At 42.0% G+C, this 60,948-nt stretch overlaps 2 protein-coding genes across 4 annotated transcripts in view; both read left to right on the plus strand.

Annotated features, from left to right (window-relative positions):
• Positions 1-28,002, plus strand: part of LOC139758392 (uncharacterized) — a 67,108-nt gene extending 39,106 nt beyond the window's left edge. Inside the window, exons 1-6 of one of the 3 annotated variants that reach the window (XM_071679746.1) lie at positions 5,186-5,205; positions 19,572-19,974; positions 23,310-23,738; positions 24,129-24,341; positions 24,983-25,128; positions 26,676-28,002. In XM_071679746.1, coding sequence (XP_071535847.1) covers positions 19,608-19,974; positions 23,310-23,738; positions 24,129-24,341; positions 24,983-25,128; positions 26,676-26,867 — 1,347 coding nt within the window. In that variant the 5' untranslated portion in view covers positions 5,186-5,205; positions 19,572-19,607 and the 3' untranslated portion in view covers positions 26,868-28,002. Of the gene's footprint in view, positions 1-5,185; positions 5,206-9,144; positions 9,284-19,571; positions 19,975-23,309; positions 23,739-24,128; positions 24,342-24,982; positions 25,129-26,675 lie in introns of those variants that run through there. The other 2 variants (XM_071679744.1, XM_071679745.1) reach the window with 2 other exon arrangements.
• A 2,488-nt stretch (positions 28,003-30,490) lies between these two features.
• Positions 30,491-51,121, plus strand: LOC139758395 (uncharacterized). Its single transcript, XM_071679748.1, has 10 exons — positions 30,491-30,621; positions 32,810-32,988; positions 33,784-33,934; positions 36,741-36,835; positions 37,984-38,097; positions 38,618-38,764; positions 41,369-41,601; positions 44,445-44,636; positions 49,019-49,181; positions 50,871-51,121. The coding sequence occupies exons 2-10, from the start codon at positions 32,821-32,823 to the stop codon at positions 50,949-50,951; spliced, it is 1,344 nt and encodes a 447-aa protein (XP_071535849.1). The 5' UTR covers positions 30,491-30,621; positions 32,810-32,820; the 3' UTR covers positions 50,952-51,121.
• The last annotated feature ends 9,827 nt before the right edge of the window (positions 51,122-60,948 follow it).

Consider the following 60,948-nt stretch of genomic DNA (forward strand, 5'->3'; position numbering starts at 1 on the left):
CACACCATGTTCCTGATGAAGTGAAGGGTTGAGATGAACTCGCGTGGCTCTTGGGGTCGGGTCCTCGACGCAGAAGTGTGGGTGTTAGTCATGTCTGAAGTGACTTTCTGGTACGAAGTCTGGTCTGGTCTGGTCTGGTCTGGTCTGGTCCGGCTACTGGGCGAGCCAGGCCTCTGTGTGTGTGTGTGTGTGTGTCTGTGTGTGTGTCATACTTCCGTGCCATCACGCAAGCGACCCTATCCAGCCATCCTCCCACGGCAGAGGGTAGAGCCCCTCCTCAAACAACATGTTTTATTTTCTATTCTTCCCGTCAACTTGTGATCTGTTGTGGGTTAAGGGACGTGGGGCGTGCGTGGGGATGGGGGGTGTGGGGTGGTGTTCCCGGAAAATGGCTCTCTCTCTCTCTCTCTCTCTCTCTCTCTCTCTCTCTCTCTCTCTCTCTCTCTCTCTCTCTCTCTCTCTCTCTCTCTCTCTCTCTCTCACCCACCCACCCTGAGCGGGACACATCCACCTTCCCGCAGCTAAGCTTCCAGAGCGCAAGCTGATCAACCTTCCCAGACCGGAAAAGTCCGGACTAATGCCTCCTTTTCCAGGCTTCCAGCGGATGGCAGTGCCATTCCCGAGGCCACTGGAGACTCTGGCAGGCATCTGGAACTGGAGGTTTACATGAGGGCGAGACAAGACACCCTACACCCACACCCCACACCACCACCCCACTGGAAGTTTACACGAGGGCGAGACAAGACACCCTACACCCTGCACCCTACACCCACACCCCACACCACCCCAAACCCACACCACCCCAAACCCACACCCCACACCCCACACCCACACCCCACTGGAAGTTTACACGAGGGCGAGACAAGACACCCACACCCACACCCCACACCCCACACCCTGCACCCTACACCCACAACCCACACCACCCTAAACCCACAACCCACACCCACACCCTACACCCACACCCACACCCCACACCCTGGCTGTATAAGACGTCGGGCGATAAGTGTCATACACAGTCACTCACCGTGCGTGTGTGTTTTGCACCCATGTAGGCATACACCTTCCCCGTGTGCAGACAGTTTGAAACACACACACACACACACACACACACAACACACACACACACACACACACACCTGGCTCCAAGTTCCTCCCGGGACATTTTCTCAAAGTTCACCGTGAGGAACCCTCAGCATTTGCTGTGGTCAGTTCCCCCCCTTCTTCAGCGCCTCCGGCAGTAAGGTCATCATGCTGTAAAGCGTCTCACCAAACACGGTCTTGATGAGGCCCTTGGTAACTCCAAGGTTAAGGCTTTGTGATCTCTGTTTCTTTCCTTACACCTCTACACTTTTGGAACTTTGCTCCTTCTTATGTCATCTGAAACTCTGTGTATCGCATGATCGTAAAGACAAGTTTTCCCCAGTTCTACCTAGACACTTAGACTTGTTTCTTCTTATCTTATCTTATCTTATTTCGATCTTCTTAGCCATTGGTTCTGTTCGTTCCATTTAAGCCTGGTCCTGATGAGGACCATGTCCACGACAGGAGGGCCTTAGACGTGGAGAAAACGCTAATAAAAAGAATGATATACAGGGGGCGTGTTGACGACTGTTGTTCACATCCAATGCTAGTGGAAGGGTCTACAAGTCTTCCCAGAGCAGCAAATGTTTACCAAATGGCGTCCTAGCTTCGTCTCTTCGATGTATATCAACTGACTTATATTTCTCTCTTGTGTCTCCCCTGATGATGTGATTGTTACACGAAAGTGCACTTGGGAACTTATCGTGTTTCATTTTCCCCGTGGACACATAGGAATATATATATATATATATATATATATATATATATATATATATATATATATATATATATATATATATATATGTGTGTGTGTGTGTGTGTGTGTGTGTGTGTGTGTGTGTGTGTGTGTGTCTGTGTCTGTGTCTGTGTTTATGGCGTTAACAGTTTGATCCCCTTAATAAAGAAGCCAGTGTGTACAGAGAACTCGCCTCTGCTTCCACAGACTTGAAGAATGGGGTTTGTGTCTCCAGATGTCTTGGGCCAAGCTTGTGCCACACCGGTGGCGAGACTATCTAATTCTTAATTAAGGTTTGCATCCCCAGAGAGAGAGACACACCCTCCCTGACCTTTTGCCCTCTTGCGCTAGGTGGTCAACGGAAGGAGGGGAAGGGAAGGTCATCTCCACGACAGCGACAGGGGTCTTGCTCTAAACGACTGTCGTCTTCTTCGTTGTAACAAGAGTTGATGGGATGACAGAGGGTCAGTTGATGGGGGTTGAAGTGCAGCGCGCCCGAGTGTGTGTGTGTGTGTGTGAGACGGTTGACAGGCGTGTGTGTGAGACGGTTGACAGGAGTGTGTGACACGGTTGACAGGCGTGTGTGAGACGATGGACAAGAGTGTGTGTGAGATGGTTGACAGGCGTGTGTGACACGGTGACAGGCGTGTGAGACGATTGATAGAGTGTGTGTGAGACGGTTGACAGGCGTGTGTGTGAGACGCTTGACAGGAGTGTATGAGACGGTTGACAGGCGTCGTAATGGGTGGAGCAGTGGAGACCTCGATGGATATTCACGTGAGGTAGAAGACAGATGATGTGTGGTCGGGTGGGTCTAAGTGATGTGTGGAGGTGGTGTTTGATAGTCCACTGTCAGGGGGACGATCTGGGAGTGGATATAGCTGGATATTGTGTACACTACTACCACTACTACTACTACTACAACTACTACTACTACCACCACCACCACCACCACTACTACTACTACTACTACTACTACAACTACTACTACTACTACAAATACAATTTCTTCTAATACTACTACTACTACTACAAATACTACAATTTCTTCTACTACTACTAATACTACTACCACCACCATTACAAACAGTAATGATAATAATAATAATAATAGTAATAATAATAATAATAATAATAATAATAATAATAATAATAATAATAATAATAATAATAATGATAATAACAATAATCCATTGAATCTTGAGCAGACAGAGGAGAAATATCACGGAGGGAATATACTCCCAGTGTGGACACTGGGGGTGGGGCACCACTAGGTACAGTTGGAGGAGGACGGTGAGATGAGATCTCGACACAAACATTAGGGTGGCAGTCTGGTGACGAGTGATGTTGTTCACAGCAGTGAGGGCTTGGGGGACTACTGTCCATGTTACATACGGTCTGTACGAGCTTGCTTAGAGGGGTCGGTGTGGGTGTGGCGCCAAACTGTACCTAAAGGGACGAGGGATCTCTGGAAGCAAGAGTTAGGGGCCAGTGTGCTTTGTAGGAAGGCTAAGTAAGGAATGAAGATAATCTTAAAGGTACCCCTTCCCTCCTCCCGCTCCACCAACCCCCCCCCCTTTTTTTCCACCTTTTGTAGAGGCCAATGTTATGTTGTGGAAGAGAAGAGCAAGACCAAAGGGTTGTGAGGGAGGGAGGCGTGGTGGCTGGCATAGGCAAGTGTAGGGAGGATGAATGTTGGGTAGATGTTCGTGTGGCGCTGGGAGGCCCGATGTCTTTGAGACACGATAGATGTAATGATGATAACGACGTGTTCTTTTACCCCCTCGACCCCCCCTTTCCCCCCTCGACCCCCCTTTTCCCCCCTCGACCCCTTTTTTTTTGATGTTGGAAGGCCCCAGTCACGGACATAAATCCACATCAAGGCTGGACCGTAAATGAAGTAGAGAGAGGTTAATGAAAGAACAAGAAGACAAGGGAAAGTATTTATGAATTCTGAGCAATTGAAAAAAAAATTATCAGGATTATGGGAGGGGTGGGGAAGTAATTTGCTCCAGTTCAATAAGAATAGAAGACGTGAGGGCGTCATGAACTCCCTCCATCATCAGCATGGGAGGAATTCAACCATTCCCTATGGTGAAAGTTGAAATCCCCTTATTAGAGGATTTCGGCTTGCGGATGAAAGGATGCCTTAGTCTCATGGCAGGAGTTTAGATAGTCAAAGAAAGATATAAAATTTGTAGAATTGGAAAAGCAGTGTGTGTGTGTGTGTATGTATGTGTGTGTGTGTGTGGTAAAGAAAACAGATTTTATTTTATATGAAAATCATCTGTATTTGAAAACCTCATCAAGGAAAGCTTGTATCATAAATATATATATTTTTTCCCTTAGAAATATTAAAGAAATTACCCGCGTATTCTATACGAATCATACAAACGCCGTGGTTGTATTTCCATCACCCTGTTCCTTCCTTGATGGCGGTGGTGGCGGGTTTATGCCAGAGGCTGGTCAGCCTGCCTGCCAGACGCACGTTTATTAACGGTCGCCTACTGTGACCATGGCGCCAGACTTGGTCCGCCACTCTCTACCCCATCACCAAAACTCGACGTTGACATTCTAGTTTAACAAAAAAAAAAAAAGATAGAAAAAAGGAGAGAAAATCGGATCACAAGCGTGTGTTTGTGAGGTGAGGTAGCAGTGTTGTTTGGTCCTCCCTCCGCCGTGTGTTGTGGAAGGTTTCTAGCAGTCGAAGCCTTTTTTTGTGGAGGGTTCTAAACCGTCATAGCTTTATACAAAGATCTGGGAGAGAGATGGGACTTGTTTGGTGATATAGACAGGCGAATGGCTCACGCGAGAGGCGTCAGGAACCAAGATGCAGTCTGAGAGGTCTGGTTTACAGCGCACACGGCATTTGTGAAATGAGCGGCTTGAAATTTTACACTCACCCTCCCAACTCCTCCTCCTCTTCCTCCTCTTCTTCCTCCTCCTCCTCTGCCTCTTCCTCTTCCTCCTCCTCCTCCTCTGCCTCTTCCTCCTCCTCCTCCTCCTCCTCCTCTTCCTCCTCCTCCTCTGCCTCTTCCTCCTCCTCCTCCGCCTCCTTCCTCCTCACTCACTCCGCCTCATTTACGAAATCATGGCGTCGTTCACTTGTATCTGGGTCAGCAGGCGTCTTCCCCAGACGTCAGCAAGCATGATATGGGTCACTTGTTCCTCCTGTGTTAATCTAGGGGCGGCGCGGGAGGAGGAGGAGTGGGGTGGGCGGCGGGAGGAGGGAGAGTGGGGGGGAAAGAGGCTAATCTCTCTTTTTAAGTCACGTTGCCTCCACGCTGTCCTCCGCCGTCGGTGGAGAAGCCCGAGTCACTTCCCCACTCGCCAGCCAGTCACGGGAGAGTGGCCGACGTCACTTCCCGCTTGCCAGCCAGTCACGGGTGAGTCGTTGACATTACTTACCGCTTGTTAGCCAGTCACGGGTGATAGGTTGACGTCACTTGCCGATCGCCAGCCAGTCACAGGTGAGTGGTTGACGCCACTTCCCACTTGCCAGCCAGTCACGGGTGATTGGCTGACGTTACTTACCGCTTGTTAGCCAGTCACGGGTGAGTGGCTGACGTCACTTGCCGCTTGCCAGCCAGTCACAGGTGAGTGGTTGACGTCAACTCCCGCTTGCCAGTCAGTCATATGTGAGTGGCCAACGTCACTTGCCGCTTGCCAGCCAGTCACGGGAGAGTGGCTGACGTCACTTACCGCTAGCCAACTAGTCACAGCGGTGTAGCAGACGTCATGATACGTCATCATGGCCTCTCCTTAAAACTCACTTGACTGGGAATCACGTCACTGAAACAACCTCGCACAGGGCGCATACCCGTCGCATCCCAAAGACCTCGCCATGTAAGCGTTTTGTGCTGTCATAAAAATTATATAAATGTTTCCCCCTCAATATTCGCCAATGCAGATCGCGTGGAAAACCAGTGTAACTCATTGTTTATATAATTTACTATATTTCTCTCCATCTATCTTGCTATGCGTGTATTCATTTACCTCTGTTCTGTCTCCTCTCTTCTCACCACCTTAATTTCCAAGAGTCGGTCATTTTTAATATAGTTTGGCCTCTCATCATCAATACCGTTTTCTCTTAATTCAATTATGTATATAATGGTAAATTTCAGCGTGGACTCAAAGAGAATATTACACTCAGGTAATTTTGTCTCGATACTTCATCGGTAAAAGACCCATTTAGTCGCCTGCCTTCACGTATTTGTCGGCCTGCCTTCACGTATATTCAGGTGTAGAACCTAACAAGTCTCACGAGCATATAGATCATCAGCTCCTTAATGCAATTATGCATTTTTCATCCGTTGATATTCATTTATAATTGTGATTTCAATTTTTGTTTTTGTGCTGCGTGACGATGGGTGTGGACTGGTTTTTTGCCCTTGTCTGATAGAGAAGAAGTGCTTCCATATTTTCTTAGATTTGCAAACTCTAACGTCTTTTATTTTCATACGTCTTTGGCGAGGAAGCGTGAGTAAAGTGTGAAATTTCGTTTACACAACTCTTCGACTTCCTGATTTCAGGAATTCAGTGAAAATCAGATGGGAAGGAGGTTAATTGTAAATAGTAGTAGTAGTAGTAGTAGTAGTAGTAGTAGTAGTAGTAGTAGTGGAAGTAGTAGTGGTAGTAGTAGTTCTTGTTGTTGTTGTTGTCCTTGTGTCAGATGGCAAGGAGCCCCATAGAGCTCCCTCAGTATACCCTGGTATATACACTGAGGTTACACTTGAAGAGGTAGGTTTACAGCACGGTGAGTACTACACCCATGAAGTACATGTACTATGTGAGTCTAGTGATGGGCACATAACACTGAAAGGGCGCCCTAACGATTTAAGAATATGTTCCGTTTTCGTTATAATGTGAGTATTAAAAGTTTTAATGGCGCTGAGAGACATTTTACAGTGGATTTCAACGCGCGCGAGCTTACACACACACACACACACACACACACACACACATAGATATGTACATGTATACAATGTTATCAGTTTCCTATTAATCAAAATACAGTTTCATGCTTCGTGCTAGCTCTTCAATTGTAAATTTATATATGTCTTTTGTACTACAGTTCATAAAAGGTCTCTGCTGAAAAGAAAAATGAGCGAGTTCCCATTTTCTTCTTGCTCTTCCTGTCTCGCTAACACCTCCGTAACAACATGGTGTCCATCATCTTCAGATCGTAATATAGATTTTGCTTGTAAACGTTCCAGTTTCATTACCGTAAAGCCTCCTCGTGTAGTGTAACTATGTCGTTAAGCACTGGGTGGTTGTGTTGTTATGATCTGATAATTGTAATCATTCACCAACGTCTCTTCCAAGAGCATTGCTTTGTTATTCGGTAAATATATTCACGTCATGTCCAAGCTTAAGTGTTCAAGTATGGTAATTTACTGTTATATGAGATGTAAGGCAGAACAAGATTATGTAATAGTCACGAAAAGCCTCGGTTGGCAATCCTGCGTGTGTGTGTGTAACGGGCACGGAGGAGACGTTAGCGGTTATCATGGCTACAGTGTTGCCATATTACCTGCTTCTTGGGCCGCTAGATTTAGCAAAGAATTTATATTTTTTTTTTTTTATACTTTGTCGCTGTCTCCCGCGTTTGCGAGGTAGCGCAAGTAAACAGACGAAAGAAATGGCCCAACCCCCCCCATACACATGTATATACATACGTCCACACACGCAAATATACATACCTACACAGCTTTCCATGGTTTACCCCAGACGCTTCACATGCCTTGATTCAATCCACTGACAGCACGTCAACCCCGGTATACCACATCGCTCCAATTCACTCTATTCCTTGCCCTCCTTTCACCCTCCTGCATGTTCAGGTCCCGATCACACAAAATCTTTTTCACTCCATCTTTCCACCTCCAATTTGGTCTCCCTCTTCTCCTCGTTCCCTCCACCTCCGACACATATATCCTCTTGGTCAATCTTTCCTCATTCATTCTCTCCATGTGCCCAAACCACTTCAAAACACCCTCTTCTGCTCTCTCAACCACGCTCTTTTTATTTCCACACATCTCTCTTACCCTTACGTTACTTACTCGATCAAACCACCTCACACCACACATTGTCCTCAAACATCTCATTTCCAGCACATCCATCCTCCTGCGCACAACTCTATCCATAGCCCACGCCTCGCAACCATACAACATTGTTGGAACCACTATTCCTTCAAACATACCCATTTTTGCTTTCCGAGATAATGTTCTCGACTTCCACACATTCTGCAAGGCTCCCAGAATTTTCGCCCCCTCCCCCACCCTATGATCCACTTCCGCTTCCATGGTTCCATCCGCTGCCAGATCCACTCCCAGATATCTAAAACACTTCACTTCCTCCAGTTTTTCTCCATTCAAACTCACCTCCCAATTGACTTGACCCTCAATCCTACTGTACCTAATAACCTTGCTCTTATTCACATTTACTCTTAACTTTCTTCTTTCACACACTTTACCAAACTCAGTCACCAGCTTCTGCAGTTTCTCACATGAATCAGCCACCAGCGCTGTATCATCAGCGAACAACAACTGACTCACTTCCCAAGCTCTCTCATCCCCAACAGACTTCATACTTGCCCCTCTTTCCAAAACTCTTGCATTCACCTCCCTAACAACCCCATCCATAAACAAATTAAACAACCATGGAGACATCACACACCCCTGCCGCAAACCTACATTCACTGAGAACCAATCACTTTCCTCTCTTCCTACACGTACACATGCCTTACATCCTCGATAAAAACTTTTCACTACTTCTAACAACTTTCCTCCCACACCATATATTCTTAATACCTTCCACAGAGCATCTCTATCAACTCTATCATATGCCTTCTCCAGATCCATAAATGCTACATACAAATCCATTTGCTTTTCTAAGTATTTCTCACATACATTCTTCAAAGCAAACACCTGATCCACACATCCTCTACCACTTCTGAAACCACACTGCTCTTCCCCAATCTGATGCTCTGTACATGCCTTCACCCTCTCAATCAATATCCTCCCATATAATTTACCAGGAATACTCAACAAACTTATACCTCTGTAATTTGAGCACTCACTCTTACCCCCTTTGCCTTTGTACAATGGCACTATGTACGCATTCCGCCAATCCTCAGGCACCTCACCATGAGTCATACATACATTAAATAACCTTACCAACCAGTCAACAATATATATATAGCTAAGATAATAATGATAAAAAAAAAAGAATGGCAAAGAAAATAGAAATCGGGCTGTGGTTTAAGACGGCAACACCTGAGATGATCAATGATCAACATGACCTGGTCACTCAGTTGCTCGACTGCAGCCGCTGGAGGTGTAGGGCAGCACGCTGGTCTGTGGCGAGGGTGAACGTGAATCATTGTGGTTGTTGTGGGATGTTCATTGGTGTGGGATCTTCCGCTCTGCCGCTGAAGACACGAGTGAACTCATACTAAATTGAAAGGTGATTTAATCTTCATATTGTATTGACAGGATATATATATATATATATATATGAATATATATATATATATATATATATATATATATATATATATATATATATATATATATATATATATATATATATATATATATTATTTATTACACTTTGTCGCTGTCTCCCGCGTTAGCGAGGTAGCGCAAGGAAACCTATACATACACCTATACATCTCAACGTATACATATATATAAACACACAGACATATACATATATACACGTGTACATAATTCATACTGTCTGCCCTTATTCATTCCCGTCGCCACCCCGCCACACATGAAATGACATCCCTTTCCCCCCGCATGTGCGCGAGGTAGCGCTGGGAAAAGACAACAAAAAGGCCACATTCGTTCACACTCAGTCTCTAGCTGTCATGTATAATGCGCCGAAACCACAGCTCCCTTTCCACATCCAGGCCCCACAAAACTTTCCATGGTTTACCCCAGACGCTTCACATGCCCTGGTTCAATCCACTGACAGCACGTCGACCCCGGCATACCACATCGTTCCAATTCACTCTATTCCTTGCACGCCTTTCACCCTCCTGCATGTTCAGGCCCCGATCACTCAAAATCTTTTTCATTCCATCTTTCCACCTCCAGTTTGGTCTGCCACTTCTCCTCATTCCCACCACCCCTGACGCATATATCCTCTTTGTCAATCTTTCCTCACTCATTCTCTCCATGTGACCAAACCATTTCAAAACACCCTCTTCTGCTTTCTCAACCACGCTCTTTTTATTACCACACATCTCTCTTACCCTTTCATTACTTACTTGTTTATGGATGGGGTTGTTAGGGAGGTGAATGCAAGAGTTTTTGAAAGAGGGGCAAGTATGCAGTCTGTTGTGGATGAGAGAGCTTGGGAAGTGAGTCAGTTCTTGTTCGCTGATGATACAGCGCTGGTCGCTGATTCGGGTGAGAAACTGCAGAAGCTGGTGACTGAGTTTGGTAAAGTGTATGTAAGAAGAAAGCTGAGAGTAAATGTGAATAAGAGCAAGGTTGTTATGTACAGTAGGGTTGAGGACAAGTCAATTGGGAGGTAAGTTTGAATGGAGAAAAACTGGAGGAAGTGAAGGGTTTTAGATAATTGAGAGTGAATTTGGCAGCGGATGGAACCACGGAAGCGGAAGTGAATCATAGGGTGGGGGAGGGGGCGAAAGTTCTGGGAGCGTTGAAAAATGTGTGGAAGTCGAGAACGTTATCTTGGAAAGCAAAAATGGATATGGTTGCGAGGCGTGGGCTATAGATAGAGTTGTGCGGAGGAAGGTGGATGTGCTGAAAATGAGATGTTTGAGGACAATACGTGGTGTGAGGTGGTTTGATCAAGTATATGTGTATATATATATATATATATATATATATATATATATATATATATATATATATATATATATATGTGTGTGTGTGTGTGTGTGTGTGTGTGTGTGTGTGTGTGTGTTACTTTAGTAACGGGTTTAAAACGAAGTTTCTGAGATAATACACGTATAATGTTTGTTATTCTGTATATGAGTCTTGACAAATGTGTGTGTGTAGCGTGCTCTATAAGTTTACATAATTTGCTAAAGAATTAAAAGCTCGTGATAAATATCTGCCATTTTTTTTTAATGTTACTTTATTTCAATGTAGTTTCGTTCGTTATCAATTATGTTTTGTTGTAGAATAAGCTTAAGGTATTTTGTGCTGAAAGGAATGGGATTCTCTGTACGATGTCAAAAATGCATTTTTAGAATGTGGTTGAAAAATGCTAAGGAACGACGAGAACAGTTTTAAGGCTAATGACATTGACGGTTTTCCCTTTGTTCTGTTATGATGACTTTGTTGTTCGTGTGTGATTAAGAGAGAGAGAGAGAGAGAGAGAGAGAGAGAGAGAGAGAGAGAGAGAGAGAGAGAGAGAGAGAGAGAGAGAGAGCACAGCCACCCAACACTCAACACTTTCCCCACTTCATACCCACTGACACACTGAAACTAACCCACCCTACCCACGGAACACCCACTGACACACTGAAACTAACCCACCCCACCCACGGAACACCCACTGGCAGCAACACCGACGCCCATGAACCCACCCTCAACCCTCCCACCACTTCCATTACGGGGTCCCGGACCCGCCTCCTCCTCGTCCTCCTCCACCACCACCACCCTACCACAACCTCTCCTAACCCTCCTCCCTCCTCCCTCCTCCTCCGTTCACTCAGTGCCCGCTTCCGTATGACCCCAGCAGCAGCAGCGGCGGCAGCAGCAGCAGCAGCAGGCAGCAGCAGCAGCAGCGGCGGCGGTGATGGTGGAGCAAAGTCGTCCATTGCTTTTGTCGTCTGCTAAGGCGCTCTTCCCTGGACGCCAACATACCAGTGGCTTGTACCGTGTTATTACCCGTTTCTATAGGACGGGGAGGGAGGAAGGGTTATATATATATATATATATATATATATATATATATATATATATATATATATATATATATATATATATATATGATTGTATTATGTATATCTTATGAAGATAAATATAAAACATTTATGATTTTTTTTCTCTATCACATTTACTTGTTTATGAAGTCTTTTAAGTTTTATATCAGTTACATGGGTGTGTCGCAGGCCTTGATAATTTATAACTCAGTTATCAGTCCATAATGTTATGACGATTCTCTCTTACAAATTCATTTTGTACGTTCGTGGCAGCATCCATATTTTTTTTATTTCCATGTTTTTATTTTTTTGATTGACCCCATTGTCACCAGTCCATGGTTGTATAAGTCTCACCAATCCATGGTTGTATAATAAGCCTCACCAATCCATGATTGTATAATAAGCCTCACCAATCCATGGTTGTATAATAAGCCTCACCAATCCATGGTTGTATAATAAGCCTCACCAATCCATGATTGTATAATAAGCCTCACCAATCCATGGTTGTATGATAAGCCTCACCAATCCATGGTTGTATGATAAGCTTTACCAATCCATGGTTGTATGATAAGCCTTACCAATCCATGGTTGTATGATAAGCTTCACCAATCCATGGTTGTATGATAAGCCTTACCAATCCATGGTTGTATGATAAGCCTCACCAATCCATGGTTGTATGATAAGCCTCTCCAATCCATGGTTGTATGATAAACCTCTCCAATCCATGGTTGTATGATAAACCTCTCCAATCCATGGTTGTATGATAAACCTCTCCAATCCATGGTTGTATGATAAACCTCTCCAATCCATGGTTGTATGATTAGCCTCACCAATCCATGATTCTCAAATTAGCCTTACCAATTCACGGTTCTGGAGATAACATTTAACATGGTACTAAGGTGCACTTGCCTCTGTTAACGCTACACAGAAGTATTAAAGAAAGTTAAGGTCATACTGTACCATTGATTTGGTATGATTTCTGGATCCTCTAACTCTTGCTTTTGATTTAATACTTGCCACCTGCTTTTAACACTGCCCCATTAGTGTTTGTATTTCATACCGTCATATTATTTTTTGGATACCGCCATGTTTTCGTTTTAAGTCCATCTTAATCATGTATAATTTCTCTTCTTCACTTGATATTCCCTTAACCTGAATTAACCATACTGCCATAGTTATGATCTGTAATACCCTACCTTGACGTAATACACCGGATCACTAATACTACCATAGCCTTGTTCAATTACCAATGTTTGATAATGCCTATCACAGCTTAGTAATAACAATGTAGATTCAATCCGATCCTTTACTGCCATAGCCTAGGTCTACGTTGTATGATATTCCGTCTTTCAGAAACTATATCTCGGTTGTAGCCTAGGTCTACGTTGTATGATATTCCGTCTTTCAGAAACTATATTTGTAGCCTAGGTCTACGTTGTATGATATTCCGTCTTTCAGAAACTATATCTTGTTGTAGCCTAGGTCTACGTTGTATGATATTCCGTCTTTCAGAAACTATATCATATTATAGCCTAGGTCTACGTTATATGATATTCCGTCTTTCAGAAACTATATCTTGTTGTAGCGTAGGTCTACGTTGTATGATATTCCGTCTTTCAGAAACTATATCTCGTTATAGCCTAGGTCTACGTTGTATGATATTCCGTCTTTCAGAAACTATATCTCGGTTGTAGCCTAGGTCTACGTTGTATTATTGTATAATTGACTAATATCTTGTTAATGAACGAATCGATCCCAAGCCGGCAGGGTAGGTTGGAGGTTCCGAAGTATGACCGGGGTGAGGGGCAGCCCTTTCCCCCATTGAGCGAAGCAATAACGTACGCGCATTAACGGCAGCGTTGTGACCAGCAACATTGGTAAGGAGGGTCGAATGTGTGTGGATGTGTGGGTGGGTGGGTAAGTGGATCAGCGGGATCTCTCTCTCTCTCTCAAAGCTTTCATTGCCTGTGGCGTCCCACTGGCTGATGAAGTTCATAAGCCTTTTTTTCAGACCTGTTCGATCGGTGTTTACCCCTCCTGGCGTACCCGATGACTGGGGGGAGGTAAGACCATCTTGCCTCACGTACCCATTTTCTATGTAGGTTACTCTCTTTTTTGGAGGGGGGGCACCCGCGCAAAACCGGGACTTTCTCCTTTTCTTATATTGTTTTTATCACAACACGCATTCATCACGCATACGTCCACACCATTATCTTTCGTGAATATTGAGACTGAAGAAAATGGGAACCGTACTCTCTCTCTCTCTCTCTCTCTCTCTCTCTCTCTCTCTCTCTCTCTCTCTCTCTCTCTCTCTCTCTCTCTCTCTCTCTCTCTCTCTCATACGACGTTAGTCACCGTAAATTCTGGTTTTCACGTGAAGATAGATTTCGTGATAAACCCGCCGCCTTTGGCTCTCCTCTGCCAACTCATCGCTGCTCCAGGTTCAAAGTCGCGCCAGGTATTCGTCGTCACGTACCCCGTTCTCGTGCACCGCCCCTGATGTTCGCTCTCGTCTCCTACAGATGTGTATGATCCTGAATATTTAATATTGGAGGATTCTCTTTTCTAAAAAAAAGTGAACAAGAATACCAATTGTCAGAGGGTACATGGTTGTCATTTCCAGTGTGTTTGGTCTTTAAGTGAATCATCTTAAACACGTTCAAAAAAAGGTTTTTAAAAGATTTTTTTTTATATGTGCTGTTTGCTGATGGTCGTAACGACCAATGGCGGTTGATTTACCCAGAGGCTAGATAACCTGTTAGCCCGCCCGCTCGCCTGCCTCCCTATCGCGTCTTCCTTCCATGTTAGGGGGAGAGGCTGAGGTAACATGAAGCTGCTTTTTGAAATGTATCATAACCTGTTGTGAGGTTGTGTGATGGGTTCTTACAAGCCAAGCCACACCAGACACTGCAACGTATTTTGTGATGACTGTGAAACAGATGAATATGTTGGTGTTTTTTGGGAATATGAGTCCACGGGGAAAATGAAACACGAAAAGTTCCCAAGTGCACTTTCGTGTAATAATCACATCATCAGGGGAGACACAAGAGAGAAATATAACAGTCAGTTGATATACATCGAAGAGACGAAGCTAGGACGCTATTTGGTAAACATGTGGTCAATCACATGTTTACCACAATTAGCGTCGGACGCCACGTTAACATACGCCAAATTTGATAGATGAACAACTGGAGACAACTTGAAATTCATAACCCAGTATTGCAGAAGGTTATTCGCTGACCTTAGTTGTGTTTTCATCACCGCCAGACCACATCTGCTTATTCAAAACCCCGTCTGACCTTGGAACAGCATCTTGTATTGTGTGTGTTATGTGTGTGCTGGCTCGCATTGCTCTGATTGCACCGCCACCCCCGCGCTAACTGGCAACACACACACACACACACACACACACACACCAGCGTTGTGAGCACTTCCTCACAACAAGGTTGTGTTTTGGAACGTTCTGTTGATCATACTGACTACAATTGGCCTTGTATCACACTCAGTAACTACCGCGTCATATACCATACCTTTAACGATGTTGAATTACGTCGTTACTTCCTGACCTCGAAACGATCGTCCTCAATAGGGAAATCAAAATCTGTATTGAATACAATCTTGCACTTTGTTGATGTCATCTTTGACACCTGGAGGGATGACCCAGTTATCACTGATAACAGTTTTTGTAGACCGTGATGAATAACATCAATAAGATAAACAATATCTACAGAATTTGTCATTTTGACTCTGGTGAATATCTAGATTGCTGAATGACATGTCCTGTTTAGATTACCCGAAAACTCTTTCGTGAAAGCAGTTCATTTTATATATATATATATATATATATATATATATATATATATATATATATATATATATATATATACACACACACGTGCGCTAAACCTTCGACAAATGTTTAAAACGATTGCATATGGTATCTGTGTGTCTTCTAGTGTTTGTGGAAACATTCCCACTGTTGAAAAAGCAGTTCAAACTGGGTCCTCCACACTGAAACCAAGCCCCATTTTCTTTTAAGTTGCTTGAATATTCGTGTATCGTTAACACATTACTAGATTAATTATATTCAAGTTTCTTTTCTTTTCATTTTTTCTTAGTCTACACTTAGTTCCCGTGGAGTCTGTGCGAGCGATACATATTTTTGCCTTTTACTTACCACGAAACTACATAGCGTCAGATTTACCTCACTCAAACCGTCGATAGACATATGATAGATATAGAGTCTGAACCAACCACGTCTGTATTGTTGATGTAACAAATCATGTCGTATTTACAAACGGAAAAAGAAAACAAAAACAAAAAACTTTCAAATGACATTGTATGAACAGGAGGCAGTGTACATCCAACACAGTTTGGATCTTGTGGTGTGAATCAGCAGTTTATATATGTACGTAATTGCCACGATCTAAGTACGAGGAACCCCTGGTGTTCTTGGTACGTGTGAGACGTGTACTTGTGGACGCCGTGAGTGTCTAGAAAGCGGTACCCAGCTCTCGTGTGTTCCACCCGTGGTGGTTGCCTTCAGCCCACAACGACAGTGTTTTAAGGACGATCGACAGAGAGAGAGAGAGAGAGAGAGAGAGAGAGAGAGAGAGAGAGAGAGAGAGAGAGAGAGAGAGAGAGAGAGAGAGCGGAACGGGCGTATATAATACGGAACGAGACGGTTATAAGAGAGGGGGTATGGAGACGGGTGGAAAGGGGGAGAGAGGTAGGTAGAGGTGGGTCGGTTATGGCTCCTACGTACGGTAGGAGGTGGCGTGTGGCTCATGACAGCGTGTGTGTATGTGTGTGTGTGTGTGGCAGGTGTGGAGGGAGGTGACAGATGGATGGCTGTGACTTCGAGTCATAACGGTATATGAATCACGCTGGAGAGAGAGAGAGAGAGAGAGAGAGAGAGAGAGAGAGAGAGAGAGAGAGAGAGAGCTAGCTTCATATTCAGACATTCGCTCATGGTAACTGCCAACATAACTTTCTCCGATTTCTATCATTTCTCAAGTTTTCTTTGATGTTCCATTCCGTCCGTCCCTCAACCAAACCGGGAACACAGTGTACAGTTTTCGTCTTCGTGGTGTCCAGTACTTAAGGCAACCCTACAGTAATAAACCCAGCAATTTACCGTGGTAACCGGACTGAACAGTTTTCTCATCGTTGTTTGGAAGGTCGTCCAATTTCCTCCGCGGAACCTGAGGCTACTACGATCGCCAAGAAATGATCGAACCAAAGACGACATTGTTGACACCTGTTCAGGAATGAACCGCTGATGACGCCTCCTTCTCCAGCTCAGTCGCTTGGGTGGGAACCCATGAAGTAGGACGGGCCATTAAACTCCTGACAGTTCTAACGTTAAGTGTAGTCACGTCATGCCTTATGGTAATGGCTGGAGTGAAGGATCTAAGTGGAAGAATAACTGTCCTACGTGAAGCAATAGTGTATAAACTGCTTTTACTGAGTACGTTCGTGTAATCTTGGAGACTGCAAGAATTGAGATGAAATATTTGGGATTATCTTATTTCGAAATATGTAAATGTAAGACTCGTGAGATTTGAAATACTTGTTGTTTTTTTCCCAGTAAATGATATATGTTGCTGATACCTCTACACTTATCTTCGGAATACACCATGTTCAAATAGGATATTTTGATATTACAAATGTGAATGTGCATGTGTAATGCACCGAAACCACAGCTCCCTTTCCACCTCCATGCCTCACAAAACTTTCCATGGTTTACCCCAGACGCTTCACATGCCCTGGTTCAATCCACTGACAGCACGTCGACCCCAATATACCACATCGTTCCAATTCACTCTATTCCTTGCACGCCTTTCACCCTCCTGTATGTTCAGGCCCCGATCGCTCAAAATCTTTTTCACTTCATCCTTCCACCTCCAATTTGGTCTCCCACTTCTTGTCCCCTCCACCTCTGACACATATATCCTCTTTGTCAATCTTTCCTCACTCATTCTCTCCATGTGACCAAACCATTTCAGTACACCCTATTCTGCTCTCTCAACCAAACTCTTTTTATTACCACACATCTCGCTTACCCTTTCATTACTTACTCGATCAAACCAACTCACACCACATATTGTCCTCAAACATCTCATTTCTAACACATCCACCCTCTGCACAACCCTATCTATCGCCCATGCCTCACAACCATGTAACATTGTTGGAACCACTATTCCTTTAAACATACCCATTTTTACTCTCCGATATATATATATATATATATATATATATATATATATATATATATATATATATATATATATATAATAATAATAATAATAATCGCATCATCAGGGGAGACATAAGAGAGAAATATAACATTCAGTTGATATACATCGAAGAGACGTAGCTAGGACGCCATGCGATTGTCTTGGACAATTGCATGTTTACCAAATGGCGTCCTAGCTTTGTCTCTTCATTGTATATCAACTGACTCTTATATTTCTCTCTTATGTCTCCCCCGATGATGTGATTATTACACGAAAGTGCACTTGGGAACTTATCGTGTTTCATTTTCCCCGTGGACTCGTAGGAATATCTTGATCACACGCTAAATTGTGATCCTTTCCAATATATATATATATATATATATATATATATATATATATATATATATATATATATATATATATGTATGCTGGTAGCCACAAGGTAAATGAAATACGAAGGTCAAGTAAGACATGATCACCGGAGACAGGGGTCAGATGACGTGTCAGGTCCTGATTCAGTTCCCAGACTTGTACATGATGACAATACTTTTGATTATGGAGGATCTTAATTTGTACATGCCTAGAATTGTCCTTGTTATGTTTCTGGTGATAAAGTCTTACGTGACCTTCCCGCCTGACCCCTCACCTGACGAGGTCATGCGCCTAACTTGTCATACACACGTCTCTGATCCTGCCCTGTTCATTTCCTTTGTGTTCTTGGAAGATGTGAAGTATCACGAAGGCGCTCGAATCTTCGTGTCTCACTTGCCTTGTGGTTTCCAGCATGTTCGTGAATCACGTATTCTTTTGTGATTTGTCTGTATATATATTTTTTTTTTCGTACTATTCGCCATTTCCCGCGTTAACGAGGTAGCGTTAAGAACAGAGGAGAGCCTTTGAGGGAATGTCTTCACTTGACCCCCTACTCTGTTCCTTCTTTTGGTAAATTAAAGAACGAGAGGGGAAGATTTCTGGCCCATCCTCAGCTCCCTCCTCTTTTAGTCGCCTTCTACGACACGCAAGGAATACGTGTAAAGTATTCTTTCTCCCCTATCCCAGCGATAATATATATATATATATATATATATATATATATATATATATATATATATATATATATATATATATATATATATATAAAGATACTTTGTTGCATTGGGTAACAATGGAATATAAACAATGGTCTTTTATATCCTAGCAATATTGCCTCAATGACGAGGCCCACTTCCGAACGTGAAGTTGTGACAGGAGCGGTGGTGCTCACCCGGTACATCATGTTCACCCGAATGTAACTTCAGTTCTCACTCATTGTCACACCTTACGCACTCTAGTCTTGCTTTATCTTCCTCCTGGAGAGGGATAGTAATGTGCACACCGAGCGGCAATCATGACGACCCCCCATTTTGGCAACGGTTATTTCCCATCGTTTAAATGCGTGTGTTTCCCCCGTGCCCTGGTACGCGTCGGCCATGGACTAGGAGGTAGTAATGTCCATAGTGACGGCAGCGACAGTACTGTTCCAGCGTGAGGTAACCACTTGTAACGTACAACTTCCTGAGATCGTGAGCGTAACCTAAACTCCCTCCCTCCCGTCTTCCCCCGGCAGTGCGTGGCCAGCCAGCATGCGCGGCGGTCGTCGAACATGCTAACGGTGCTACGGAGACGGCGTGGAGCACTGCTGTACCTCGCCTGCTCCTGTGCCCTCCTGGTTCTCTGCTTCCTGACCTCGGCCACCAGGGACGCCCGCGTCAGCCACTCGACGAGTGGGGAGGCTTACCCCTGGCAGATGGTCGGTTATGATGAGTACGGCTGCGGCTGCCCGAGATCCGGTCCGCCAATTGTGGCATCTAGTCAAGCGTCGCTATGCAGCGACTGGTCGACCAGCAGAGGTTTAGGCCAGAAAGTTGTGTCCTACAGCGTTTACGGCGACATGAACGATAAGCAAGTCTACAAACAGTATTACTCCGCCATAGAAGATAGGATTAAGGACGTGGAAAAATACTATAAAGGTAAGTGGGTGTGGATGTTGTTGACAGATCTAAGAAAACCCGAATTTCATCACAGTAGGTTGTCTGTAGCCAGTGTTCAAAGGATGTTCCTAGATTCATTCTGAAGTTATTCACAGTTTAACATTATTATGGTCATGTCTCTGGTATTAAAGAACTTTGATATATGGATGTGAAATCCAAATTTTTATGTTCGTCTAGATAGGTGGAAATAAGAATCATAGAGATGGATAAATTGTGATGAATTGTTAGGATTAGGAGAGTACATGGTTGTGATAAACGTGTGTGATTTGAAGAAATCGTGAGACATTTGGATGTTGAAGATGTAGGTTAGGTTAGAACCGTAATGAAGGCCTATGTAGTAAATGCATTGAGGGAAATTATTTGGGATAGTTCAGATGAAGATGTTTAACGAAACGATCAGAGATTAGATGTAACGAAGCATTTTTTGTGAATAGCTGTCGTGTGGATGGTAGACGTTGGTCTAAAAAAAAAAAAGTAAAAGGCATTTTTATCAGTGAGGAAGTCTGTTACTTCACCGTAATGCGCTGGGTCTGGGTTGAGGACGTGTGTGGGAGACATTGGGAGTAGTGTGTGTGTACCTGATCCATTCCGTGGAATTGGGGTTCAAACCACAGTGTTTGAGTTGAATTCTGCGTCTCGCTTGGTATTATATATATATTTTTTTCATTTATTGGTATTGAAGTTGGAGAACATATCATAAGAATACGTTCTTATGAATGGACAGATATCAGTTGATATTTCGTATGGATGGAAATATTCATTGGCACATCCGAATAATGGATGTTACTGAATGCAGGATTATTTGCATGTTGATACCATACATTGGCGGATCTAAGATGTACGTATATATTTTAAGAATAACAGATGTATTAGACTCAGGTGTATTTAGTACAGTGATGTTAGTTGATAGTGTGGATTGTGTCAGAAATTAATGAATATAAGATTATCGGTTCCTACGCCGTCACATCAACATAGTCTATCTTAGATTCTGATTTTTTTTCTCTTCAGCCCTTGGTAGGCGTATCCATCTATCTGCCCTGGCCAAAACGAATGCGACTCTCTCTCCATCAAAAATTTTGCCCTCCGAAAAGTAGCTATTCACTCTAAGTAGTGATGCGTTTGTAGCGAAATCCTGTGTCCGTGAGAACGTTATCAAAGTTGGTATTCGATCCTATGATTTGACCATTGAATATGCGATTTAGCTGAGGCTCAGTAGGCTAATGGAGCTCATGAACTCCTCCCAACACATAGTTTCCATGCCCATTCACCTGGAAGTGTATAGGATGGAGTTTGGATTTGGTGGAAACCCCGGGATAGTAGAGGGAAAGATGCCAAATATATATATATATATATATATATATATATATATATATATATATATATATATATATATATATAATAAAACCTCAATGGTACTGAGGAGATTAACTTCACATAAACCCATCGTAAACAGAAAGACAGAGACACTAAACTTTCGTCTATTTCTTAAAAGACATCTTCAGCGAGGGAGAGATTAAGATTGCTCGCTCACCATGAGCCTAACCTCACCACATTATTCCATTTATTCAAATCTTGCTTCCTATGCAGATGAAGCAGGCTTCGAAGAAATGGGATGATGTGTTGAGGTCAGGCGGTGTCTGCGTGTTTCTCCCTTGCCCATCCAGGGTTGAACTTGGGTCAGATTCCCCAGATACTGTAGGTGTCTTGCCTCAGTATATGACCCAACCTTGATAATGTGTACGACGAGTTGCCCATTGGCGGCTGATGTATTATTATATTCTGGTTCTGTCAATCTGCACTCAGTCCTGACCGACGTAATTATACGCAAGCTCTTGACTTAGTATTTCTGTTTCCTTGTGAGTTTTACCTGCACTTATGTACACTGTACTTGAGTACCTTTTGCATATATATATATATATATATATATATATATATATATATATATATATATATATATTACTGTGTACTTTTCTATGTAAACGCACATATATAAGTATAAATATATTATTTCGATAGTTCAGAGACTCACGAGCTGACTCTTTCTATATATGTACGTGTAAATAGATTCAAAACATTAGTTCCGTCACGCACACTGCTCTAGACCCATGAGGGTAGTGACACACAGGGCTGGAGGAGTGCTGACCTGGGCAGGCAGGCAGGTCATGGAGGAGGAGGAGGAGGGGAGCTTGCAAGTCAGCCGTTACCCGTCTGTTGATACAGTTGCCACACACTTCTTGCGTGAGTGCGGTTGCCACAAAAGCTTTTCATCTTGAACATTTCTCATATTTTCTTGGCTATTTTGTATATCTTACAACGAATGTTTTACGAGACTATTGACCGTGTCTCCAGATTTGTTGATCATTTCTCCTGAGGTGTGCGTCTTTCATGATATATAATATGAATTTCAAATTATTATTATTTTTCGTTTAATTCATCCATGCACTTCTTACCGACCTAAAATATAGACGTATGAATGAGCTGGGAAATACTTTTATATTTCACTTCCGTTAGACTACGCTGTAGATAGAGAACCTGCTTAAAAAAAAAAAAATATTGGTTTCCATTGTTGGTGTGTTGTACCTACACGGGCCAGTATTATATTCCCTCAAACAGACCTTTTTTTGTGCGATTGTCTGTCTGCTTCGGTTGGCAAGTGACGTCATGCACTGTGAATGCTAACGGTATGTAGATTACCGTAGCTCATCAGTGTCGCTGATGTCATATTCAGATCGCAGGGCATGGGGGGAGAAAATTGGTCTCATTCCATTTCTTGCGTCCTCCCCTCCTCCCAGGTGGGATAATGTAAGCAGTTTGAGTAATGAGTGCAAATGTCTTCGCCTAGCTATCTCCGGGTTTGGGGGACACTGACTTACTTCGGTGATCTTTGTTAAGTCGAAATAATAAGGGAAAAGGTGGCCAGTGGTTCAGTTACTAGACGTTTGTTGTGACTGACTCTTATAGAGATTACACCGAAATACTATGAATACTGTTATATTCGGTCAAGATCCTGTTTGTGTATTTATATTGTACTTGTTTTAACCTCTTGATGGCTTGGCCTCTTTAATGTAATTCGTGGAGTCGCACCGTCGTACCCAAACAATAATATTTCTTGTCTAACTTTCTACCCATATCGTGTGCGTGTCCTTGTCCCTAAATTGCCCAGCCTTTTAACTCCAAGTATGTTAGTCGTGTTTCTTAGACGCCCTTATACTAGGCAGTTAGTAAGCTAAACATATAATCATGGGGTTCACTGTTTGACCTCAACTAGAAAAAAAACTTCCACCCAACTTTTTTTTTTCCTCTTTCTCTCTTAGGCTGGATAATGCGGCTCTATCACAACCAGAGCAGGTTGGATGCCAGGTCCATGAGCTTCCTCTGCCGCCTCTACTGCCTCTACCCACACTTCGACCCCTGCCAGGTCGACGAACTGTATCCGACGGAGCAAGCTGCCCGCCAGAATCAAAGACGCCCCGCTACGGTTAACTTCACAGATTATGAGATGTACCTCAGGGATACCATGAAGGGAAAGTCGGTGAAGTATTACAGAGTCCCGATGAGAATAGTGACGCCAAAGGAGGGCGGTGGAGGTACGACACCCGCAGGGAAGGAGAGCAAGAGGGAGGAGGAGGAGGAAGCAGGTAGAGCGGTGGAGGGCGTCAGTGGCGACACTGGCCAGCGAGGGAGCGCGGGAAGCAACCTCCGCTCCGACGCCGCGCCTCCCACACAGTCTTCCAGACATAACCGTGAGTCGACCTTGTATAGTTTTGAAGAGTACTTCGAGAGAGAGAGAGATATTTTGATCCTTTAATGCTTCTGCCTTGATGAGGTAACGTCAGGAACAAAGGAATAACGGTTTCATTTGCAATCAAGGGTTCTTTACCGGCAAAAGTACATCTTTAACACTTAAAAGAAATGTTTATAATTTGACTTTGGCAGCCTTAATGACCTTGACAGTTAATAGCATAGTATTCTGTGGGGAATGGGGTTACATGGCTGTAACAAAGGAAAAAAAAAGAATGGTAAAGGGCATATAAACGTATCATGTGAATACATACTTAGAAGTGTGCAATCCATATACTTGTTCAAGGCAAATTTTAACATATTTGTACGTTGCACGGTGTCATCGTCTGCAGGAGGAGGGTTGAGCTTCGAGAGGCTGCTGGTGGGCAAGATGTGGAGGTTTGTGGTGATGGCCGACCCCCTTGTCGTTGAGTTCCTGGTTCGGGACACAGACTCTGTTGTCCTGCCCAGGGAGGTGTCCGCCGTGGACCAGTGGCTCACCAACTCCACCGCCGTGTTGCACGTGATGCGGGACCACCCCAGCCACAACGGTCTCATACTGGCAGGTGAGGCAACCTTGGACTAGCACGGTGCTTCTGCTGCTGCTAACCTCTCAGACTACGATTTCGATCGACCCCTTGTGCGCACGACGGTGTGGCACTTGGGTACTGACGGTCTGGCCCTGTTATTATGACCCGACACATAAGGGGAGAGTCATATATGACAGAACATTATACCAAAGGGTGTTTGATCCCTTCATCCTTCTCATTTTAAGAACACGGTAGCTTTCCTTCATGCGTGATAGCGACGTCGAGTGAGTGAAGAGGATGTGATTATACGAAGAGCTCCTCACCTGAGCTATGTTATGTCTTCCTCTGTTGGCTTCTACCTTGTGTTCTGTCTACTCTTGGTGAAGTGAGAGGTTATTTGTGTACACCCAGGTGTTAACCGAGTTGGTGTTCCGTGTCTGTTCAACCTCCTCCAAAATGTCCTAGCAATCCCTCAGCTGACAGTGATAGCAGAGGGTTAAATGTATCTTTTTTTTCTTGCAGAGTGGAGGTAGTGAGCCCTTATTCTCTGAGTCTTTGGTTACTAACTGCATCTTGTCTCTCTTTCCTCCACTCATTAACTCTGACGTTAGAACATCAAGGGCGCTAAAAGTTCCCTTCCCTATCCCCTCTTGCTTGATAATGTGTTCCTCCTGCAGGGATGTGGGGCGGGTCTCGCCTGCGCGGGGGCGACAAGCTGACCGAGCTGCTGAAGGGCATGATGCGCTGGCCTCCCCGGAACCTGTGGGACTACGACCAGATACTCCTGAAGAGGGTGGTGTGGCCGGAGGTCCTCGACACTGTGGTGAGACTTGTCTCTGGTTTATAGTTCATCTGTCAGACTGAAGCTTCAGTCACGGACTCGAGGTCCTTCGCCGAGAGCAGACAGACCTTCGGCGGGAGAAGAATTGTGGTGTAATCAAAAGTGAGAAAGACAAGTTAGGGACGGCCTCAGGTACCTGTGGTGGAAGATTTCACCAATACGGTTGTTGAAAAAAAAAAGTAAATACAGATGAATATTGTGCTTCTTAAAGTGTTATCAATAACGATTCGAAACTTTTGATGAGGCTGTGTCTGTTACACTGGCGTTTCCTCGTATACAGTTTAATAATGTAGTGTTTAGTTGTGAAAATGAAGAATACTGAACAATTCTATTGAATCATGTTCATCAAACGATCCAAAATGCTCTTAGGAAGTGTGGTGTCCTTAACTATCAATGTTGACATTAACTGTCGATAACACACAGCACGGACCTCTCTAGTCTTGTTGAGTGGTGTGAGGAGTTACATGGAGGTGTGAGGAGTTACATGGAGGTGTGAGGAGTTATATGGAGGTGTGAGGAGCTACATGGTGGTGTGAGGAGCTACATGGTGGTGTGAGGAGCTACATGGTGGTGTGAGGAGTTGTATGGTGGTGTGAGGAGTTGTATGGTGGTGTGAGGAGTTGTATGGAGGTGTGAGGAGTTGTATAGTGGTGTGAGGAGTTATATAGTGGTGTGAGGAGCTACATGGTGGTGTGAGGAGCTACATGGTGGTGTGAGGAGTTATATGGTGGTGTGAGGAGTTGTATGGTGGTGTGAGGAGTTGTATGGTGGTGTGAGGAGTTATATGGTGGTGTGAGGAGTTGTATGATGGTGTGAGGAGTTATATGGAGGTGTGAGGAGTTATATGGAGGTGTGAGGAGTTATATAGAGGTGTGAGGAGTTGTATGGAGGTGTGAGTTGTATGGTGGTGTGAGGAGTTATATGGTGGTGTGAGGAGTTGTATGATGGTGTGAGGAGTTATATGGAGGTGTGAGGAGTTATATAGAGGTGTGAGGAGTTGTATGGAGGTGTGAGTTATATGGTGTAGGGCAGAAAGTTCCTGTATGCTTGAGTATAACATGTGACCCCGGCCTTGGCAGGGGGTGGGGTGTCATGCCGAGTTCCAGAGGTGTTGATGACTGGTTTGTGTTGCCTTGTGTGCCAAGCGGATGAAACTGATGAACGGTTGAAACGTAGATGTTTGATGGGAGTGAGTGAAGTGTGTCTTGTAGGAGAAGATCCGATACCAGGGGGGAAAAAAATTGTTCAGAGAATAGTTCATGTTGGTCTTATGTAAGATTAGAATAATACATAGATTTTGAGAGCGAGTGGTGTACTGAGAAAGAAATGTTGATAGATACAATGGTAGATCTAATTCTGTAAACACTTCAGATTACATTAGATATATGTCTTGCCTTAGACATTAGGATTTCCTTATGAGTTACATGGTCGGGTATATTTTGCTCCGCCATCACAGTTACCAGTCCCTTGTACTACTCATGTAGCGAGTCTGAAATACTATTTTTTCTCTCTTCCCCGTCCTCCTACAGCTGGCGCACGACAGTTACTTCTGCGCCAACCCACACTTTCGGTCGCGTCACCGCTCGGTGCCGTTCCCGACACGTCGGCAGGGTCGCTACTTCGTCGGGTGGGGTCCGACCAGGAACCACGAGCTACCAGGTGTCCTGCCGTGTCCCCGAGTGTGCCGGCCCCCCGAGCACCAGGACTGGGTCTTCTGCTAACTGCTCCTAGTGTTGAGGAAGTGGTCCCTCTGCCTCTTACTCCTTCAGGATAGAGAACGTTGTCCCTCTGCCTCCGACTCCTTCAGGATAGAGAACGTTGTCCCTCTGCCTCCGACTCCTTCAGGGTAGAGAACGTTGTCCCTCTGCGTCTTACTCCTTCAGGATAGAGAACGTTGTCCCTCTGCCTCCGACTCCTTCAGGATAGAGAACGTTGTCCCTCTGCCTCTTACTCCTTCAGGATAGAGAACGTTGTCCCTCTGCCTCTTACTCCTTCAGGATAGAGAACGTTGTCCCTCTGCCTCTTACTCCTTCAGGATAGAGAACGTTGTCCTGCTGATAACTACTACTGCAGGGCACAGGGCGTCGTCCTTCTCATAACTACATCTGCAGCAGGTCACAAGACGTCGTCCCTCGGCTACCTACGCCAATAGGATACAGGTCGTTGTTCTGTAAGCTACTCCTTCAGGAGACACGCTCGCCTGCTCTCCTCCTGTTGGTCACAACACTGCGATCTCCCTAACCCTCCATCCTGCTGGGGACACGACTGGCCACGCAGAAGGTGCATCTCCTGGCTCCAGTCTATAGTGCCTACGTCAGGCTACTTCGTCTGGCTTCATGTCTCCCTCTCCTCCTTCAGACACCTGTCGACTCCACCCCCGTACACTAGGACAGACGAGACTCTAGACACACACACACACACACATCATGCCATCTTGGCTCCTGAGACTGCATACGACCCTGTGGCTTGCTCTGACCTGGACGACGCTCGGACCTGCACAGAACCCTAACACCTTCAGCACAAGGGTAACAACGCCTCAGGCATGATCACCCGGGTCTTAAGACCTTCCCCCTCGATGGCCATCATCATACCCCCAAGGGTCAGGTTCAGATAAGACAAGCCCCCACGAGATGCTGTGGTGCTTCCATCCACACACTACAGACACCTGACACAGTAGGAGTAGTAGATATTACACCTGTAGAGTTAGCTAATCGTACACTACCAGTGTCGGACTCTTGGTTGAGAAAGGCAACCTTAAACCAAAATGTATAGTGACAGTTCACACACACACACACACACACAAGTCAAAGAACTACCTAGATAAGTTGTAAACCCAAATAGATTATTTATTATTTACCGGTTATTTATTAAACCTTCTAAATAGTAGTCTTAAGAAAAATTTTTGTTTACATTTACAATACAACCTGGACTGTATGGTTTTTTACATTTACAATACAACCTGGGCTGTATAATAACTAATTTACAGATCATTTTTGTAATTAGTAATTTACAAATAGAATTTAATAGAAGTGCATCCAACAATTTGTGTGTGTTCTTAGAGTTATGAGTTTTTAAACGCTTAAGATGAACAAATAAATGTTTGGTGAACAAATATTGACGTGCCAAACGCTTTATTGACATGGGTACCAACCACACACTGGCATGACAGGGGTGCCAACCACACTTGACATGACAGGGGTACCAACCACACACTAGTGTGGCAGGGTCATCAACCACATACTGGCATGACAGGGGCACCAACCACATACTGGCATGACAGGGGCACCAACCACATACTGGCATGACAGGGGCACCAACCACACACTGGCGTGGCAGGGGTACAACTGAACACAATCTTAGAATGATGACCTGACCTTTGACCTAACCCTGAGGTGAAAGGTCATGTTCAAGGGTCGTATTATCTTTTTCGAGTCGTACCGTCATGCTCAAGGGTCGTATTTAAGGGTTCTACCATCGTAATTGAGGGCTATGTAGAGATGTATCATATACACATATATATGTATCATATACACATATATATTCTCGTAGAATAATTAATAGGCACGTAAACATTAAAGATGTAGAACTGTACCATAAAGACTATATTATTATTATTATTATTATTATTGTAATTATTATTAGTAGTAGTATTATTATTATCATTATTATTATAAGAATTTGATCGTCCCTCAGCACCACGGGTGAGCCAGACAACGAAGAAAATCAACTGAAGAAAATATTAAAGTAGTATTACCTCCTTTGAAGCATTAGTCTGTAAAATAATATTTGTGATGGATTTTCCTATGGTCCTGGACAGGAGGATAACTCTACTCGTCACGGCTCTGTCCAGGTCACGTCTCTATGACGTAGAGTATTTAGATGGTGACGGCTCTGTCCAGGTCACGTCTCTATGACGTAGAGTATTTAGATGGTGACGGCTCTGTCCAGGTCACGTCTCTATGACGTAGAGGATCTAGATGGTCACGGCTCTGTCCAGGTCACGTCTCTATGACGTAGAGTATTTAGATGGTCACGGCTCTGTCCAGGTCACGTCTTTATGACGTAGAGTATTTAGATGGTCACGGCTCTGTCCAGGTCACGTCTCTATGACGTAGAGGGTCTAGATGGTGACGGCTCTGTCCAGGTCACGTCTCTATGACGTAGAGGATCTAGATGGTCACGGCTCTGTCCAGGTCACGTCTCTATGACGTAGAGTATCTAGATGGTCACGGCTCTGTCCAGGTCACGTCTCTATGACGTAGAGGGTCTAGATGGTCACGGCTCTGTCCAGGTCACGTCTCTGACGTAGAGGACCTAAATAGTCACGGCTCTGTCCAGGTCACGTCCCTAAGACGTAGAGGACCCAGATGGTCTGAGAAGCAATGTGATGCGTAGAATTCAACACTGAACGAAGTGTAAATGGCCGAAAAGCGTCCAGTGTCATCGGGTTGTTTAACGTAGCGTTAGAGCCGCTATTTGGAAAATCATGAGCAGCTTTTAGCCGAGATGAGCTCAATGGTATTCCCTCCCGGAGCATGTTGACCGTCATGAAGCGAGGCCCTACTGCTGTGCATGGTATACATATATATATATGGAGTGGGGGGAGCAGATGAAGTCCTACTGCTGTGCATGGGGGAGCAATCTGCCTTGTGTTGCGCCGATGTGACTGTTTTGATGGCATTTGTTGAAGCCATAACGTAACACACACAAAGAGAATTTGAACTCCAGTACTCGGTCATTTGTTCTTGACATTTCTGTATCCTGTTTGTGGATTTATTTACCTGTTTGCACAGTATAAGCAGACTGTCTTCATCGGATACCCCATCTTTGAGGTGTGTTTAGCCCGATGTATCGGGTGACGACATCTGTAATTAGTTATGGCTTAAGATAAAGCATAATTGAAAAATTGAGACGTATCAGAAGACGATGTAGGATTTAACCGATAATTTCCTGGATTTCCTGGATGAACATTGCCACATCGCATCGGTCCGTGTGTCTGTAAAAGGCATCAAGCTTGCTTAATAATAAAGTTCAAGTTTGCAGAAGAATAGCGGTATTAGATTTTTCAGCTGACTATATCTTTAGACATTAGAAAATTATAAACGACACACAACTCATACGTTCGTTTGTGTAAGCAATGAAAAAAAAAAAAATTCGATTTAAAGTCCAAATGATAACCCCGCGTTTCCTCATAGTCAAACGAGCATCTGCTAACTTTTTAATATCGTAAATAGAGCTGTGTCATTACTAGAGCTGTATTACATTACAACTTAGTAGTTAAACTTATTCTATGCAATTCTATCACAACTTATTAATTTTCTTAAACCAACAAGATAGTTAATGAGTTTCATTTGACTCTGGAGGTAGTTTCAAACCAGTGACATGTTTACAAATTGGATAGACCGAGATGTGCAGAGGTCCAGCTCACACCATTAGATTTACTTAGGAACAAGCCTTCAGAACGCGTTTGATCAGGTAATGTAACTTGTACGAGTAGTTATGAAACCCACAGTAGTGAAAGGCGATGAATATACGAGTATTTGTAGTGATATCACACGAAATAGTTATTCACTTTGACGATTTGCTGTACAGTTTTGGCAAGATCTTATATACTTTGATTATCGTTGGTTCAAAGATCTCAAGCATGCTGAAGGTTAATTGAAACCTTAATTAAATGTCTTCCCACATGGATGAGGTGACAAATATATTCGTGTGAATTTGGTGTTGATGAAAGAAGGTAATACTTAAAGACGAAAATCAGCAGAACGTATGTAAACCTCTCCTTACCCCCAGAGTAGTCAAGGATTATCTTGATTATCAGTATACTAATCACTCGTGAAAATGCACTACTAACATGTCAACAAACGGACGACACAGCATAATTCCCAGCAAGAAAGAAATATACCGTTGGTATACTTCTGCTGTCATTATGGCTACTAAGTGAAGTTTGATGAAGCTCAAGTTTTTTTTACTTTATAGGTGTACTACTTTAGCATTGATTGAAATCATATTTTCCTTGATAAAATAAACTCGTTATTGACATTTTTTGTTTTATATAGTAATGTATAACGATCCAAATCATGCTCTTCTGTTATTAATGTAATCACGATAAACCATATATATATATATATATATATATATATATATATATATATATATATATATATATATTAGCGCATAGAACATAAGTAACCATATCCCAAAACTGGTTTGAGTGCAAAGCTAAAATAGACTTTTACAGAGTGAGTAATATCAGCACTTTTGGTTTTACTGACATGTCGGCTTAATAATCAGAAAACATTTTCTGCATGATGAGGATAGTTTTCTAGTGATTGGAGAAAATTGAGTTTAGGGAAAATGTGGGGTTGATGTAAAAGTAGATGAAATACTTGAGGTGATGAGTTGAATGTATGAAACCCCCACTTAACTTCCTTTGGCATCCGCATTGTAGAGTTATGGCCGTGTCCATGGGGACAACATGGGCAGTCCTTCCTGTGAGGCATTTCATATAAATGTAATCCATAATGATGATTGACATATTACTATTATTTTAGCTCTTTCAACCTCAAAGTAAAGATGAATTCACTGCATCTATTTGTTTCAGCAATTTACACTATTAACTAATGAAATAATCTTGTTTCATTCTGGGAGGTCCTGGAAAGCAATCTTAGGTAACATCACAGTTCTTTTTCTTAGAAAGGGTTCCTCGGGTATTTATGAATAAATTGATACATACATATATGTACATCATACTTGTTCACCATTTTCCACACAGCAATGTAGTGCCAGGAACAGATGAAGAATGGCCTCAGTCGCTCACATCCTCTCTTTAGCTGTCAAGTATAACACCAAGACTAGAGCTCTTATCCACAGCTAAGCCCCACAGACCTTTCCATATTTTCCCCTGACTGCTTCATTTGCCTATGTTTGGTCCACTGACAGCACACATACCACATACTTGTAAATTTCGCTCTCTTACTGTAAACTTTTAAATGATTTGCTGTACTATAATCTTAGAGTGATTCCTGGAAATGACCAATTGTCTGTTGATGTGTTGAAGAAAAATGTCTTTATTTCAATATTTTTTAATTTATCCGAGTTACAGTACTAAGACCTCAATATATAGGTGTAATTGTAGAAACGCCTTGAAATCACAGAAAAGCGTAAGCTATTTTTTTCAGAAGAAAAGCTATAAATTTTATTCATCCAGTTCTGTTATATTCAACTCGAATTGATAAAGGCAATGAAATATAAAGCCAAATGTATGTTACAAGCTAAAAAAAATCTTGAGTATTTCCTTTTTGATAAAACTTGCAATGAGGAAATCCAACTTTTGGAATGAATGGGAGAGTCTTGGGGACATTGCAGTGCTGCAGATAAAGGAAGAAATCTGAATATACGTTTGCCAGGTTTTTTGAGAAAGTGGGAAATGGGTTTGGATGATTCTTAAGTCTAGTTGTTATGTTATTGATTTAACTTTAGAATGATCTTGCATGTTGTTTCAGTTCATGAGAAAAAAATATCTTCTTTTGTTTTGAAACATCTATATAACTTTTTCTTTCATGGAATATGTCTTTTAAGAGGTACACAGTTGCACTGCTTATGTTTATTCCAATCCTTTGGTCATCTGGTAAGCTAAATGTTTTCTTGGTTGATTTTTCAGAATTTGACAAGATGTCTGACCACCACTATTCAGATGAGGAATTTATCAATATAATGGTTGCTGTGTTTGACTTTAAGGTCACAATCAATGACATCAAGCAGTTCAAACCAAACTTTGTACAGAAGATCTTTGTGCATTTTATCCGTGACTGTGGAGCAAATATTGAACAGATTCATCAGGTAAGTTGGCTGAACTGTTTTGAACTTGCATATTGATAGAGAATCATAATTTGGTGTAATTCTTTATAATAGAAATCAAAGATGACCAACCAAGGAGATTAGATAAAGAAAAGGGAATTGGGAAAGTGCAATTAGTCTAACAGTTTGGAATTCGGAAGACACATTTGCACTCCAGGAAAGTGTAGAGGACATATATAAGTAAATTTACCACCTGTGCCTGATTAGGCCCATGTTTTGTGAAGAGATATATAAATACCATATATTACTTACAACTCTTATAGCCTATGTAAAACTCTCAAGGTTTTTGGTTACCCAAAGCACTCCCAAGCAGACCCCATCCTGCTAGTTCATTGAATATGTACTGGGTTTGAATGACTGAAATGCACCTAGATATAGTATTACATGCTGGGTTTGAATGGTTCATTATGTTTATCGGGTAATATTCCAGAATTTGTTAAGTTTGCCTGCGTGAGGAGATCCCTCCCCCTTTTTTTTCCTGGGTATGGACAGAGGTAATGTTAAATGGTTTCACTTTTTTTTAATGTGCAGAGTCAAGCAGGTAAGAAGAACTTTCATAAGTGAGGTCATTGATTTACTGATTATTAGGCATGGGTTGAGGATGTGTAGCATCTTCAGAGGATTCATTTACCTGATCTACCCCTTGGAATTAGGAACAGAGTAGATAATGATATATTGTCCTTTACTATCCTGATAGTTGATTGTTTTTCTTATGAAATTAGTATATTTATCTTATTATAAATAGTTTCACTAAACTACATCTCTTTTTTCCCACAGCTACCATTTGACATCTGCGACGCAGTTCAGCAGTACCCAGAAGAGCATCGTGATGTGATGAGGAAAATTGCTCTTGCCAGAGTCGTAAATTGGCTCTTCAGTACCATATATGATGATGAATCCTTCATGCCAGCTGACCTTTTTGACCCAAGTAAGTTAATTACTACATTATCTCAATTTTTTTTTTTTCTATTTTGCTTTGTCACTGTCTCCCGCGTTAGCGAGGTAGTGCAAGGAAACAGACGAAAGAATGGCCCAACCCACAACCCACCCACATCCTCATGTATATGCATACACATCCACACACGCAAATATGCATACCTTTACATCTCAACGTATACATATATATACACACAGACATATACATATATGCACATGCACATAATTCATACTATCTGCCTTTATTCATTTCCATCGCCACCCTGCCACACATGAAAATAACCACCCCTTCCCCCCGAATGTGCGCGAGGTAGCGCTAGGAAAAGACAAAAAAGGCCTCTTTTGTTCACATTCAGTCTCTAGCTGTCATGTAGTAATGCACCAAAACCACAGCTCCCTTTCTACATCCAGGCCCCACAGAACTTTCCATGGTTTACCCCAGACGCTTCACATGCCCTGGTTCAATCCATTGACAGCACGTCGACCCCGGTATACCACATCGTTCCAATTCACTCTATTCCTTGCATGCCTTTCACCCTCCTGCATGTTCAGGCCCCGAGCACTCAGAATCTTTTTACTCCATCTTTCCACCTCCAATTTGGTCTCCCACTTCTCCTCGTTCCCTCCACCTCTGACACATATATCCTCTTTGTCAATCTTTCCTCAGTCATTCTCTCCATGCGACCAAACCATTTCAACACACCCTCTTCTGCTCTCTCAACCACACTCTTTTTATTACCACACATCTCATTATCTCAAAATGTAAGTTATATTCATGGTCAGACAGCATTCCGATCTGTTAAGCAACAAGTTCCTATTTACCTCTTGCAAGACATTTATGACAATCATTCTTTTGTTTAGAATTTCACAAATCTTATAGCAGTGTTTGGATTACATGAATGAGTATCATTTAGTATCACCAGGGATGACAAGAGAAAATTTTGCCCATGTAGTTCTTGCATTGTATAGATGATGATGAGGGTGAATGCATAAGGCTTGAAATCCTCCCCTCCTGTATTGTTACTTTTCAAAAGTGGGAACCAAGGAATATGTCATAATGATTTTTCCTCAGAGGCAAAGTCATAAGTCCATGATGCAGCATCACCAAAGCATAAAAACAGTGAACAGGTAAAAAAAAGAAGAGAAAGGGATGTAAAATGTCAAATGTTTTCTGTTATCCTTAACAGATCTATGTTACATGTTGCACTAATTTCATTACAGTTGCCTGTGAACTTTCATATTTATTTTTGATCTTCTGTAGAAATGGTTTAGAAATCATCTTTTCCTCAGATATTTTTGCTGCTTTTCTCAACTTAGGGTTTTGTATAATGTAACCTTGTCCATGTGAATGTTGGTTGATGAAATTTTACTTGGTTGGTTGCAGTATATGACAAGGATGTATTTTCCCTTTCCACTGTTGATTATGATACAGTTCAGTTTTTCTAGGCATTCTGGAAGAAGTGTCTGAGTGTGAATTACGTATGCACCCATGCTGAAAGTCAAGAGTATTTAAGCTGTGTAGTTGTGAATGTGATATTAGATTATTTGTATTTCAAGCAAGATTTTTTCCTGAGTGTTGTGGCTAGTCATCACTGTTAGGCTAGAATTTAGGGACTGTTTACATGAAGGGTACTGTTAAGGTGTTCATAGAGACTTTTGCATAGGCCCCCATGCTACTTCAAAAATGTCATATTAGACACTTGTATTTGAGTTTATAATGGTTTTCTGAGGCATATTCTGTAAGTGATAGGCTCTGGTTTTGCAACATTACAGATGACAATGTGGATTGTGCAGATGAGACTTGTTTGATGTTGCTTTACTAATAAGGGAAGCAGTTTGGTGCAAAATAATTGAATTTTTCCATGGATATGTAAAAGTTTGCATTTATCTGTTATCATGATTTGATTTGCGCCTGTAATTCATCCCCCTCCCCCTTACTTTCTTGTAGGGAAGGTGTTTAGGAAACTTGAGCCCCATCCATTAATCAGATAATGAAGTTTTCATGACCTTTGTTGACAGGATTATAACATTCTTTCTTCCTGATATTCATACATTTCCATATTCTCTGTGTGGAATACATAACTATGGAATATGGTTGGTTCTTTTTAGATTTAAGTTAATGACTGACCAAATGATTCAGTTTTGTTACTTTTTTCCATCCATTTCATCTCTTCAAAGTAAGCTCTCAGAGTCAGGCCTTCAGCCAAGCTCATTGCACCTTCAGACTCTCAGTCAGCAGGTGTATGGTCCCAGTATGTGTGTTCGGATATTTTGGTTATTAGTTGCTGCAAGACTGCAATGAAAATACCAGCGAAAATCACATCAATATGTTTGTTTAGTAATACTTCGTTCCACTTGCAGTGATCACTTTAAATATTGAGAGGTTTGCTGTAAGCTCGGTTAGATTTTGTGAGCTGATATTGTTTCTTTTCATGATTATTTGTATTACAGACATCCGATGTCAGCTTGGCATAAATTAGCATTCCTTTGAGTGATCTCTGCAGGTGGAATAGGGTTCTGGGAACAACAACAACTCCATCATTATTTTTTTGGGCTATTGATGTTACTTTTGCCTTGCCTCTAAGCAAAAAATTTTCAATATTTTTTCTTACTGTACGTCAGGCTCATGTTTGTACCATAGAAATATATAGAAAGTGCCCTTCTTATGTCATCTGACATGGTGATTATGTTCATTGTTTGAGTTTGATAACTGCTGTTATTTTAGTTATAACTAGTTCTCTGCTTTTCTTTAGAACCTTATCAGTTTAAAATTATTTGCTAATTTTTTGTTTTATCAGAGCAGAGGAGAACAAGAAGATTTTTTACACTGCTGCTAGATTATGTGTATGCTTGTAATGAAGACACAGAACTCTTCAACAGCATAAAGGAACAGGTAAGTGTTTGTCTATGTATTATTAGTGGTTACTTCCAGTATTGCTTTCTTATGATGTCAAGTATAGTTCTTCTGGACTTGGCTGGTTTGACTCTCTAGTTGGAAGTGAAAGAACATGAGCCAGCTTTGTCCAGAATTTACGCAGGCCTATTCATAACCTTTCTTTCCATTGTCATATTACTTGTAAGCACATGAGTGAGTAATGAAAGGTAGATGAGAGTGAAGGAAGGACTATTTTTCCATACCTAGTAAGAGTGAGTAATTGAAGATGAATAAGAGTGAAGGAATGACAGTTTTTCCAAGCCTAGAAAGGTATGTCAGGCTCAAAGTGCAAATGACTTCAGCAGAGATATTGAATATTTTGCCATGACATCATTGTCACATGCATTATGAAAAGATTGGTTGATGTATTTGAGATATGAAAATATATCTTTTTTTTATAGATATGTTGCATGTATGAACTCTAGCATGCAATGTCTTGAGGTAAATCTTGTCACAGATACTCATAGGAAGGCAGGTACCCAGCTCTTTCAGATGTGAAATGTTGCATGTAAATTACAATTCAGGGACAGTATTATCTTTTTATTGTGATTAACATTGTTCCCTCTTTTTGTGGGGTGGGTCATATACATTGTCTCTGAGATCATTCATACAGATCCTTTTAATCTGCATGGGATTACCTTTAGAGAATGTTTAGTTCCTCATTCTGCTAGGTTAAGGGCTGTTACTAGATGAGTGAAAGGGTATATTGATTGTGGGATATTGTGGTGAGACAATATGATTTTAATGAGATAAAGTGCTCAGACAGCTCTCTCTAGAGGCCTTGCAGACAACACCAAAAGAGAGCAGAATTAGAAGTAAACTTTCATTCTTCGACAGAAAATAGTATATTTATCAAAGCAAACGTTTCTTGTTCTTTACCGTGGATGACTGGAGGCTTTTGACTTAAGTGGTCTTCATTGAGTTTATATCTCTTATGATTTGCTTATTATGCATATTTCATATGAACCTTTGATGCTCTTTTTAGTAAAACATTAGAATATCAAACTTTAGAATTGGTTCATTGATTTGATAGGAGTAGGGTGTCTTGATTTGTCACAATACCGAAAGATAATCTAGCAATCAGATGAAAGTAAATTTTTTCACAGGTAACCATCAAACATGAAGCCAAGATGATGCAGTGTGAAAATATTGAGAAGTTTAAGGAGAAGATCAAGCAAATGAAAATGGAAGATGCAGAAAACCAGATCCGTGAGGAACAGGTTAGCTCCAGAATTGCTATGTTTGTTTTACTAGCTTATTTTGATTTTGAAATAACCAAACCACTGGGACTTACATAATTGAAAAGACTCCTCTAGTCTTTGTTTGATGAGCCTTCATGCTCTGGCAATTGATATGCATGAAGCAGAGCTACCTAATGTAAACTGTAATCCCACTGCTCCAGTAAATAGATCACTCAGTTTTTGGTATCTCTGGAAATGGATGAATATAGTATGCGTATTTTTTCTTGATTTGGAAGACAGTATCTGTTTGGTTGCCAAAAAGATCTGTTAACACACTGGTATGCTAGATTCAGATATTGCATCACCTCAGACTCCTTCATTGACAGAAATCAATGATAAGAATATTCTTGTTTAACTTTGTGGCATTATCATTTCAGGGTCATTATGTGATGGACAGTCCATGACTTCTGCACATTATTTTTAGTGGACCCATGTTGTCACTTAGGTGAAGACTTAATAGCTTTTTCTTTATATTTTAGGAATTTTCTTTTTATTTTAGGAACTGGAACGAATAGGAGTGGTCAAAATTAGATTGCAAGGATACCAGGAGACAAAAGTTGACTTGAGATCCCAAGTGGAAGACTTAAAGATGGCCATCTCCACCATAGTGACAACCATCAAGGATGCTGAACTGGAAGTTATAGAGGTAAGAATTGATTTTTGTCGTCTTGCTGATTTATTTTTATTCCGTAAGCAGTAAGAACTCCTAATGGGAGTGGATCTGTCAGCGGATGGAACCATGGAAGCGGAAGTGGATCATAGGGTGGGGGAGGGGGCGAAAATTTTGGGAGCCTTGAAAAATGTGTGGAAGTCGAGAACATTATCTCGGAAAGCAAAAATGGGTATGTTTGAGGGAATAGTGGTTCCAACAATGTTGTATGGTTGCGAGGCGTGGGCTATGGATAGAGATGTGCGCAGGAGGATGGATGTGCTGGAAATGAGATGTTTGAGGACAATGTGTGGTGTGAGGTGGTTTGATCGAGTAAGTAACGTAAGGGTAAGAGAGATGTGTGGAAATAAAAAGAGCGTGGTTGAGAGAGCAGAAGAGGGTGTTTTGAAATGGTTTGGGCACATGGAGAGAATGAGTGAGGAGAGATTGACCAAGAGGATATATGTGTCGGAGGTGGAGGGAACGAGGAGAAGAGGGAGACCAAATTGGAGGTGGAAAGATGGAGTGAAAAAGATTTTGTGTGATCGGGGCCTGAACATGCAGGAGGGTGAAAGGAGGGCAAGAAATAGAGTGAATTGGAGTCATGTGGTATACAGGGGTTGACGTGCTGTCAGTGGATTGAAGCAAGGCATGTGAAGCGTCTGGGGTAAACCATGGAAAGCTGTGTAGGTATGTATATTTGCGTGTGTGGACGTGTGTATGTACATGTGTATGGGGGGGGGTTGGGCCATTTCTTTCGTCTGTTTCCTTGCGCTACCTCGCAAACGCGGGAGACAGCGACAAAGTATAAAAAAAAAAAAAAAAAAAAAAGTAAGAACAGCAATGGCATTTTCATCAACAGTTTGTTGAACAGCTTTCTAGATACATATATTCTTAAAAATTGTTTGCTCTGTTTATAAAGCATGCTCTTGCTCCTCTTTCCCTTCACATCTTTGTGCTGTACCTTTAACACCCATCATACACCTGTACTCCCTGTGACCATTTAGAAACAAAGAAATTCAGGGAGTGAGCATTCACAGTGAAGTAATTCATGACTTATTTATAAAGTTTAAGCATCTACAGAAATGTTTATCAGATGCAAGCAAATACAGTAGTTTTGTGCAAATAGAATTAGAGAGTCTAAAAGGAGTGATCTGTCCTAATGAACAACAGTGCACTCCATTCGAGAAGCTAGTGGCAAGATTAGGAAAGAGCTGAAAGTATTATATCATGAGATGCTCCTTACATTACCAGACAACATAATTAAGTTATAGAGACAATTAAGAGATTACTAACAACGTGGATTGAAGATGTGAGGTAACTTGACTTGGAAAATTGTGGGAATGATTCAAGAAAAATATCTGAAGCTATTTGAAAGTTCTCAACTAGAAGAAGGTTAAGACTCACAGGTGGAACCTGTCATAGCTTACCATGGCGGATTTCATAGGTCTCATTATCTTGCAGCATCAGATGAAAGAAAGTGCTACAGAATCAACTGAATGCAATCCACCTATTTTGAATAGAGGAAGGTTGGTTTACACTTGAACAGGTCTTTAATGTGGATATCTGTAGTTTTCTATATAGTCATTGCTGAGATCATTTCCTGGGAGGGATAGATGAAATTAGTGGTATTCTGGTCTATGAAATATTCAAACACAGTTAAAAGTTTTGGTACAGGCATAGCTCTAGGTTTTTGTCCATATCTGCTATGACTGAAATCTTAATGTTGGACCTTTATACAAACAAAGAAATGGGCAGAAGATACACATATTCATTTATCTGTTAATTCATGCTTCATTTCTGTTAACAATGTTTAGGGTGCATTTAGAGCATGCAGGCATTCAAATCATTTATAAATTCTCTCAACTGATGTGCAGGATGACAAAATTAAGTCTTTCACACATCAGAGACTGTCATTCTGCCATCTTCATTGGTTCCATGGGTTGGGTCAGGTTCATAGAGCATCTCGGTTTTGCCCTGTGTTTCAAACTTAAAGATGAACTTTGCTTGTGCAAGTGTTTCTGATTTTTTTTCTACTTAGCACACTAGGTTGACATCTCAAGTGTGACTGTTTTCTCATCTCTCAGTATTAGAATTTTAATTTGTACAGTACTGGCTTTATACATCAAGTACTGGAGTTCACTAGTCATTGCCATGGCCACCACCTTGAGGGAGTTCCAGTTGGCAACAGGCATCATAGATATGGATAGAAAGATAGTCACATATTGTCATTCACTCACGCTCACTAAAAGAAAGCCTCCATTGAACACAACCATTCATTTAGTTGATGTCCTTTGTTCACATCAGCTCATCTTTGTACTGAATATGGCCATATGTATAACTTTTTTGTTGCTTACCTACCTGACCCTGTTTTACAAAGTTCCTACCAATTTATGCAGGTTTGGATTAGCTACAGCTTTAATTTTTCCTCTTTTTGTGCCAAAAAAATCCATTCATACATTAGAACTGGAATGAATATTCTTCTGTGTGGACTTCTTGTACATATCATACTACGCATCAGCCAATAGGATGAGGATTATCTGTTTTGAAAATTTCAGTTTTGTGTTAAACCTGCAGATGAATTTACCTCTATTGTTTCAGGGTAAGGAAAAAGTGGAGAAGCTTGCCAGCCTGGTAGTACGACCTAGTGAATATCAAGAAATTGAAGAACGTGAGCATAAGTTGTCTTCATACAAGAATGAGAACCAGGGAAAGAGTGAACACTTGACAGAACTAAAACAGGCCATAAATGTTTTCAAAATGGCTATTCAGTTGCTGAATAGTCAGCTTCTTGTACTTGTACAAGAGACTAAACAAGAAGTTATGAAGAAAAAGTAAGCTTGATGTTACTCTCTTCTGTGTTACAGTAGAGTTATGCATGATGTTCTAAAACATTTTAGTTATCAGCTTTTTCTTATGCCTTTATAGTCAAAGGTTGAACTTGAGCACACATAATGAGTTGGTCAGATTTTTTTCTTCTTCAGAATTTACTTGATGGACTAAAGTCCCAATAAGTCTGGGAAAAATAGAGAGCTTTTAAAATATTTAGATACATGCAGATGATCAACGGATGCCGTTTTCAACAAAATAGACAGAACATTTATTTATCAAGTAGCTTTTATTATTTGGTGCTGAAGCCGTTGAAGCACACCATTTTCTGTATGCTTCACATATATGACATCAACTCTGCATCTTCAGATTGTGCACAGCATGTTTTGATTATGAAAGAGTGAGTGTAACTCACAACTACACATTAGGGTTACCACCAGGGCTGGTGACACATTAGCTTCCACATTTATCTGCCGATTCATGTTTGACACCCAGACCGTGTGGGTCTTTCAGTGCACTTACCTGTGATGTTGCCACCAGCACTGTATCATCAGCGAACAACAACTGACTCACTTCCCAAGCTCTCTCATCCACAACAGACTGCATACTTGCCCCTCTTTCCAAAACTCTTGCATTCGCCTCCCTAACAACCCCATCCTTAAAGAAATTGAACAACCATGGAGACATCATGCACCCCTGCCGCAAACCAACATTCACTGAGAACCAATCACTTGCCTCTCTTCCTACACGTACACATGCCTTACATCCTTGATGAAAACTTTTCACTGCTTCTAACAACTTGCCTCCCACATCATATATTCTTAATACCTTCTCATGCCACAAGCATCTTTTGCGCAATCCATCACTGCTTCCCTAAATACATCCCATTCCTCCCCCACTCCCTTTACGTCCTTTGTCCTCACCTTTTTCCATTCTGCACTCAGTCTTTCCTGGTATTTCCTCACACTAGTTTCCTTCCCAAGCTCATATACTCTCACCACTCTCGTCACCCCAACATTCTCTCTTCTTTTCTGAAAACCTCTACAAATCTTCACCTTCGCCTCCACATCTTTTTATACTCCCTAAAATTTGATGATACTCTCTCACCCCAATTCTCATTTGCCCTCTTTTTCACCTCTTGCACCTTTCTCTTGACCTCCTGCCTCTTTCTTTTATACATATCCCAGTCATTTGCACTAGTTTCCTGCAAAATTCGTCCAAATGCCTCTCTCTCTTCTCTTTCACTAATAATCTTACTTCTTCATCCCACCACTCACTACCCTTTCTAATCTACCCACCTCCCACGCTTCTCATGCCACAAGCATCTTTTGCACAAGCCATCACTGCTTCCCTGAATACATCCCATTCCTCCCCCACTCCCCTTACGTCCTTTGCTCTCACCTTTTTCCATTCTGCACTCAGTCTCTCCTGGTACTTCCTCACGCAAGTCTCCTTCCCTTTCTAATCTACCCACCTCCCATGCTTCTCATGCCACAAGCATCTTTTGCACAAGCCATCACTACTTCACTGAATACATACCATTCCTCCCCAACTCCCCTTACGTCCTTTGCTCTCACCTTTTTCCATTCTGCACTCAGTCTCTCCTGGTACTTCCTCACACAAGTCTCCTTCCCAAGCTCACTTACTCTCACCACTCTCTTCACCCCAACATTCTCTCTTCTTTTCTGAAAACCTCCACAAATCTTCACCTTTGCCTCCATAAAATAACGATCAGACATCCCTTCAGTTGCACATCTCAGCACATTAATATCCAAAAGTCTCTCTTTTGTGCGCCTATTAACACGTAACCCAATAATGCTTTCTGGCCATCTCTCCTTCTTACATACGTATACTTATGTATATCTCTTTTTCAACCGGGTATTCCCAATCACCAGTCCTTTTTCAGCACACAAATCTACAAGCGCTTCATTTCCATTTACAACACTGAACACCCCATGTACACCAATTATTCCCTCAACTGCCACATTACTAACCTTTGCATTTGAATCACCCATCACTATAACTTGGTCTTGTGCATCAAAACTGCTAACACACTCAGTCATCTGCTCCCAAAACACTTGCCTCTCATGATCTCTCTTATGCCCAGGTGCATATGCACCAATAATCACCCATCTCTCTCCATCCACTTTCAGATTTACTCATATCAATCTAGAGTTTACTTTCTTACACTCTATCACATACTTCCACCACTCCTGTTTCAGGAGTATTGCTACTCCTTCCCATGCTCTTGTCCTCTCACAAACCCCTGACTTTACTCCCCCAAACATTCCCAAACCACTCTTCCCCTTTACCCTTGAGCTTCGTTTCACTCAGTGCCAAAACATCCAGGTTCCTATCCTCAAACGTACTACCTATCTCCTTTTTTCTCATCTTGGTTACATCCACACACATTGACACCCCAGTCTGAGCCTTCGAGGAGGATGAGCACTTCCTGCATGACTCCTTCTGTTTCCCCTTTTAGAGAGTTAAAATACAAGGAGGGGAGGGTTTCTAGCCCCCAACTACTGTGACTTATTTGAACCTATATGCTCGACCCTAGGAGGCCCATCAATGCATCACAGTCAGCAACACTAATTTTTACACGATGATGGTCTATTTGTAAATATACTGATGTCACTAACAAGGCAAAGTGGAATTTTACAACTCAAATGCTAGAAATATGTTTTATGCAGTGGCCTTTGACTTTCAGGAACCCCTGAAGTGGGGGACATGCCCTATGGTCCCCACAGTCTCCCACTGGGGGAGTACTTGCAGAGCTTTAAAGGGCAAAATCATTCTCAGAGCTTATTGTAAGTGACACTGTTATCATTATTTTTGTTATTTACAGTGAGTGTATGGATGACATATCTCAACAAGAACGTTCTTTAGCATCATATCTTGAAGAAGCTGAAGACAAAACTATGCAGGATCAGCATTTGAATGAACTGCTGGTATCAAAGGAAGGGAAGGTGTCCCAGATGCATCAAGCATGGAATCTTAAGCGCATGAGCATTCTTGAAGAGATCAACCAGCATAAATTGTGAGTAGCATAGAGATCTACTTCTTAAGCATATGAATAGTTTAAAGTTTGTATTGGATTTCTGAGTACTGTATCTCTTAAGAGAGATATAAGCATTAGATTACCTTGACTTTTTGTAGTAAGATTGCATGATATTGCTGGCATGTGCAGTCATACTTGGATAGACTTAGTTTTAGTTTATTGACAGGTGTATACATTGTGATAACTAAATATCTTGCAGGTCTCATGAGGTACATAAGAGTGAGGGGAATATGATCATTGGGTTGTGGAAATTTGGCTGGAGCGGTAGCAGACTGTACAAATGGGAGCATAGCTATTGCCGAGACTAGACATGAGATCGAACAGGAGAGTGTGGGAAGGGATGAATATTGATTAGTAATGAGAAAGATTGGGGAGAATAAGAATGAAAGAGTAGGAGGAGTTTATGGGATAAACGAGGGATAAGTAAAGAAAAGAGCAAAAAGAATATGCAGGAAGTATAAATACGGGTGAATAGTCAGAGGTATGTTGTAGATTCTCAAGGTGTCATTGTGATTAAGATGTGGAAATATTATGTTAGATACAGATACATCTCACCCTTACACTGTCATTATTTTCACAGTACACACACATTCCAGTTATCGTTCTCAGTTTTTTCATTTCCAATACATCAACCCTCTGAAGTTCCTTTGCATTCTGGGCCCAAGATTCATGTTCATACAACACTATCAGAGTTAATATATATATCCTTCAAACACAGCTATCTTTGCCAAAAAAGACACTAACCTCTCCTTCCACAAACTTTTCAGTGGACCAACTACTTGTTCCCTCTCCCCACCCTATGAATTACATCAGCCCTCATTGTTCCATCCACAGCTATGGAAGATTCTATCTAACTCTATCTCAGATGCCCATTCTCCCCATTTCCCTTTACATTTCTTGTATTTCACAGCCTTTTATCCAACTACTAATTCTACAACCTTTAACAGTCTTTCTCTGAACATTTTAAAGACCTTGTTCACATATGACTGGATCCATACATTTACTGCACTTCCATCTAAACTTTCAGTCACCCTCCTCTTTACTCCTTGCATTTTTTTTTTTTATTCACTTTCTCACTTACCAGCTCTTTTACCTCTCCACTCTTCCTGACATCATACCTCCACTTCTCCCTGATCCTTACCCTAACAATAACTGCAAGATGGTCTCTAAAGAATCCTTTGAGAACTCTTTAACATCTAGCACAGCCTTTCTCAACCTTCCATCCATTGCCACATAGTCAGGCAAACCTTTTTGCTCTTCTCTTCCATCATTTCTCATCTATGTATACCTATGTATCATCTTGTGCTGAAAAACGGTGTTTGGAAGGAGTTAACCCCTCCCATCACAGACATCTACAAGATAGCTTCCAGTCTCATTTACCCCAGGCACTCCTCATTTACTGACCATCTTGCCAGTTTTATCACATCCCACCTTTGCATTTATATCACCCATTACAACCCCCTTTCTTTCCATCCCAAAACCATTTATACAGTTATTCAAATTTCTCCAGCAATACTTCATTTCATCCTTACCTCGCAGTCTTCATATTCAAAGGTGCATATGCACATACCCAAGCAGTGAAATTCAAATCTTTTCCCAATTTTAAGCCTGCACCACAGTAGCAGCACCTCGTAAACCCCATGGGTACAGCACTACTCCTGCAGAAAAGCATATCACATCCTTTTTCTTCCTATCCCACATTAACCATCAACTTCCTCCTTTCATGCAGACAACAGCTTCTGGAGTTTCTCTCTCACATCTACCATCAGAGCCGTGGAATCTGTAAACAGCAACTGACTCCCTGCCCAGGCCCTCTCTACCCAAGCATACTATAGACTTACACATTTCCCAGACCCTTGCATTTACTAACTACACCACCCTATCCTTTAACATATCAAACATATATGGTGATGTCTCATGATGATGGTGAAACCTATCTTCACATGGAACTTATTCCAGGTCCATAGATGTCATACACAACTCTATCTCTCCCCAGGTATTTCATGCACAACTTTTCCTGGGTCCATTGATTAGTGTGTAGAGAGTACATTGTTTGTGAAGGCAAAGCTAGTTATGGCTTGATGTTCTTTAATCCTAATAGTATTGTATATGTATATTGTATATGTCTATTGTATATGATAGAGTTGATAGAGATGCTCTGTGGAAGGTATTAAGAATATATGGTGTGGGAGGCAAGTTGTTAGAAGCAGTGAAAAGTTTTCATCGAGGATGTAAGGCATGTGTACTTGTAGGATGAGAGGAAAGTGATTGGTTTTCAGTGAATGTTGGTTTACGGCAGGGGTGCGCGATTTCTCCATGGTTGTTTAATTTGTTTATGGATGGGGTTGTTAGGGAGGTGAATGCAAGAGTTTTTGAAAGAGGGGCAAGTATGCAGTCTGTTGTGGATGAGAGAGCTTAGGGGAGTGAGTCAGTTGTTGTTCGCTGATGATACAGCGCTGGTGGCTGATTCATGTGAGAAATTGCAGAAGCTGGTGACTGAGTTTGGTAAAGTGTGTGAAAGAAGAAAGCTGAGAGTAAATGTGAATAAGAGCAAGGTTATTAGGTACAGTAGGGTTGAGGGACAAGTCATTTGGGAGTTAAGTTTGAATGGAGAAAAACTGGAGGAAGTGAAGTGTTTTAGATATCTGGAAGTGGATTTGGCAGCGGATGGAACCATGGAAGTGGAAGTGAATCATAGGGTGGGGGACGGGGCGAAAGTTCTGGGAGCGTTCAAGAATGTGTGGAAGTCGAGAATGTTATCTTGGAAAGTAAAAATGGGTATGTTTGAAGGAATAGTGGCTCCAACAATATTGAATGGTTGCAAGCCATAGGCTATAGATAGAGTTGTGCGGAGGAGGCTGGAAATGAGATGTTTGAGGACAATATGTGGTGTGAGGTGGTTTGATCGAATAAGTAATGAAAGGGTAAGAGAGATGTGTAGTAATAAAAAGAGTGTGGTTGAGAGAGCAGAAGAGGGTGTTTTGAAATGGTTTGGTCATATGGAGAGAATGAGTGAGGAAAGATTGACAAAGAGGATATATGCATCAGAGGTGGAGGGAACAAGAAGTGGGAGACTAAATTGGAGGTGGAAAGTTGGAGTGGAAAAGATTTTGAGTGATCGGGGCCTGTACATGGAGGAGGGTGAAAGGTGTGCAAGGAATAAAGTGAATTGGAACAATGTGGTATACTGAGGTCGACATGCTGTGAATGGATTGAACCAGGGCATGTGAAGCATCTGGGGTAAACCATGAAAAGTTTTGTGGGGCCTGGATGTGGAAAGGGAGCTGTGGTTTCGGGCATTATTGCGTGGCAGCTAGAGACTGAGTGTGAACGAATGGGGCCTTTGTTGTCTTTTCCTGGTGCTACCTCGCACACATGAGGGGGGAGGGGGATGGTATTCCATGTGTGGCGATGGGAGTGAATGGGGGCAGACAGTGTGAATTGTGTGCATGGGTATATATGTATGTGTCTGTGTATGTATATATATGTGTACATTGAGATGTATAGGTATGTCTATTTGCGTGTGTGGACGTGTGTGTGTGTATACATTGTGTATGGGGGTGGGTTGGGCCATTTCTTTCGTCTGTTTCCTTGCGCTACGTCGCAAATGCAGGAGACAGCGACAAAGCAGAATAAATAATAAATAAATTCTTCCTTGTATGGAGTACTGCTCTCACACATTTGGGTTGGTTTTATCTCTGCATGCTTACTTGACAGTGTTGAATCAAAAGCGATCCACCTTATAAACTGTCCCAGGCTAACTTCCAGACCTGACCCCCTTCCCCTGGTTTTTGCTCCCAAGAGCTTACTGCTTGTGGGCCCACAACACTAGTTAGACCACGCAATACTTGGCAAGCTGCTGTGTCAGATTATTGTGTGGCCATGAACAACTCAAGAGTGGGCCATTTTGCTACCCCTTTCTTTCCCAACACTTTGAAGCTTTGGAACTCTACCATCTCATGTCTTTCCCAATAACTGTGATCTGACACATTTTAAAAGACAGGTTATTAACTTTCTCAAAAATTCATATACTTACCCTTGTCTTCTCCGTTTCATACGTCGGTCTGTATTTCAGTTAAGGCCCGGCCTTGATGTGGACTTTTGTCTGTGACTGGAGCCTTTATCATAAAAAAAATGTTGACCAAGGAGATTAGAAGAATTGAAGGAGGCTTTAGGTGTAGGAACTTGAGCAGTTACGAGGGGTAGAAGCTTGCATTGGATAGAAATGATTGGATTAATAATCTATAGATTGGTCTGTGAGGTTTGCCTGTATATGGTAGGCTTAGATTTTGGTACATTACACATGACAGAATGAGATTGGAAAGGCAATTAGGTATAAAAAAATACTTTATTTGCTTCAGAATCTTGCAAGAAATGCGTCATAATCAAACAGAAGATGAGATTGTGTCTCAGGATTTGGAAATTGAACGTCTGAAGATCATAAAGGAGAATCAAGAGTTTAATGAACAAATTATGAATATGGATCACTTCGTTGCCTCCTGCTACAAAAAAATTCTTGATGCGGTGAGTAATAGATTACTTGTTCATGGAAGCAAAACATTGGCAGTGAGGATTATCTGTAGGTTATCTCTAACACTTACATTTGTACATTGTTTCTTGGCTGATTATCATGCTGGACAAAGAGTAAGATTCTGTTCTTCACAGGGATTTAAGCACTTGTAAAAAATGTTAGTGGTATGCCCAGAGCATTTGTTTGAGTGAGTAATGTGGCTTCTGGGGAAGTGAAGGGTGTATATCAGGTGTTTGTTTTAATGAATTTGTATGAGAAATACTCACAGAAAAAAAAAGTGTATGTCATTTACACATCTAGAGTAAGTATGTGATAAGGTTCACAAAAAGGCCTTTTGGGAAATGTTTCAAACATATGAGTTAAATGGAAAGTTACTAAAAGCAGTGAGGAGTTTTTAATGGAAGAATAAGGTGTGTGTATGAGGAGGGAGGGAGAAGGTTAAGTGGTTCTTGAAATTTCTGTATCAGTTATGTGTGATGTTGCTTAATCTCTTTATGGGTGTGGTGGTGTTAGAAGTGAATGCAAGTGTCTTAGGTCTAACAAGGAACAGGTCTATGGTATGCTGGGGATTGGGGGTGGGGTATGGGAATTTGATCAGTTTCTGTTCACAGATAACATGCCTCTGATGCCAGACTTCAGTCAGGACTTGCAGGAGTTGGTGACAAAGTTTGAATGTAAAAGGAAAAAGATGAGAATTAATGTCAACAGGAGTAAGATATTGAGGTGCAGCAGCAGTGATAAGTTGGTTTGGGTATATTTGAATGAGGAAGAAGTGGGGTGCTTTATGTATGGCAGATGGAACCATGGGGGTTGTAGTGAGTCATGGGGTGGGAGGGGTAGAGGATAAGGTTCTAGTTACATTAAGGAGTATGTTGAAGAGGAGGTCAATGTGTTAGGGACAATATACATGTTTAAAGGTATAGTATTGTAGAAGTGTTACGTAGATGCGAATTTGGGTAGCAGAATGCAAAAGAAAGAAAGAGGGTTGACATGTTGGAAATGAGGCTAGGTGTGGGTAGATGATGCTGTTGTTTATCTGTTCCTGAACTCCTTTAGAGTGAGAAGTTCTTTGATGGAACTGTATTCCCAATGTTACAGCCTTGCCAAAGGTGACTTTTCTCTCACTGTGTCACCTCATGCAGGCAGAGTCTTAGTGACACATTTGAGTGAGAAACTGCAGAAGCTGGTTTCTGAGTGTGAGAGTATATGAAAGGAGAAAGTTGAGAATACATGAGAATGAAAGTAAGGTTTTTGTTTAGCAGTGGAGAGAAACAGGTTAGTTGACATGTACAGGAAGTGGGAGTGTTTTAGACATTGGAGTGGACATAGTAATGACTAGAACTATTGGAGATGGAGGAAGCCATTAGGAGTGTTCAGTGTTTCCCTCATCAGCAAGATAGCTCTAGAAACTAATGAAGAATAGCCTCATTTGTTTACAGCCACTTTCTCTGTAGCTGTCATGTCTGCTGCTAAAATTGTACAGGTATTGTTATTTCGCTGTTGGCTTAATAAAGTAGTTGTTGTACAGTTCTTCAAGTTTCTTGGTTCTTTCTGTTTCTTCCCTTCACTTACCTCCTCACGTATCGACACCATCTTATCGTTCAGACTTTTACTGTTTTTGTTTGATACTTCATGTATCTCATAACATGCTATTAATTTTGCTTTCATCCTTTTTATTTCAGATGGAGAAGCACAACGGTGAATTGCAGGTGACCTTTGCTGACCTGGCACAGTGTATTGAAGAGCGCATACGCAAGGACTGATATAGTAGTTTCTACCTACTGACTGGGGATATTTCTGTGAATACAAGTGAAACATTTTTATTGTACTTTTTCATGAAACTTTATTATTAGATCATGTAAATATTAGCTTGCAGATTCCAAATTGTACAAGATATATTTTAATCAGACTTCAAATATATTGAATGCTATTACTTTTTATTCTTTCTGGTATGAAACCTCATATGTCTTCATAATAAGATTTCTATAACTAAGAGAGCCTTTACATTAAGGTTCTTTACATTTCTAGTTGGTATTAACCTTTATTGCATGGAAAGTCCAACATAGTGAGAGGAAAAAATATATCCCATTTTCCTCACACTGATTTGAGAGATTAGCTTTAACTTTCAAAAGGTAGAGAAAATGCACAAAGTTATATAAACATCTTTGTTTTAGCTTGGTTCACTGCTGAGTAAAGGGCAGAGGGAAACTGGTAGGTAAGTCTAAGCTCTCTCAATGATAGAGAAGAATGTGAAGTTTTTCTGTTGAACTTGTTTTTGCACTTTTTGTTCTTACACAGTTACAGCACTTATTTCGGTACTTGTTTACTGTTGCCTGGATTAGCAGAGTAGCATCAGGAAGCCTTGAAGAATGTTTGGAAGTCAAGAACATTATCTCGTAAAGCAAAAATGGGTATGTTTGAAGGAATAGTGGTTCCAGCAATGTTGTATGGCTGCAAGACGTGGGCTATGGATAGAGTTGTGCGCAGGAGGGTGGATGTGCTGGAAATGAGATGTTTGAGGACAATATGTGGTGTGAGGTGGTTTGATCGAGTAAGTAATGTAAGGGTAAGAGAGATGTGTGGAAATAAAAAGTGTGGTTGAGAGAGCAGAAAAGGGTGTTTTGAAATGGTTTGGTCACATGGAGAGAATGAGTGAGGAAAGATTGACCAAGAGGATGTATGTGTCAGAGGTGGAGGGAAAGTGGAGAAGTGGGAGACCAAATTGGAGGCGGAAAGATGGAGTGAAAAAGATTTTGAGTGATCGGGGCCTGAACAATATATATCAGATTTTTTATACCTATTCACTGCTTTCTTTGTTAGGGAGTTAGTGCCAGAAACAGATGAAGAAAGGCCACATCTTCTCACATCCATTCTGTAGCTGTCATATAGTCATGTGTAATGCATCAAAACAACCACCCCTTTTCCACAACCAGCCCCCACAGGCCTTTTCATGGTTCCCCCAGCTGCTTCATGGCTTGATACAGTCCATCGACAGCTCGTTGTCCATGTATACCACATCACTCAGAGTCACTCTTTCCCATGCATGCATTTCAAGATCTGTCTAAAAGCTTTTGCCATCCTGGGCTGCATTACTGTCAGTGATAAGGAAATGTAGACTCCTTTTAAGTAAGATGACTTTTCATGAGCATTGTAACTTCAGGGAGGCAGAGTTTAGTAACACCTGCCTTCCTCTGTTCTTGGTGCTGCCTCACTAATGCAGGATATGATGGACAAATGTGAAAGGTGAAATAGATAAATGGGAAGATTACCAGTCCCTTGCTCCTGCCCCTCTTTGTCGCCTTCTATGACTCATATGAGATGTGGCATGCGGGAAATAGTCATCAACAAAGAAAGGCCACATCCACTCAAACTCATTCACAAGCTTTCATGTGTAATGCACCAAAACCACAGCTCCATTTTCACATCTGTGCCCCACAGACTTTTCCATGGTTTACCCCCAGACGTTTCACATGCCCTGGTTCAGCCCAATGACAGTACATTGACCCCAGTATACCAAATCATTCCAATTCACTCTATTCCATGTGCGCCTTTCACCATCCTGCTCGTTCAGGCTCCAATTGCACAAAATCTTTTTCACTCTTTCCACCTCCAATTTGGTCTCATGCTTCTTGCTCCCTCCACCTCTTACACATATATCATCTTTGTCAACCTTTTCTCACTCATTCTCCATATGTTCAAACCATTTTAACATACCCACTTCTGCTCTGTCAAACCACACTCTTTTTGTTACCACATGTCTCTCTTACCCTTTCATTACTTACTCGATCAAACCACATATTGTCCTCATACATATTTCCAACACATCCACTCTCCTCCATACACCCCTATCTATAACCCATGCCTAGCAACCATATATAAAACTCTTAACTTCCTCCCAAATTTTCTCCATTCAGTCTTACATCCCAACTAACTTGTCCCTTGCTCTTAGTTACATTTATTCTCTACTTTCTCTTTTCACACACTTTTCCAATCCGAGTCACCAACTTGTGCAGTCTCTCACTCAAATCAGCCACCAGTGCTGTATCATTGGCAAACAACAACTGATTCACTTCCCAGGCCATCTCATTCCATACAGACTGCATACTCGCCCCTCTCTCCAAAACTCTTGCATTTACCTCCCTAACCACCCCATCGATAAACAAAAACAACTATGGTGACATTATGCACCCCTGCCGCAGACCGACCCTCACTGGGAACCAATCTCTCTCCTCCCTTCCTACTCATACACATTCCTACACTCTTGATAGAAACTTCTCACTGCTTTTAGCAGCTTACCTCCCATACTGTATATTCTTAATACCTTCCACAAAGCATCTCTATCAACCCTATCATAAGCCATCTCCAGATCAATAAATGTCACATACAAATCCATCTAACTTTCTAAGTATTTCTCCTATACATTCTTCAAAGCAAACACCTGATTCACACATCCTCTACCACTTCTGAAATGACACTGCTTCTCCCCAATCTGATGCCCTGTACATGCCTTCACCCTCTCAATCAATACCCTCCCATGCAAATTTCTTGGTATTCTAACAAACATATGCCTCTGTATTTTGAACATTAACCTTTATCCCCTTTGCCTTTATACAGTGGCACTAATCCATATATGAATTAAATATCCTTACCAACCAACCAACAACACACTCACCCCCCTTGATGAATTCATCTGCAGTACATAACCTGCTGGATTTCATCTCCAATGCTTTCACCACCTCTTTTCTCTTCCCCAAACCACCTTCCTTGACTTTCTCACTTCATACACCATCCTGACCGAAACGCACTTCACCTGCCGCTCCATCTTCAAACATGTTCAACAATCCTTCAAAATGCTCACACCATCTCACTCCAACACAGCCTGATATCACTTCCCCCTTTGCCCCCTTCACTGATGTTCCCATTTGTTCTCCTGTCTCTCCTTCCACATATTCTTCATTGTTTCCAGAATCTTTGCCCCGTCCATCTTCCTGTGGCTCACTTCCACTTCCATGGTTCTATTCGCTGCTAAGTCCACTCCCAGTTATCTAAAACACTTCACTTCCTCCAGTTTTTCTCCATTCAAACTTATCCCAATTAACTTGTCCCTCAACCCAACTGAACCTAATAACCTTGCTCTTATTCACATTTACTCTCAACTTTCTCATTTCACACACTTTTCCAAACTCAGTCACCAACTTTTGCAGTTTCTCGCTCAAATTAGTCACTAGAGCTGTATCATCGGCAAACAACTGACTCACTTCCCAGGCTCTCCATCCCCACAAACTCTTGCATTTACCTCCCTAACCACCCCATCCATACTCAAATTAAACAACCATGGGACATCACACACGCCTGTCGCAGACCAACCTTCAATCACTCTTCTTGGTAAAAACTATTCACTACTTCTAGCAACTTACATCCCACACTATACACCCTTAAGACCTTCCACAAAGCATCTCTGTCAATCCTATCACATGCCTTCTCCAGATCCATAAATGCTACATACAAATCCATCTGTTTTTCTAAGTGTTACCCATACACATTCTTCAAAGCAAGCACCTGATCCACACATCCTCTACCACTTCTGAAACCACACTGCTCTTCCCCAGTCTGATGCTCTGTACATGCCTTTACCCTCACGGTCAATACCCTCCCATATGATTTCCCTGGAGTACTCAACAAACTTATGCCTCTGTAGTTTGAACACTAAATTTATTCCTTTTGCCTCTGTACAATGGCATTTTGCCAATCCTCAGGCACTTCACCATGGTCCATATATACAATGAATATCCTTACCAACCAGTCAACATAGTCACCTCCTTTTTTGATGAATTCCATTGCAATGCCATTTTGATTGGGGCCTCAGCTGCCCATGCCGGCTCTGCTAATATGATAAGAATAATCTAGTAGCCAATAAATGAACACTAATTAAGGACAATTAGCATTTTATATGTTGCTGCTGCACAGGTTTGATATATATATATATATATATATATATATATATATATATATATATATATATATATATTATCCCTGGGGATAGGGGATTAAGAATACTTCCCACGTATTCCCTGCGTGTCGTAGAAGGCGACTAAAAGGGGAGGGAGCGGGGGGCTGGAAATCCTCCCCTCTCGTTTTTTTTTTTAATTTTCCAAAAGAAGGAACAGAGGGGGCCAGGTGAGGATATTCCAAAAAAGGCCCAGTCCTCTGTTCTTAACGCTACCTCGCTAACGCGGGAAATGGCGAATAGTTTGAAAAAAAAAAAAATATATATATATATATATATATATATATATATATATATTTTTTTTTTTTTTTTTTTTTTTTTTTTTTTTTTTTTTTTTTTATACTTTGTCGCTGTCTCCCGCGTTTGCGAGGTAGCGCAAGGAAACAGACGAAAGAAATGGCCCAACCCCCCCCATACACATGTACATACACACGTCCACACACACAAATATACATACCTACACAGCTTTCCATGGTTTACCCCGGACGCTTCACATGCCTTGATTCAATCCACTGACAGCACGTCAACCCCTGTATACCACATCGCTCCAATTCACTCTATTCCTTGCCCTCCTTTCACCCTCCTGCATGTTCAGGCCCCGATCACACAAAATCTTTTTCACTCCATCTTTCCACCTCCAATTTGGTCTCCCTCTTCTCCTCGTTCCCTCCACCTCCGACACATATATCCTCTTGGTCAATCTTTCCTCACTCATTCTCTCCATGTGCCCAAACCATTTCAAAACACCCTCTTCTGCTCTCTCAACCACGCTCTTTTTATTTCCACACATCTCTCTCACCCTTACGTTACTTACTCGATCAAACCACCTCACACCACACATTGTCCTCAAACATCTCATTTCCAGCACATCCATCCTCCTGCGCACAACTCTATCCATAGCCCACGCCTCGCAACCATACAACATTGTTGGAACCACTATTCCCTCAAACATACCCATTTTTGCTTTCCGGGATAATGTTCTCGACTTCCACACATTTTTCAAGGCTCCCAAAATTTTCGCCCCCTCCCCCACCCTATGATCCACTTCCGCTTCCATGGTTCCATCCGCTGACAGATCCACTCCCAGATATCTAAAACACTTCACTTCCTCCAGTTTTTCACCATTCAAACTCACCTCCCAATTGACTTGACCCTCAACCCTACTGTACCTAATAACCTTGCTCTTATTCACATTTACTCTTAACTTTCTTCTTCCACACACTTTACCAAACTCCGTCACCAGCTTCTGCAGTTTCTCACATGAATCCGCCACCAGCGCTGTATCATATATATATATATATATATATATATATATATATATATATATATTTTTTTTTTTTTTTTTTTTTTTACAAAGTAAAGACAACAGAGGAAGTCGGAGCATCAGATTTTAGAGAATTATAGGTCTTTAACAAAGGAAATAGTATTTCAAAAACTTTTGAATCTATCCTTCAGTATATACATCTTTATTTTTTCCTCAGAAAATGCACTGTTGATCATTTCTTGCTTGTTTACGTGGGATGAGAAATTTTAAAAGTTAATGGGGTTTGTTAGAAGGTATATGGCAATGCTGTGATGAGACTGTTAGGAAAACTGAAACCAAGTGGGAGGGTGGTAGATCCCTGAGCTCAACTCAGCCGCTATGTTATCAATCAAAATTTAACTTGGCAGCAAAGTGGTAGGATCTGTGCATTGTTTGTTTACCCTTCACTTAGAATTCTATGTTAATCCTTACCCCCCACCCCTTACAAAAAAATATAAATCCGTAGATTTAATAGTTGTTTGAAACAAGCAAACTAATGAATTGGCAAGTGCTAATCGCAGTGAGAAATGAAAATCCTGTGTCATGAATATGTAGTTGATAGATGTGGCTCGCGTGACTTGGTCGCGAGATACGCACTTAGCCGGTGGGGGAAGTGAAGTGAATTCATCTCTTTTGACAAATTGAGACAAAAGGGGAGGCGGGGTTGGGTGACATTTAAAGTCATTACACAGTGTATAACTTTTATTGAAGTCATGCATCACAAGTCGTGCGTTTTTTCTTATGTTGCCTTAGAGAGTGTGGTTAGTTGTTGACATCAATCACCCAAACAAGAACATGGACTGTGCCCTCGTTTGAGATAGTGTTTTTTTGGTGTCCCATATTTCGTTGTGGTCAAATCGCTGCTGCAGTGGCTTGCCAAAAACCAAGAGGGTTTGAACTCAAAGGTACAGTTTTTTTGCCCAGAATTCAAATTAATTCCCCATTTGTTTTTATATTTGCCCATAGGTGATGTTGCAAGTGCTTCCCAGGACACTCAAGGTTTGCAGACTAAACTTGATGAATTCTATGGTTTGTCCAGGAAAGGGAGGCCCACGAATTCATAATTAATAAAGGTGACCTGAACGCAAGGGGGGAAAAAAGTCAATGAAATCTCTTCCCGCGCAAAACTGTGAAGTGGAGCCATTTTAAGCTGCTGCTACACTAAGAGGAGAGTGATAGTGCATTAGTAAGAACCACAAGATATGTCGAAGGTGTTTTGTGGTTAGATAAAGACAAGATGGTCACCCACAAGGACAAAAGGAATGCCAGTAATTGACACCTCAGTGGACGGAGAGCAAATAAACAGACCGGGTCAGTGACATTGTATTTGCATTTTCTATTTATGGAGAGTATTGTATTTGTGTTGCTCATTTTGAAGAGGTGATTTACTTTTAATCGATATGCAGTCATCTGTTTCTTGATTCATTACGTATTCTTGAGTAAAAAGATGTATTTATTAATGATTTATTGACATCTTTTGTAGCGGATTTTAAAGGTATGGTTTACGCTGAAAAGGAAGCGTCTTTCAGAATTTTTTTTTGCTTTTATTATTTATTAATTTAACAAATGATAAATGCGCTTCCTTCAGTGTCAAGGAGGAAATAGAGCCAGTTCAACACCTGTGCTTAGCTAAATAGAGCGAGTTAATCACTTTCAATTAGTATGTGAAGGAGCAGAAAATTCTGCCCTTCGCATATATATATATATATATATATATATATATATATATATATATATATATATTGGAAAGGATCACAATTTTGCGCGTGATCAAGATATTCCTATGTGTTTCAATTTCCCCGTGGACTCATAGGAATATATATATATATATATATATATATATATATATATATATATATATATATATATATATATATGTGTGTGTGTGTGTGTGTGCAAGACTGTCATATTTGCATTACGTCAGCAATTCTGCAGATTGAACTGAGCTGGTAGGTAGGTACGTACTGACGTTTTCTGTACCTTACTTTGAGTACCAAAGTTGTGTGATGGAGTACATATCATCATGGAGGGCGGGGCATTTTCCGGATGTGAGCGGGGGAGGGCCCGGCCTCAGTGTCATAGGGTACTTTACAACTTTTCTAGAACGTTTAGTGTAAAGCAACTCGCTTCCCTTTGTTGTGACCTATTTCAAACTTCATCATTCACAGTCTTGGGGAGGTAGTCAAATTTGACTCCAAAAGTCTATGCACACGATCGGTGTTCTAAAAAGCTCTCCCTCCACCGTTGCTCTTAGGCTCAGAGGTGTGATTGTGCTGGTCTAACTATCATGTCAGGATTCTCAGCGGCAGTTATTATTATTAAGCCCTGAAGACGATAACCGTCAAAAGAGAGTGGACTTTACTTAGAGCACCACCTCCCTTTGGTACACAGTGGCTGTTAGGCAACTGCTGCTGCTGCTCTGTTTCGTCTCAACGCGTCTTTAGAAGATCGCGTGGAAAAAGGTGGTGGAATGGTGTGGTGTGGTGTGTCGGACCTCACAAAAGACCTCCCTCAACTCTAGTATTGTAAGGAGACATTTGATGCTTTCAAGGTCGAAGGCACGAGCGACAACATCCTGTAACGCCAAGGGAGGGAGGGAGGGGAATTTTCAGGAGCCATCCAGTTGCTTGGGAGTTTAGAGAGAGAGTAGAGAAATCAGGTGCTAAATACCCCTTTCTCGAAACCAAAATGTTTCCATTCAGCAGGCGATGTAGAGTCAAGTATTATGCCCTCAGCGGGGAGATCATAAATTCCAGGATGCTGATAAAAGGCAGAGATTGAAATTACCTCATTAAAGTCCATCATATCTGCTTTGTAAAAAAATAGTTGATCGAGGTCTTCGCCTGGCAACGAACGCTTGCTATTGGCAGACACCACCCCTATGCACTCTCGGTTAGCCTTGATTTTGAACATCTTTTCTTCTACTTTTAGGCATCTGGGCTTCTTCACCTTAGGGCCAGACCCGGCATGAGATTGAGGTAGTAGAGGAGCATATCCTCACGAGAACCTTGGCCTACATTTGTTTTCGGTAGCTGCTGTTTTAGCCCTATGGTGGTGTAGCGCCTTGGCCTACATTTATACCGTCGTGTTCAAGGGTCGTATACCGTCGTGTTCAAGGGTCGTATACCGTCGTGTTCAAGGGTCGTATACCGTCGTGTTCAAGGGTCGTATACCGTCGTGTTCAAGGGTCGTATACCGTCGTGTTCAAGGGTCGTATACCGTCGTGTTCAAGGGTCGTATACCGTCGTGTTCAAGGGTCGTATACCGTCGTGTTCAAGGGTCGTATACCGTCGTGTTCAAGGGTCGTATACCGTCGTGTTCAAGGGTCGTATACCGTCGTGTTCAAGGGTCGTATACCGTCGTGTTCAAGGGTCGTATACCGTCGTGTTCAAGGGTCGTATACCGTCGTGTTCAAGGGTCGTATACCGTCGTGTTCAAGGGTCGTATACCGTCGTGTTCAAGGGTCGTATACCGTCGTGTTCAAGGGTCGTATACCGTCGTGTTCAAGGGTCGTATACCGTCGTGTTCAAGGGTCGTATACCGTCGTGTTCAAGGGTCGTATACCGTCGTGTTCAAGGGTCGTATACCGTCGTGTTCAAGGGTCGTATACCGTCGTGTTCAAGGGTCGTATACCGTCGTGTTCAAGGGTCGTATACCGTCGTGTTCAAGGGTCGTATACCGTCGTGTTCAAGGGTCGTATACCGTCGTGTTCAAGGGTCGTATACCGTCGTGTTCAAGGGTCGTATACCGTCGTGTTCAAGGGTCGTATACCGTCGTGTTCAAGGGTCGTATACCGTCGTGTTCAAGGGTCGTATACCGTCGTGTTCAAGGGTCGTATACCGTCGTGTTCAAGGGTCGTATACCGTCGTGTTCAAGGGTCGTATACCGTCGTGTTCAAGGGTCGTATACCGTCGTGTTCAAGGGTCGTATACCGTCGTGTTCAAGGGTCGTATACCGTCGTGTTCAAGGGTCGTATACCGTCGTGTTCAAGGGTCGTATACCGTCGTGTTCAAGGGTCGTATACCGTCGTGTTCAAGGGTCGTATACCGTCGTGTTCAAGGGTCGTATACCGTCGTGTTCAAGGGTCGTATACCGTCGTGTTCAAGGGTCGTATACCGTCGTGTTCAAGGGTCGTATACCGTCGTGTTCAAGGGTCGTATACCGTCGTGTTCAAGGGTCGTATACCGTCGTGTTCAAGGGTCGTATACCGTCGTGTTCAAGGGTCGTATACCGTCGTGTTCAAGGGTCGTATACCGTCGTGTTCAAGGGTCGTATACCGTCGTGTTCAAGGGTCGTATACCGTCGTGTTCAAGGGTCGTATACCGTCGTGTTCAAGGGTCGTATACCGTCGTGTTCAAGGGTCGTATACCGTCGTGTTCAAGGGTCGTATACCGTCGTGTTCAAGGGTCGTATACCGTCGTGTTCAAGGGTCGTATACCGTCGTGTTCAA

The sequence above is a fragment of the Panulirus ornatus genome, chromosome 30 (assembly GCF_036320965.1).
Source record: "Panulirus ornatus isolate Po-2019 chromosome 30, ASM3632096v1, whole genome shotgun sequence".
NCBI classification, from domain to species: Eukaryota; Metazoa; Arthropoda; class Malacostraca; order Decapoda; family Palinuridae; genus Panulirus; species Panulirus ornatus.

What these genes read in the sequence shown, in the direction of transcription:
- LOC139758395 (XM_071679748.1), top strand. Translation starts at nt 32,821, where the DNA reads ATGTCTGACCACCACTATTCAGATGAGGAATTTATCAATATAATGGTT. An exon ending in ATATTGAACAGATTCATCAG is followed by an intron (nt 32,989 to 33,783) that starts GTAAGTTGGCTG and finishes TTTTTCCCACAG; the next exon opens with CTACCATTTGACATCTGCGA. An exon ending in TCAACAGCATAAAGGAACAG is followed by an intron (nt 36,836 to 37,983) that starts GTAAGTGTTTGT and finishes ATTTTTTCACAG; the next exon opens with GTAACCATCAAACATGAAGC.